This window comes from Natrix helvetica (assembly GCF_964273705.1).
Source record: "Natrix helvetica genome assembly, chromosome: 4".
NCBI classification, from domain to species: Eukaryota; Metazoa; Chordata; class Lepidosauria; order Squamata; family Natricidae; genus Natrix; species Natrix helvetica.
The window spans coordinates 105,450,575-105,522,663 of NC_138550.1; the positions used below are offsets into that span (position 1 = coordinate 105,450,575).

A 72,089-nucleotide genomic window follows, 5' to 3' on the forward strand; every position below is an offset into this window, starting at 1 on the left:
TGTTTTGTGTGACACATCAGCTTTCACCCACACCCAGTGCCAAGTGCTACTGATTAGGGTGGCCTAGATGGGGTGGGGGGAATAGAAAATTGTTTCTCTTGTTTGGGAGAAGAGGTGACATGCCAGCAGAGTCAAGTTAGGCATTCTCCAAATTTTTGACATATTGAGACAAAAGGATCGCAATCATTGTAGTAGGCCAAAAATATGAAAATCATGAGATAAGAAAAATAAATTAGGTACATCAACACTATTCATTTAACCTCTTCATACCTTTATTCACTGCAAACCATCCTTACTTCCATTATGCTTTTACACTGTATTATTTCATATAATACTTTTCTTTTCCTTTAAATTTCTTGCATCTTCTTCAGGATGCGATTAACATTATTTTGTCATGATTTTCTCATTCTTCACCTTCCTCTCAATACATCCTTCATATGGTTCAATTTCCATTCATTCTCTGTATAACAAAACCCCTTCAAGTGCTTCTTTCAAAAGAGCCACTAAGTTTTCTATTCAATCCTCATTCATTCATTATTTTTTACCATATCTAGTCTTGTTTACCACACACACTTCAATTCTCACTGTATTCAGCTTATGACAAAATGTTGATTTAATGGACTCAATTGAGAAAAGGATAAGCCTTTAAATCCAAATGTTGTCTATATGACCACAAAATCTACTCTCCTATGTGAAAAAAAAACAGCTTGGTAATTGGCTTTCTGATGTGTGGAATGTAGTGAATGGGTGTAGGTAACTTAGAAAAACCTCTTGGTTGTCAGAATGATACTTTGGTCCGTGACTTGGATTATTGATGTTGTATTAGAAGACAAATATATCCATATTGGGTGTTCCATCTTTTGTGCACAAAATGTTTGCTGATGGATGAGTAGGAGCTGTCAGGGTTCCAAGTAACACCCCCCAACAAAAGAAGGCTCTGAGGCTTGAAGTTCCTCAAAGTTCCATTTTATTAGATGTGTCATATTGGCACATCTGGGAAAACTCGAATCTGAAAGCTTCCAGGTTTTCCCCACCCAAAAGAAAGTCTAAGCCCCCGCCCAGCACCCACGTCCGTCATATGGCCCAATCAGGCACCGTCCCAACTGGAGATGTGTCCCATACCCTTCCATGTGCAGGGCAAGTTGTCCTTGACTCTCTGAGAAAGGAATGTTACGACTATATATCTCCCATACTCCATATAATCCCTCCTCCCATTTTCCCACAGCATTAAATGTGACAGGCTTGAAGGACCAATGCAAAAGATGGCTTCCAGGCCTGATAGGAGCACTGTCAAGAATTGAGAGATTTCATGTTTTCAAATGGCATTTTCAGCATCTCATATTGGTAACTTATGAGATCTGGCACAAAACAACTGAAGAGCCAGTATTGTAAAATTTGAGTACATGGCTTCCATTGATTAGAATATATGTCTAGCATTGGATGTATTATGTCTTTCAACGCCCTCAGAAAACATAGGCTTTCTATATATTGACATTAATCTTTGTGATCTATAGACAAAAAGTAATGGTAACATCCTCTTCTCGATGTTCTTTCATCCTGCAACCAATCTTTCATACTTAATTAAGTGTTCTAAGAGAGTACCAAAAGAAACCAATTTTGTCAATATTATAAATATGCAACAGTACTAGCACTCTTTGTGGATGAGTTTATTTAACATGTTTGGCTACATCTCATCCATTAGTGCACTAGGTTTTACTGAGTGAGAAAGAAACATCTAATGCTTGCTTCATTCCTTACTCTCCCTGGAAGAGGACATTCGTTTTAATATTTCCAACTTTGGCATTCCAGTCTCCAGTCACAAGCAGCATATCCTGCTTGCACGTTCTGTCAATTTCTAATTGGGCTTGATCATAAAATTAATCAACCTCTTATTTTGCATCAATGATTGAAACATAAATCTGGATGACTGTCATATTAAAGGTTTGTCCATGAAGTCTAATTGATATTATTTCATCACTAGTTGCACTGTAGCCTAGTACTGTTCTTGCTATACCCTTCCTTTCTATAAAAGCAATGCAGTTCCCTCTTTGTTTTTAATGTCCTGAGTAAATAAACAGTGTGGCCTTCTGACTGAGAGTGTCCAATGCCATTCCATCTCAGTTCACTGATTAGTAAAATTTCAATTTGTAGTCATTTCAATTCATCATTTCATCTTTAACGGTTTAACAATGCTGAGCTTTTCAATGCTCATGAGTCTCACGTTCCGTGTTCCACCATAATTTTGGATTTCCTTCTTTGTATAGCAACATCAGAAATTAGATGTCCTGAAGGTCCATCATCCAGCACTACATTTTCAATAATTTTATATTTTCTGTCTATGGTAAAAAAAATGATTTACCTTTATATTCTCCCGCATAGTATTAATTCACGTTCTTGCCATTGTCAATAAAGTAATACCCACCTCCAGCATTTTCCTGTATTGCGATTGGCCAATCTAGTCCCTGATAGTTTAGCTGGGCAGCTGGAATGACCTTCACAACTTGGATGACCCTGCTGAGAATATATACTCTGATGCTCAACCCTCCTAGGACCACCACAGTCCACCATGATGAGACCGTACAGCAGACTTGTATGGGACAGGATAAGTCGACAGGATGGAATCCAGCCACTCAATCCCAAATCATATCTAAAAAATACATCCACCAAGGAGCTCCATTCATCTTAATCCAAAGGAAAACAGCCAGGACTTCAAGATCATATGGAATGCCTACAAAGCGAGAGTCACACATGTCTCATAATATAATGTTCATGGAGCTGGCTTCATGACATAATGTTTATGCAGCTAGATACTGGTAATACCCATTATTGCATGAGGCAACTAAGTTATGCTATGATGGTTTTAGTTTAGTCAGTCAGAGAGTGAAGAAATGTATTATAAATATATAGAGGAAAAAATACCAATATTTCTTTAAATGAAAAACGTTTAAGTAAAGGAGAAATCCATTCTTTCTCAATATTGCCCTTTTATGTCCCTTCTCTACATTCTAGTTTACCTCTGGACACCTCCCACTACCACCTCTAATTTTGGAGTCTCGAGGAAAACTGCTTAGAGTACTTTCACACCAGGTCTTTGCATCAATTGCAGAGCAGCTGTGGGCTAGTGCCATTGCCCATAAGTGTTGGACAGTGGACCGGATTAACTCTCAGCTCTCCTCTGGTGCAAAAGGAATAGTTAGAAATAATTTTGGCCAGATTAATACTAAAGATTTGGAGCAGATAGATTCCAAGGGGAGAGCTCCACTGCTTCAGCAAATGGCTTCTCCAGTTAATAAACCACCTTAGCACCCCAATATCCTTGCACTAGTTTTTAAAATCCATTTTGAAATGCACATCCATTGAAACAATCTAATAGAGAATTGCCCAGCATGAACTAAAGGTGAGGAGAGAGATAACATACTGTAGTGTCTCGATACAGTTTTTGTTGTTGGTTATGTAGATGGAGCATTGATCGCTTTGAAAATTATTGAGACCTTTGGGCTGAAAACAGTGACTTTTAATAAGTTTCAATACTTTCTTCTCATTTACTCTGCTTTAACAAAGAGACAATAAGAGCGCCCCCCCCCCCAAAAGCAAAACCTTATGAATGCAACATGGTACTTAGTTGTTGCCCTTTGGATGTGTTGGGATTTTCAGAAAACGTTGGTTGGAAATTCTCGGAGTTAGGATTCTAACACAGAGTTGCCTAACATTTCTGGGCTTTGCTAACTGGCAGAACTAAGGGGATGGTTCACGCAAGTGTCCAGCAAGCATGTGCGTGCGCAGCTCCATTTGTGCAAGCAGCATGCATATGGTCACTTGCATGGCCCTGCTACTCCTACAAGTGAAGATGTGTGTAAACATGCTTGCTGGTCATTTCCATGGCCAAGTTGCAAACCCCTCATGGCCCACAGGTTGGGGACCCCTGCTTGAACACATCTGGGATACACCTCAAGTTCTATGATATGATAGCTTTATTGATTAGCCTATAGGCCAGTGATGGCTAACCTTTTTGCCATTGCATGGCAAAATTGGGGGGGAGCGTGCGGGGGGGGTCATGCACATGCATGCCCACACTCATAAGTCTATGCGTGACCCCTGCACTCCCCCTGCTTTTGCCATGCAATGGCATGGTGGACCCGTTTTTCACCCTCCCCAGGCTCCAGAGCCTTTCTAGAAGCCTGGGGAGGGCGAAAATGGACTTCCCACCCCCGGAGGCCCACCAGAGGCCGAAAACAGAATGTTTCTTGACTTCAAGTCGGCCCCAAAGGCCCAAAAATCAGCTGGCCGGCACGCACATGTATACCGGAGCTGAGCTCGAGTGTCCACTGATATGGCTCCACATGCCACCTGTGCCATAGGTTTGCCATCACGGCTATAGGCCATATCACAGCACAAGGTTCAAACTCATGTCGCCAATAAAATCTTATACAATTTAAAATAAGAGTAAGGTAAAATACAATAGTTATAGGATAAAATACAATATAATTTAATAAATATATAAAATAGAATAAAATGACATAACATTATATTTTGATGTCACCCTTACAATCTACCCCAATCAGTCCCACATATGCATATCTCAACCGAACCATTTTGTTTAAGTACTGTGCTGTGACATCAAGTTCTAACTGCCGTAAGAAACCTGAAATAATTCAAGAGCAGACAGATTAACTGCATTGTTTTATGTGCATCCTAGGACATTAAGTTGGTTCGAGAGAATTTGAAATTAAGCATTGGGAAACTTTAATGTTCTTTAGAGGTTCTATTAACTTGGGAATATCATTAATCATATCTGATAAGGAAAACAAACTGACCCTTCATCTTCTGACATTTTATTCTTTCAGTAAGATTAGGTGAACATGAAAAAACAGAGAAGGATAATAGCTATCAGAATTGTTTTAATTAGATTGACCTTGCCCAGGAAAGAGAAGGAAGGAGACGCTCTCTAAGAAAATCCAATTTGCTTCGGCTGAACAGCATTAAGCGTCTCTAATTTCTTCTTACTGACACAGTGAAACTAAGAAGAATGAAGTCAGTGTATTTTCTCTTCTTCCAACAGTTTGATTTTCCAAGACTTTGTGATGGAGGACTCCTTTTGCAACATTGATTGGAGAGACATTTGGAAAGAGATAACGGTATACATTGAAGGGGTGTAGTGGATCAGTGGTTAAAGATGCTGAGCTTGAGAGCTGGAAAGCTGCTAGCTTGGGTTCGAGACCCGAGCACCACACAAAGGGGTGAGCTCCCATTACTTGCCCCAGTTCCTGCCCACCTACCAGTTACAAAACATGCAAATGAAAGTAGATAAATAGGTACCACTTTGGTGGGAAGGTAACAGCATTATGTGCACCTTGACATAGAGTCATGCTGGCCACATGACCACAGAAGCATCTTCAGACAACACTGGTTCTCTTGGTTAAGAAACGGAGATGAGTATCAACCCCTAGAATCAGAAATGCCTGGACATTGATCAGTATTTATAGTATAAGGGAGATTCCTATATTTAGTTTGGCATTCACATTGTTAATAATTAAAAATTCCTTGCTTGGTCTCCCTCATTGGATTGATATACAAGTAGTTCTCAATGAACAACTACTCACTTAGTGACGGTTCGACATTACGATAATTGTGAAAAAGTGGTACTTCCAACCAGTCCTCAAAATGCTGGCCTTCATAGCACACCTGTGGTCACGTGATCATGAGTCAGGCACTTGGCAACCAGTTCACATGAGAATTGTAACATCCCAGAGTCAAAATATCACCATTTGTGACTTTCTTTGCTGGCTTCCCACAACAGAGTCAATGGGGAAGCTGACAGTCAAGGTCACAGGTTGCTCCTGCAGCTTTTTCTCCCAAGTATTTCAAGGATCGTGTACTCCATTGCATGCACAGGCAGGTTTGCAGCATCCTCCACCGCCTAGCCACACTTGCACCAGGCCATAGCACTCTCAAACACACCCACCTGTCCTCTGCAGCTCCCTCCTCCTGCCATCTCGCCCTGCACCTTCCCATACACCTACCTGCACTTCACAGAACCCTCCTGTGATTTCCTGGTCACGTTTGCAGACACTCAGCAACGCCAATCTATTCACCAGCCTGCTTGCAAGTCGCCTAAGCAAAGACTTGTCCTGACTGGAACTTGCAATCTCGTGCCAGCTTCCCCACTGACTTTGCTTGTTGGAACCAGCAGAAAGTTGCAAGTTTTGGTCACGTGAAGTCCTCACTTAATGACCTACAAATCTCATTTAACGATAGCAATGGTGACTGCCAGGATCGCTGTTCGATGATGTCACACTTTACAACCAAATTGCTTAGCAATGAAAGTTCTGGCCCCAATTACCATCATTAAGTGAGGCCTAGCTATAAAAGAAAAAGAGGTAGACACATGTTTTGCTCCAAATGTTGAGCATTTGAAACCTGTGGAGAATGGTGCTTGCTCTCAGTTGCAAAGATGCTTTATTCTTCATTAATACTTTTCATATCTCTGCCACTGCAGTCTCTTTCGAATTGTTGGGCATGCCTACCTGTCTAGATTTAATGAGGAAAAGGAAAGAGCCCACTCCTTCTTCATAAACCAGATGTGTCTTTCCCTAAATATTCAGCTTTAGATTATTAATGATGCTGAGAGTAGAAGCTCTATTTCTAAAATAAGAATAAAGAGATATTGAGCAGCCTGATCTAAGGTACTTTTCAGGATTAGAAAAAGGAGCCTGTTAATCACCCAAACAATAGCATTGAAGCTTATATACTACTGGAGAACAATGGCAGCTGTGTTTCTGTTCAAGTCACATCCTTTATAAAGGGTGGGCTTGGATTGATTGTGTTGATAAGTAACTCCATTTGGGTAGGATATGCCCGAGGCTATATACTGTATTTGCCCTGTTTTTGTAAAATAACCTCAAGGATTATTGCAAGTTTACAAGGCAGCTTCCCCCTGCATGTTAGAATAGAGTCTTCAGAATTCTCAACCAGCTGGGAATAACCTCTGTTATATCTAGTGGGCTAAGTTGAGAGGGGCCGTTTACTATGCAGCACTAGAGTACAACAAGAATCAAACAACAGCTTCGAAAGCCATGTTGTGAGATACAGGGGCAGTAATAGGCCTTTGATCGCTTTGAGAAATGGTTCTCGGCATAAGTGCTTTGAAGAATTGGATTTGCAAGCCTGCTATTGTTGAACTAAATTGTGCCCCTCTGAGTAATACATAGCAACCTTCACAAGTGCAAAGAAAAGTATTTATTAAGTATCAGGATAGATAAAGACTATTTTCCTAGAGCAACATTTTATTGGCTGCAGTACAGGTTTGCAGACCTCTCTGTTCTTCAAAACGCAGCTGTTAAGAACAAAGATCGTAAACGAGAATAGCCCTTATTTAAATGTCAAGGTTTGAAGTGTATATGGAAAGACTCATCTATTTTTTCACTTGTGTCCTTGCATAACAGGGGTTGGATGAAATGGAGCACGCCAACCTGGTCAAGCCAACAGACTGCCTTTGAACTAGTTCCCCATAAGGAATATTTATTTCAGCATTCAAGGACAGTTGAATTGTCTGGATATAAAATATCCAATTCTATATTGTTGAGCTTTCTTTTTTCCATGTATGAACAGCCAAGCAAATGGTACATAATTTCTTTCTGTAGCAGTGCCTGAATTCTGGAACTTCAGTGAGAAATTTATCATAGCAGACTTTTTCTTGCCTTAGCCAATACCTCCATTGGAGAAATGACATTAGCATTGGCACTCAGAGCTAACAGCCCACCTTTTAAGCCATTGATATAACTAAGAAGTCACCAACTGTAGACAGCACTTGACCCAACTTCTGATATCGCCTTGTTTGTCTCACTCTGCAGACGAATCTGCAGACAGATGGGAGGTTGAACAACTAGTGATGCAACTGGAACAATCTTGAACTAAACACACTCAAAACAGTAGAAATGGTAGTAGATTTTAGGAGAAATCCTCCTTTACTGCCACCTCTTACAATACTAGACAACACAGTATCAACAGTAGAGACCTTCAAGTTTCTAGGTTCTATCATATCTCAAGACTTAAAATGGACACCTAACATCAAAAATATCATAAAAAAGAATGTTATTTCTGTGCCAACTCAGAAAGATCAAACTGCCCAAGGAGCTGCTAATTCAGTTCTACAGAGGAATTATTGAGTCTGTCATCTGCACCTCTATAACTGTCTTGTTTGGCTTTGCAATCAAATGAAGACAGACACAGACTTCAACAGATAATTAGAACTGCAGAAAAAAACAACTGCTACCAACCTGCCTTCCATTGAGGACCTGTACACGGCACGAGTCAAAACAGACCCCTCACATCCTGGACATAAATTGTTTCAACTTCTACCCACAAAAGAGGCTATAGGGCACTGCACACCAGAACAACTAGTCACGACAGTTTTTTCCCAAATGACTTTTCTGCCTGAAGTCAGTATTTCTTTCTTCACCTACTAAAAATGTTTGTCAGTAGGATTTGTAATCAAGAATATAATAATAAAAATATTAGGATCGAAGGGATATAGTTACATCTAATTGCAAATGGTCTCACCTGGCATCTCTTGTTAACTTAGAAAAGGGATGTCACTTTTGAAACATAGCATAAGACAATTTATATAGCATAAGACAATATTTTTTTCCCTTTTTAACTTTAAGAAATTACTGAGGACATTTGAATAATTTAATGTTGTATATATTAAATGTAATCAGATGAAATGGTTTGAATGTTGCTCCTTTGCATTAGGACTCTAAAAGTCATTGATACCTCTCACTTAGAGATACAAATACAGTCCTCATAAGATGAAGAAATTACAGCAATAAAAGAGATGTGGGGTAAAAATATTTGCCATCTAGGAATAAAGTGATAAGGGTCAGCCTCTCAAGATTGGCAGTATGGTCCTTTATGTGTCTTTGAGTTCAAAGTTTTCTTAAGTACACACATAGCAAAGATCATCCTGAGTCTTGATACAGTTATTCAGGGTATTTGCTATCCTCCTTATCTTGGTGTCATCTATGAAGTTGATAATCTTGTTCGATAAGCATAATAATCTCATGCATATTTTGGTGCACATAGGAACAGTGATGGCCAAAGAATGGAGCCCTGTAATACTCCCCTTGACATCTCATTCTAGCTTAACATGGACCACTGACTATCATTCTAACAGAATATGGTTGCCATCACATTCCTGGACAAAAATACAGTTTCTTTTACTACAGTATGATACAATAATGCCCTCTGTTAGAAGTAATGGCTTTTGGCTAAAGGCAAGGAAGCTACAAAGCATCTTCTCAGTGTACCTTATTGTATTTAATCTTTATGAGGACTCACAGCCTTTTCCTCGAGTGATCTTGTAGGAATCAAACTGTAGAGTTATGCATAAAAAAGAATAGATATATGACCCATAATCAAACTGGTACAGCTGTAGAGATTTTAATGTTTATACTTAAGTGCTAATTATATGGAGAAAAAGACTGTCTTAAACTCTGATAGTGTTGCTTACTATGGTAGTATCCATTGGGGACATAAGGAAGCCAAATGTATTCAGAGCCAGAATTGGCTGTTTTATCATCTGCCTTTGCTGTGGAATGACATTTGAATGCTTCCCTCTGATAACAAACTGAGCAAAAATAATATCTTATGGATAGATATTGAGCTTCTTTACCCAGAATAAGACAAACGTAGCAGTTCTAAAACTATTAAAAAGTAAGGCCAATTCATTCCCAGTCCGCCCTTCTTTTCATCTTTATTTATTTCCTTTCATCGCGTCCCCCACTGAACCCATTCTTCTTTTTAGAAAATTAGGAGAGGGTAATAAAAGGGTTTGCTTAAGCCTATTCATTAGATATGGAGGCAAGTCTTGCTTTAAATATCACATTTAACATTTCATAAGCCTTTATCCGGAGTATAATAATTATTCTCGTCCATTTGGGAGTTTGTAGTGTTAATTAATGCTTCAGCTTTAGTGGTAGTGCCTTTCATTTTAATTTTAATGGGCTTACATATCCCAAATGTGTAAGCCCATACAAATGTTGATAGATTGTATTGATTTAAGATTAGCTTCATTGTATTCTGATGTAACTATAGATATGAACATAGCAGTGTAAATGTAATGTTATATCCAAAAGCATGCAAAGGAAAGGGTGGTGGTGGTAGAAAATCAACCTCTGCATAGATTAGAAACTTCTAAACCTCATCAAACCTCTAAGTTGGGAATGTATCTCATTTTCTAATATACAGTGTATTTCTTTATTCTCAACTGATCACGCTTTTTAAAATACTTAATAGAACATTTATAGATAAGAAAGACAGATGTAAAGGTTAAAGCTTCCCCTCACACATATGTGCTAGTCGTTCCTGACTCTAGGAGGCAGTGCTCATCTTTGTTTCAAAGTCGAAGAGCCAGCGCTGTCCGAAGATGTCTCTGTGGTCATGTGACCATCATGACTAAATGCTGAAGCGCATGGAACACTGCTATCTTCCCACCAAAGGTGTTTCCTATTTTTCTACTTGCATTTTTACATGCTTTCAAACTGCTAGGTTGGCAGAAGCTGGGACAAGTAACGGGAGCTCACTCCATTACGCAGCACTATAGATTCAAATCACTCAATTGCCAACTTTTCTTATCGACAAGCTCAGCATCTTAGCCACTGAGCCATCGTGTCCCACTAAGACAGATGTAGGCCTCTGCAAACAATTTAAGAAAAAGCTATATTCTCTTATTGTTTAATCTTATGCATGTCTAGTCGTGTGATAAGACTATCACTCATTTAGTAATAGAAGAGAAGTATGGGAAAAATGTACCCTTTTCCCATAATTCATATCCAATTGGGGGAAGGGTTCATTTTACTTAGCAGTTATTCCTGGGGCCAGAAATTAAACAAATCAAGCACCCAATATGGGATTAGGTCCACACATAATCAGAAATAATCATACTTAAATTAATCAGACCTTTAATATTTTTATAAATAACTCAAGGTGATGAACATACATGATACTCCTTCCTCCTCCTATTTTTCCCACAACAACCGGTGGGAGATCGATGGGTCTGAGAAAGAATAACTAGCCCAAAGTTGACTTTCATGCCCATGTTGAGACTAGAAGTCACAGTCTTCTGGGTTCTTGTGGGCATCTTAACACCACTGGACCAAATTGGCCTCCATGCCTGTTGGTTTTGAGAACACTGATGCCTTCCTCGCATCCAAAGTTATAAAGATGATTATATAGTTTTTGTCAGAAATCTGATGACAAATAATAAAACTAATAATGGAACCATAGTTCATCATTCTCTTGCTTGGCATAGGAATAGCTCCAGAATTGAATATCCATATTATTGCTAACTTAAATTCGACTTTTTCAAGGAATTCATTTCTAGCTCAGATCAGTTTCTACGCATTTCAGGACACAAAATTCTTTTCAAGTTAATAATTTACTCTACAAAAGAAAAAAGATGTTGATTGCTGCGAAGCCAGCCAAACTATTTCTCTCACCCCATTTTTTGAAATTTATTCCTAACCCACTCTTCTCCAGAGGTGTCAGATATTAATTTAACTATTCCTAATAGCATGGGAGTTGACACTCAATATATCTGTAGAACACCCGGTTGGGGAAGGCCATGGTAGATAAACCAAAACTGACACTCCAATTGCAATTCAAGTGTGGATCATATATGGAATAAATGAACAAGCAGCTGAACAAATGTAGACATTTTGTGTACCTTCATTTTTCAGAGTTTCTTTTGGAAATTTTTTGCACTGCTGCCTCAGCTCTTATGCAATCAATTCAAGACTTTGCAAGGGATTCTCATTGTAAAAAAATAATATTGTAAGCAGAATGGGAAATTGGATGAAGTAGAAATTCAGAAATTGGATGAAGTAGAAAGTATTTTTCTAAATATGAAATATCACTAGTATAAGTAGTCAAAGACTGAGCCTTACTCTCTGCGGTTTCTTACTTCTTCCCATCATATTATGTTGTCTTATATGGAGGAGTGTAAATAAAAGTTCTCAGAAAGTAATGATTAAGGGCTAGCCATATGCACTTAATTGCAGGATCTGATAAAAGACAGCAAAATAGCTGATACATTTTTTTACAAAACTGAAAGGTACTGGATAGTGCTAATAATTACCATCTTGCTCAAACTGCAGCCTCAAAAACACCCAACACTAGCTTTCTGTCAAGGCTTGGATGTAATTATATAGCCATTGTTATTGGTATCTGATAAGAAACCATTTAAAAACCCTAATTTAACATTCTACAAATAGACTGCTTCTATGAGATGCAGTGGAGCCTTCAGATCCATTCTGAGTGCTGAAAATGCTGTTGATTAATTAACAGTGAATAATTTTTTAAAAAAAAACCTTTTCATATCCCTCAACAGTGCTAAGTGTGTAGGAAATCTTTTTGGAAACACAGGTGATGTTTTAAAACATCTCTGGCAGAAGAATTGTAACATCTCTGGCAGAAGAATTGTAATTCATAAGAACCACATAAGATTGATTTGCCTGTAATTATTAAGGTTAAAAAAAATATCCCACAGATGCACCCTGCCTTCTGATTCAATAATGAGAGGTTATTCCTAGTCATTTCTTCACTTCTTGGTCTATAGTTAGAGTGCTTTCTCCACTCACTAGAAACCACTTTATTATGTTGTGGGTTAATTTTTAAGAAAATTAAAAACCGATGCCAACTTTATCAAATTTTGCAAAGCTCAAAGACATTTCCCAAAACAGACGTTTCCTTCCTCCCAGCGTAGATCTTACACTGTTTGCTCATCCGAAGCCGTCGCAAGTAAGGCGAGAACAACTTAATTTAAAGCACCGTTTCCGTTCCCTTGCTTTTTGTTAAGGAGCGGAGTTGTCCGTCACCCCTTAGCAATTAATCACTTCGGAAACAACGATCCGCGCAGTTTCTTTGATTTGCTTTCTCCTCCTCTTCGACGCTCTGACCGCCTCTCGAAGCAGCAGGTGGGAACTTGGGAGCGCTGGGCGGCTCCACTACTGTCGCTTTCCTTTGTCAGTCGCCGCCGCCGCGGGTCGGTTCAAAGGCCGGCACCCCAAACTTTGGTCGCCGTAAGCACCATGGACAGCGATCTGCTGCCCCGCTTGGACATTGCAAGTTTCCGGAGCCTCTGGCAGCGTGTCGACGCTGATGGTGAGTGACAGGCGGGGGAGATTTGGGTAGGGCGGAGGGTTCCTCGGGGCAAAAACTTAATTTGGGATAAGTCTGTTTCGCTCTTCTCTCGGCTCCCCCGAACGGGCCCTTTGATTGACTGAGATTCCCTGCTCTTTGGGATTTCCCCCCTTGTCCTGAATTTTTTATCTCTAACCGACGTGCTTCACTTTCCAATACAAGATGCCCTGCCAAGCTGCGAACCTTTTTGTCACTGCTGGAGATGATTAATCAATGGATGACCAGTTAGTTTGTTTACTCCTGAATAGTTTTTAATGACTCATCACTCATAGGGACCGTTTTTTCTCTCCCCCCCCCCTCATACTATCACTTTGAACACCTAATTCTTGCAGTTTTGTCTAACGTCTATGTATATTAGTCTTACTACAGTGTGGCTGGAGTATTCTTATTTATCCTTATTTACTTCCCCCTTTTATTGGTGTTGTTATTATTCTCTCTGTGGCTTTGCATGTACACTGAGTATTTAGTTACCGGAGACATATTCTTGGTGTGTTGAATCACAGATGGCCAAATAAAGTATTCAAATCAATTCAATTAAAGTAAATATGTCATACATGAGTTGCACATGTTAGAGGAAAACACTTCAGCCACAGGAGGAGCAGATCCAGGACGTACGTGTGTCTCAAGCTCCTTTGAATCATAGATTTGATCCATTTATGAAATAGGAATTGGTGATATAAGGCATTGGGCTTGGGATTGATATACTTTTTGCATATTCAGTAATTTATTTTATTTTATTTCATTTTTAGACAATGGTTACATAGAAGGAAAAGAGCTTGATAACTTTTTCTGTCACCTGCTTGAGATCCTGGGCAGTAAAGTAAGTACTCCATCATCTTCCGTGCAAGTAAGGACGACATGAATAAAAGCTTGTCCAGTCTATTCCTGGCTGGATTAAATACAGCAGAGCTGAACATCTGTTCTGGAACTCAGTTGTTTATCAGAAGCCGTTGGGAGGAGTAGCTGAATTCGTTTCTCCACCCTTCCTCCGCTGAAATAGCAGGTTGACTTTTTAAGACTCTCGGTGTAGAGCCTTGGTTGTTGTTCTACTTGATCGTGATGAGGGTATTTAACCATGTCCTTACATGTATCTCTTACTGATTTGCCTGGTAATTCCTACCACTAAAAATCATTTGCTACCCCCAGAGTCTACTTTGCTTCCTGTCAAAGCAATCTCATTACTGCTGGTTCTGTGTTGACTCTCCACATTTGCCATCAACCCACTGGTCATATTTCAGGCATAAGGCTCACCTGTCTTTTTCAGGAAACCGTACCACCTGTTTAGCTTGATTAATGAGCCTTGTGTATCTATTGAGTTGTAAAGCAGGTGTTCTATGGCCCTTAGAATCTGTGGTAACGTTAGTTTTACAGATGTTGTATTCTGGGTTCCAAAATAAATTAGTATCAGATTTCCTTGGATTGATACTTGGATGCAAAAATCTGTAAATAAGGTACTGCGGGCTTATTTTATTTCAGCAAATGTGTTGTCTTTTTATTTTAGTTTTGATTGCTTCCTGTTCAGAGTGCAACAAGAGATACACAGTCTCCCTCTATGGTCTACTTTCCCTGTCCTTGAACATGTAGTTTTAATTTAAGAAATTACAAAAGGCATACGCAATACTTTTATTACATTAGATGTGTATTTTATTTACACCATAGTGAACAGACTTTTCAATTTCTAACCATTGCTAACTGGGCAACCTGTTGAAAAGCAGAAATGAAGGGAAGCTAAATTTGGGATTTAAATCATGTCAGAACTAAGATTCCACTTTATATGGAATATAAGAATAATTTGCAAGTATGCAAATTTAGATTAACCAGGTACTAAGGACCTTCCCTAAGGTTGTCTAAAATTTAAAAAAAGGATCCCAGCTGTTAAACTCTGAACCATTTACTGTAAGCATATGTATGTGATCAGTTATTCTAAATTGGTAGCACTTCAATTTAATTACAACTTTATATTTCCATGTAACACCAAAAAATAAACAAAGGAAGGTTAAAGAAGGATTAATATTAGCTGATGTAGTTCAATCGGTAGCTGAATTTAATTTTTTTTCTTTAAAAGAGGGGTCACATTTCTAAATATATGAACAGTAAGTTAGTGTCTGTTGCTCTTTCTAGAAGTATATATCCAATTTTATTTTTGACCTCTCTGTTTTCAGAGGCGAGCTCTCCATGAAAATTGGCCATTTTAGCTGAGCATGTTTACTATGCTTTACATGAAATGAAATTTTGTAGAAAGAACAATTTTCTGTTCCACTGAATGGAATTATAGTGTCACTGCAGACATTTCCCCAGTCATGAAGAAGCCAGAATACCATACTTATATGTTTCAATGCCTAAAGATTTCTGGTCATTTTGTTGCAATTGCAGGATCCTAGTTTGTTAGAAATTTGAGAAGAGAGAAAAAGAAATTGACAGGTGAAAGGAGAATGCAACATTTCTTTCTTGTCTACCGATTACGTAATGAAGAGCAGGGGTGTCAAACTCGCATTGTCACGTTGTCATCATCATGTGATGTATTGCAACTATTTTTCCCTTCACTAAACCGGGGGTGGACATGGCCAGCGTGTGATGCATCCAGCCTGTGGGCCGCAAGTTTGACACCCCTGATGAAGAGGATAAAAGTTTGAAATAAATAAAAGGATAGGTACTAACTAGTTATGCTGAGAAAAGTTATGTTGTACCTACCTTCTAAAAATTAAAGAACTTGGTGTGATTGAAGGCCAACAGCAGCTAAATAACTGGCAATTATGATTTCATGTTGATGGGTATAGGACAGGTGGATAGAAAAACTAAATCCAGACTAAATATCTCATTAACTTTGTGACCAAGCTTAATAATTAAATAAATGGACAGGCTTAAAGAACTTCTATCAGACAAAATAACTTATACAGGAAGGATTAAATAAATTTCACCACACCTGATTAATCTGTCAAGCTAGCAAGGGACATATGCTTCCTCTGCCATATCTGTTTGGTGGGCCAGTCACATTTATGCATATTTTCAATATTATTACTGAAATATTAGATATTTCCAATGGCTATAATCCTATAAGTAGAGAATGGGAGATCTCCTTTCTTCTTTACAGTGATCTATTCAATCTATGACTATTTTGTAGACTATTTTGGAACCATAAAGGTGATGCAAAGACACTTACCGCACAACCTAGCGGGGTTATTATGAGAAGGAATAAACAGCTTCTATTTTTCTGCTTTGGAAATTTAAAGGGCATCATGCAAGCAAATAAATACTAATGTGTACACTGAATGTTGTCTCCGTTTGAATAGCTAACAGTTTCATAATTATTATTTTTAACCTTTCTCTGTTGCTATTTTCCCCCTAATGACCAATGGAGTCTCTACTTGTTGGTATTTTTCCCATTTCGCTACTCTAATCTTTTCTCATTTTGTGTAAGAATAGCAACTCCATCTGGAAAAACAATAGAATGACAGAATTTGTCAAGCGTGCAAAATGGAAAAAGAGACAATTGGATGGTTGAAGACAACATGGGGAATTGGGAGGGTGGTTTTTAATTGGCAAGATGCTCTGAGGAATCTGGGAGTTAATTTTGAAATCTGGCTCCAGAGAAGAAATTGACTTATTCACAAGACAGACATCCAGAAATTCTCTTCTTGTGGTTTTCTATCTACGTTTAGCAAAATGTCATTATATTTCCCTCAGGGTTGTTGAGGGCTCTCCCCCCTCCCTTAAAATAGCCAATGTTCCATTTTGAAACCTTGACAGCTCGGCTCAGCTGTTCCTGGTTACTGTTTCCATGTACTTTAAAAGGAGAACTAGCTATTTGTTTTGAAACAAGAATAGTGGGTTAACTGGAAAAGTATTTTTCACGGGCTCTCTAACAGGTTCACCCAACATTCTGAGTTCAAACAAAACAAATAGACTAGCTTCATCCAACATTTTTCATCAACTGTCAGCTAATTAAGTGCACGTGTGAAATATCTACCAACATGGAACATTTGAGCTTTTGAACTCTGAACATATAAATCAATCAAAAACACAATATGTTTTCTATTAATATAAACAGTTTTTAATACCAATATAGGGCATTGTTTATAAACATTTCTAGGAAAATATGAATGTATCATAATCAAGACAAGAAAATTGATACTCATACTATAGACAACTTATGGGAGGATTTAAAAGAGAGAGAAATAGGATTTCTCAAGGATATCACATAATGTGCATAACAAGAAGTTTAAGTAAAGAAAATTGCCTAAAGAATCCAGTCTGCTAATGGGTTACATGTCTTGGCATTTCCAGATTTGTAAGGCGTGGATTCTTTGATGATGAAAACAATCCTGAATGTGTATTTATTTATTGTCCCTCTAAGTTAATTTTGACTCCCAGTGCCTGCCTGGACTAGCCTCTATGGTTTTCTTGGCAAGACTTTTGGAAGTGGCCTTGTCCCTGTGTTTTTTGTAGGATTAGTTGCTCACCTAAGTTCACCCACCTGACTTTGTGCCTAAGACAGTACTAGAACTCACAGTCTCCTGGTGTCTAGTGTGGTGCCTTAAGCACTACAACAAACTGGTTCTTGACTAATGTTACTAGAAATCTAATTTTGTAATTAACACTGCTAACTTGTTGATAAAATATGTTTTACGTAAAGAATTAATATTTGCTTCAAGTTACAAGTTACATAAACACACACACACATATATTCAAGGGTAAATTCTTATTTGGCTATATACCTTTGAGTTGAAACATATGAGCCATTAATTAGCAATTTTATTTAAAAAAGGAAGCTGATGACTAAAGCTGATGAATTCATCTGAATATGTTCTATTCTGCTATCCCGTTTATAGTATAATTTTCAAAGCCTTAAATGGTCTTGAACTCCTTTTGTAGTTTCCACTTGAAAAGTCAAGCTGGAAGTTTGAATTATAGTCATAGGTGATATTTTTAAAAATCAACCATGTAAATCAACCCACTTCTTTGTTATACTTTCTAAAAGATCCTTCATTTGGGATACAAATATCTGGAGGTATTGGGGTTTTCAAAATTCTTGTTTCCATAACTCTTGGAGCATAGACAAGTTTTAGCAATAAATAATACTCTGGTTTTGGTGTTCTCTTGACTAATTTAAAGATCATGCACCACCTATTTGGATTGGCTTATTTCATTTCTGTTACCCGTTTGTCATCCAGGACATTCTATAGCCAACAATTCTCACCAAATGTTACCCAATGCACTAGGCATGGCACCAAACTAGATGGGTCCATGGGTCTCCATTGAGGACTCAGGGGCAAATGATGACATGTTTACAATGGCATCACACAAATGCTGTAACATGTGCCAGTTGTTGGAAAGCAAGTCTGTAGTAGTGGCATTTAAATCATGGTATTATTTTTGATATCATCATGGTTTGCTGTGGACACCACCACTGATCTCCAAGGTCACTTCCAGTCCTTACGTTCAATAATTATATGAAATGAAGGAGGAGCTATACAAATTATGCCTTAGAATGTGATTCCATATGACACCCTGGTGTTTGCATGACTCCAGTTCATACACTTTTAAAGTTGCTCCCAAAAATTCTGCCTAAGATGAAGCTCACTTGATTTTGCAGTTGGATATCTTCAAGTTGGAGGTAGGCAGCTGCCACTCAACAACTGTTTTGCTTAGCAATAGAAATTTTGGGCTCAATTGTGGTTGTAAGTTGAGGATTACCTATAATTGCAGATGCTGTGATTCTCTACAACTTCTTATTCTGTGCTACATATGTGGATATATGGTTATGTGTTGTTCCTCCATTTACAAATGCCTACAAGATAATATAGCAAGTACTGTACTGTATATTTAATTGGGAGTCTTCATTAGCAAAGCAGATCTAATTGATATTTTACTCTTTTAGCATTAAAGTTGTTCTAAATCTTTTCCTTTCAATACAGAACACCAATTGTAAGTCTTCCATGGGTGATCTTGAAGAAACATAAAAAGAACATTCTTAGAATGTCAGTTGTAGCCATAGTCCTATGATATATATATATTTTTTTTGTAACAGAGCACCATTACCGAAGAGAAGGTTCAGAGGATGAAAGAACAATTGATGTCAACCTACAATGTAACTAATGATGGACGCTTGCAAATACAAGAGGTACCTCTTTTCTTCTTTTGGGACTTTTAGAAAACAGCATAGATAATTGAACACACTCAAAAGCCAGTTTTAATAATAGGAATTCCTTGTATCTTAGACATCGCTGCTGTTTTCTCATTTCGGCCATATTTGATTCCTATTTTTGGAAAAAGTCCCACCAAGAGTGTTGACAAGACATGGTCAAAAAGGTTAAGATTGCAACCACAACAATATGAGCTCCGCCCACGTTTTTATGTGTACAATCATGCGATACATATAAAAAAAACAGGAAAAGCTTAGAACTTATTGTTGTGATTGTCATCTTGATTTTTGACCATGCCTGCTAGGCAGCCCTGAGTCCTGTATACATATAGAGCCAAGGGCATTGGGAAGATGGGGGTAGGGATAAAAAGGTTTTAAAAAGGCAAACTGATGCCTATATGATTGAAGGTCCATATCTTTTTTACATGTGCCATGTGTGTGAGACATTAAAAACCACAGACTCGCCCCTCTTAACTTTTTTTATTGATCTAATATCGATTGAGGATACCGATTATTATACAATGATAATAATTTATGTTATTTTAGCTTGCCAATATGATTTTGACTGAGGAAGACAACTTTCTGCTACTTTTCCAAAGAGAAACGCCTTTGAATAACAGCGTGGAGTTCATGCGGGTAAGAGTTCTTGCTGCATGTTCCAGTTTTTGAAGTAACAATTGATTTGTTATTTCACTCAGTCCACTGCTTCAAATAAAATAAGCACTGAGGGATTTGGTATTTAAAAACAGAATGTATTTGTGTGATGAGAGGAGCTAAACCTGAGACTATTTCTACTCTTTTCTTCTGATACCAAAAATATGAATCTAATGAACTAGATTAACAGAAAATGTTCTATCTTATTTACTTTGCTTTTTTAGCGGTACAACCACTTCTTCAGGCTTCTGCTATCTGAACCTGTAGCACTGTAATGGTCCTGAGAGAAATCTGTCAAAGGATTTATTGCTGAGGTTGTGATGTTAATTCAAGGACATAATTTGTAAAATATCACACTTTTTCTTTCCTGCAGATTTGGCGTCATTATGATGCTGACAGCAGTGGCTTTATTTCAGCCGGTGAACTCCGAGTAAGTCCTGGGCTTGCTGAAACTGTATCCAGATGCTGTTTTTGTTATTAGCTACTCTTTGATTACCTTTGCCCAATACCTGTACTAAACAAAGTTCCAGGTAAGCCACCTTTCCCAAGGTGCTGGAAACTGCAATTACCATATTTTTCGGAGTGTAAGATGCACCTTCTTCCCTCAAAAAAGAGAGTGAAAATCTGGGTGCATCTTATACACTGAATATAGCACTTTTGGCCTACTGAAACCCTGACCCCTTTGCAAAAATGGTCATGCAGAGGATTTGGGAGGCTTGCAAAGTGCTCCTGGGGACTGGGGAGGGCAGTTTTTGCTCATTTTTGCTCCCCAGTCCCCAGAGGAACTGTACAAGTCTCCCAAAGCCTCTGCATGCCCTTTTTTGGGGGAAAAAACCCACCCATGCTTTGCTCATTTTTGCCCCCTCCAGCCCCCAGGAGCACTCTGAGAGCCTCCCAAAGCTCTGCATGCCCTTTTTTTTTGGCAAAGAATGGCCCATTTTTTGCTCGTATTTGCCCCCTCCGGCCCCCAGGAGCACTCTACAAGCCTCCCAAAGCTCTGCATGCCCCCCCCCTTTTTTTTGCAAAAAATGAGGCGTGCAGAGGGTTTGGGAGGCCTGCAGAGTGCAAAAACTGGGCTTTTTTATTTACCTTTTCAAAATCATGGTGGGTCTTATACTCTGGTGCGTCTTATAGTCCAAAAAATATGGTAAGTTTCCTTGGAGGTAACAACAGTGACTGAGAATAAGCCTCCAAAATGAATAGGCCCACAGCATGCATATAGACAAGACTTGGATGTTCTGTTTCCCTTTGTGGCAATATTTGCAGGTTAATTTATTGTTTCTTTTACCTTTGTAGAGGAGCTAGTTTCTCTTTAAATAGTGGGAACCTGCTGTGCCTATTTTCAACTACAGAGACAGAAATGCCTCTGGAAGCCAAAACAAAGTTGGTCATCCATGAATTATGCATGAGACTTGTATGAATCCAGCTCTGAGTCATGCATATTGTTCTAGGTCTAGTATGAAGCTGAAACGTAAGTTCTACCCTCTTTCCTGAATTTAGGACTTTCTGCAAGATCTGTTTCGACAGCATGGAAAAAACGTTTCCGAGGCAAAACTGAAAGAATATACGGATACCATGGTAAACTGAAAATTCTTAACTATTTTTCCTAGCATTATAGTAATTCCTAAATCTCTGAGGCAGCCAGAAGGATTTTTACACTACTTGGATGTGTGCAGCAAAGGATGAAAAAGAATATTATACACAAAGCACATAGGATTTAAGGATTGCCGTTTCAAACGGCAATCTTCTACCTTCAGAAATATAATGCAAAGGGAAAAAATGGAAATGGTAGAGGCAAGAGCAAAGAGAAAAATGAAGTAAGGAAAGCTCTGAGTTCTCTCAAAAGGACCATCCAATTCTGGAATTCTATATTTTTCCTTTATGTGACTCAGAGGCATGGTGTACAAAACCACTTGTACCCAGCGGTATGTCATTTTTAGACATTGTGCTGGAGGGAAAGTATCATCTGCAGCTGATGCCTTTTAAAGCGGTGCTTCCTAAACCCATGTAATTTACCCAAAATTGGGAAAGAGTGTTTTTTCTTTCAGCAAGGACACACAAACTCAGTGTCCAATCCCAATAGATCTTTCAATAAGACCTTTCTGATTAAAAGGAGATCAGTAAAAAGGATTTATTGATAAGTGGCTTTGGGTAAGGAAGGAAAGGGCCTGGGAAGTCCTGCTTTAAGGAGGCTTGGTAAGATGTTGAGGAAGGATGGTCATATTCTTGTTCTAAATCAAAAACATTCCTTTAGTTTTGGGGCTGTGGCAACAGCTTGAAAGTGTAAAGGGTGAATGCTTTACAGCAACCAAAAGTAAATTTTCAGATGCAGGATATTAATTGAGGCTTGCTCTGCAACCACATTAGTCCAATGTTATTGTTATTATTTCATCTTTATTGACTGCCAGTTTATTTCCATGCTCAGTTTAAACTGTAGGTTTGGCCTTTATAGCTCTAACAGCACAATATATCTACTTAAAAGCCACTAATTTCAATCATTTTATATTCACATGAGCGCAGATAGATTACCCTCTAAATGGCCTAAGCATGTAAGCCTTTTCCATTTCAATATTGCTTATAACCTATTTTTTTAAAAAGCTCACTTGGAACCAATGATCAGGAACACTTAGACAAACAAAGACATGTTTAGTTTGTTTAGTAATCCTAGTAATTTTGTTCGTTATGTTTTCTTTCATTGTATCTAGTATTTTTTGAGCTATTTTATCTCAATTATGTTGAACTCATTAAAATAATATATACATTAAAAAGTTCCTGGATTAAGGACTAAGATTATTAGCGCACAGAGGGAAGAAGTCCTGAGTATCTTTTATTACATTTCAATTCCGGAAACAGAACACATCTGTAAGTAACCATTGGTTACATGGTTATTTGAATTACATTTAAATTGAATTTAAATTTTAAACTGGGCAAGCAAAGTTTTCAACCTAAAAGAGCAGCACACATGCACAACATAACCCAGTCCTTTGCTAAGACCATTGGAGGAGACTTATCTTCTCACGTTTCAGTGAGATACATATGGTGATAATTCAGAGTAGTTTTTCTAGTAGTGGGCCCCTTAGAAATCCAGCAATAGTGTTCCTCCAGCTACTAGGAGACCATTCCTTAGCAAATCTTTGTGTGTCCGTGGGATCAAAGGATGATGAACAAAGCCATAGTGCCATCCTCCTAGGAGTGTTGATCAGCAAAGAAAAAGGTTTCACTGCTGAACTAAAAGAAACAAGTTAACATGGCTGCAAGTCTATCACCCAGGACTCACTATGAGGGCACCGTGTCCTCTAAAGCATAATGCAAGGATGTACAAATCCTCTTTTTATTTGTGGCTAGCTAAACGTGTACATTGTCCATATTGAGTGGGTGGGAGTTGAGAGCATTTTAAGGGTGCTAATTGGCTGATGAATTGTCCAAACATGTATTTCCACCAATGTCACTCAAGGCAAATCTGATCACAATTATATGTCTCCCTAAAAAAAGGAAACTTAATTTGTAGAAGTTTATCCTTGTTGATGTTGATGAAGATTCTCAGTCATCCAGATAGCATTGTATCGTTGCTGGTCTTTCTGATAGGGCTTTCTATTGCCTTTGTAGCAATGTAGCTCTCTATAAATGCTATCTCCATTAATTCCAGCTCTGTCTTGAATGCCTTACAAGTCATTTATATATATTTGATGGCCACATAGTTGCTAACTCTATGGTATGACTTTTAAAGTACTCTGGTACTTCAGCAACAGGTTCTCTGCCTGGTTGCTGGGTGGGCGTGGCCATAGTGGCCATGGCCTACTCGGCCTCCTGCACCACAGAGGAGGGGGGGTTCGCCTTTCAGCCCATTTCCCCCTCCCCAAGCCTCTACACGGGCTCTGCACTTATTTCACATCCAAAACAGGCCATGTGGAGACTCCTTGGAGGGGCAGGGAGGGGCAGGCAGGGTGGGCGGGGCCAGCCAGGGATGGGATTTGGAGGTTCTCCAAACCAGCCATAACATTAGCTACGGGTTCTCCCGAACCGGGGCGAACCAGTAGCATCCCACCCCTGCAGATATTCATCTGCAAATCATTCTACCTACCCTTCCAAAATAAACATTTCCAGACTGAGGTTATTATTATTCATTGGCTAAAGTAGCAAGTCATGATAATATCTGCCCAGCTGTCAGCAATGGGCTTTCATTTCCAGTAGTCAATATGCTTCCATCAGATATAGCGGCACCTTTTACCTATGTAAAGGGTATTTTTTAAACCTTTTTAAAATGTGCAATTTAAAGGAAGTGGGGCTTGGGGGAATCCACATGCTACAGATTAATTCTCAGCTACCTGGATGATGAGAATGTTCTCCATTTTGTCCAAAGAATTGATGAATAATTTAGCTTATTGGATCTCTGAGATATAAAATAGTGTTTGAATGATAAATTGATTGGGTCCTTCATAACCCCATGGCATCATCTATTTAGCTTTTCTTTTAGAATTATTCTAGTGCAGCAGGAGACCACTTCCTGTGCACCTTAGTACATTAAACCCATCAAAAATTCTGGGAAGAGCTTTCAAAGAAAAGGGAAGGGTACATGAGAAAACAATCATGCTCTTTGGGATAGGTTGCTAAAATACTGTTTAGCTGTCAGTATCAGGCTAGAAACCAGGAAACTGTACATAGACATGCGTTAGGCATGAAAGCTAGCTGGGTAACTTTGGCCCAATTTCTCAGCTCAAGCCATTTCACAAGGTTGCTGCTGTAGGGAATACGGGAGGAGGAAGGAGTATTAGGTACCCTTGCCACCTTGAGTTATTTATAAAAAATAATACAGATGGGATCTAAATGATAAGGAAGGGCCTGGTGGCCCAGAGGTTAAGATGCTGGACTTGAAGACTGGTAGTTTGAGACCCAAGTGCTACGTGACAGGGCGAGCTCCCATTCTTGGCCCAGCTTCTGCCAGTTCGAAAGCATGCAAATGCAAGTAGATAAATAGGTACCACTTCAGTGGGAAGGTAACTGCTCCATGAGTTTCAGCAGTGACGTGCAGTCAGTGGAGGCAGGGGAGGCGGAGCCTCACCACTCTCATCATGAAAATAAAAAAGAATTACTCCAGGAAGCCGTGAAAGTGGCTGGGAGAGGCGCGCAGCTTGGTTTAGCCTCCCTGGACATCTCAGCAGCAGCCCCAAGTGTGCCGATCTCGCCATTTTTTACATCGGGCGAGCCCAGGATCCTTGCAAGGGGAATGGGACGCGTACAGGAGGCTCCTCAGCTCCAGCCTCAATCAGCGCAGCCGCTGTCCCCTTCATCTTGCCTCAGGAAGGAGGGGAATGGGACCACGTGTGCAGGGGAAGGGGATCGCGGCTCTGCTAATCTGAGGCTGTGCGCTGAGGAGCAGCCTGCATACGTGGTCCCATTCCCCTTGCAAGGATCCCGGGCTCGCCCGATGCAAAAAATGCCTAGGTACCGTGTTTCCCCAAAAATACAACCTGTCCCGCACTCACTGACCTAGCGTTATCCCGAAAGCGCCAAGTTACAGGAGCCGGGGGTGGGGGGAACGCTCACGTTGCTTGCCGCCTTCGGTATACTGCTAGGTTGGGGAGTGGCATTCTGTCCGCCCGCCGCCACCCGCCGCCGCCCGCCGCCGCCCGCCGCCGCCCGCCGCCGCCCGCCGCCGCCCGCCGCCGCCCGCCGCCGCCCGCCGCCGCCCGCCGCCGCCCGCCGCCGCCCGCCGCCGCCCGCCGCCGCCCGCCGCCGCCCGCCGCCGCCCGCCGCCGCCGCCCACTGCCGCCGCCCCGCTCCACTCCGCGCATAACTTCCAAACTCCAAAACTTCCAGCATCGGCCGCTCTAGGAGTGCTCTCTATGGTGGATCGGCTGCTGGAAGACTCTGTCCGGAAAACTCTCTGTCCGGCAGCCGGCCCACCATAGAGAGCACTCCTAGAGCGGCCGATGCTGGAAGTTTTGGAGTTTGGATGTTATGCACGGAGTGGAGCGGGGCAGCGGCAGCGGCGGCGGCGGGCGGCAGCGGCGGGCGGCGGGCGGCGGCTGCGGGCGGCGGGTGGCGGCTGCCGGGCGGCAGTGGCCTGGGAGAGCTGCGCAAGTGCTTGGTGAATGGTGCTTTTCCTGGCTGGAGAGGGGATTTGCCGGGCGGCTGTTCGTGAGCATAGTTACCTCATGGCTGCTTCGCCCCTGAGGCTGTGCCCGGCTCTTCGGGAGCCAGTTCACAAGAGAGCAGCCGCCCGGCAACTCTCCCCTCTGGCCGGACAGAATGCCACTCCCCAACCTAGCGGTATACCGAAGGCGGCAAGCAACGTGAGCGCTCCCCCCACCCCCGGCTCCTGTAACTTGGCCTGGGATCCTTGCAAGGGGAATGGGACCACGTGTGCAGGCGGCTCCTCAGCGCACAGCCTCAGATTAGCAGAGCCGCGATCCCCTTCCCCTGCACACATGGTCCCATTCCCCTCCTTCCTGAGGCAAGATGAAGGGGACCGCGGCTGCGCTGATTGAGGCTGGAGCTGAAGAAACTTCTCCGTTTGGGCTGCGCCCCTGCGATCGGAGCAACCACGTGGTTTGATGACGTCACCAGCCTCACCAGTCATAAACGTCACCGCACGTCACTGAGTTTCAGTGTACAGTCATGCCGGCCACTTGACTACAAAAGCTTCTTCGGACAACGCTGGCTTCCTGGGCTAAGAAATGGAGATGAGCATTGCTTCCTGGAGTCAAAGATGACTGGACAGGGGAAACCTTTACCTTTTTATAAATGATAATTAAATAATAAGGAGAAGCCTGGTCTCTCTGCAGGCTACATGTTTTTCTTATTGTAACAGTTATGATGGGATTTTTGCTTTCAGTTCAGTTTAGCCACTAATGACAGAACTGACAAAGCTAAGTAAACCTCAAGGAGAGGAAGGGACATGTAATGAGTAAGATTAACTGTTTATCGACAATTACCTATTTCACCAGACAGTGTTGTAAAAGGGAAGCGAAGGCTTTTGAACTTGCCAGAAGAAGAGAAGGGAAAAGGAAGGATGTGAATTGTAGAAGAGGCTAGGCTCATATTTGCAGTAATGAATCACGATTCATACAATGGAACTGAGTGATGATCTCAGACAATGAACCAGGTGCAAGAAAAGAGACAATAAAACTCTAATCTCCTGCAGCGTTGGTATGATTTCACATGAGGTTGCTGAAATGGCCAAAGGCTTGTAATATCTCATTATTTCATATGATTCAGGCATTTTCATAGGGCAGCAAGTGAGTTTTCTCATCACTATTTTAAAATTTTAGTAATGCTCTTGGAATTCTGGTCAGCAGGCACTGCCTCACCAACCCCTATTTTTCTGTCTTGGCAACAGCAATCGCAACAGTACTTAGACTTCTATACCACTTCACAGTGCTTTACAGCCCTCTCTAAGAGGTTTACAGAGTCAGCATATTGCTCCCAACAATCTGGGTCCTCATTTCACCAACCTTAGAAGGGTGGATGGCCGAGTCAACCTTGAGCTGGTGAGAATCGAACTGCTGAACTCTGGCAGTCAACAGAATTAGCCAGCAATACTGCATTCTAACCACTGCAGCGCTGTGGCTCATTCTGCCATTCTGATTACTGTTAAAAGTTCATCATGTGTCAATTCCAATAGATTGGTGAAGGCTTCAATAGAAAACAGAGTTGTTATCAGGCATCTCAATTAGTCTTCTTTTGTGAAATGAGGCCAGGTATATCCTTACGTTGCAGTTGATAGTTGACATATTTCTGATTAATAATCCAAGTTCATTAATGTTTCCACAATGGAAACATTGTGGATGCTGGAAAGTTAGAGATTTCACTGTATCAGAGCATGATTCCTTCTCCTGTTCAGGGTTTGGTGCCACATCTTGAGTGGGTATGAGGGAGAGATAATGAGGTGCAGAAACAGGCAATTTGTAAGATGCAAAGATAACAAGAGAAGCTTCTCACTTGATCTTGGGAACATCTTTGTAGAAGGATCTTTCTAGTTACCACTCATAGACTGTATAGTACTTGTAAATAAGCTTAAGCCTCCATTTGGCTATATCAGAGATGTCCAACCTTGGCAACTTTAAGACCTGTGGACCTGTGGATTTCAACCCCTAGAATTCCCCAGATGGAATTCTTGGACTTGAAATCCACAAGACTTAAAGTTGCCAAGCCTGGACACTTCTAGTCTACATCGTACACACTTATCTGAGAAAAACTAAATCATATACTGTAGGAGTGCAGGGTACTGATTTTGAGATGGCCCTATCTTCTAAGCCACTGAGCCTGAAGATTAAAGGATAGAAAGATGAGATACTATGCAACATATGGATATAATCATGTTTCCACACACCCCTGGGATTTTTTTTACAGCTTTCCTAATGGTAGCATTAATAAAATAAAGATTAAACATTATCCCAGTTTTGAATATTTTAAAACTGAAGCTAAGCTGTGCAATTTGCCAAATTGCTTTCCCACATATAAAAAATTAAATCCAGCTTCTCAACCTCCTTTTATTATAGTTTATTCCATTCACTGTTTCCTTCACTCTTTATTCTTTTCATTCTCAAAAAAAATTGCCCTCCCCCCTTTTTTTGTTGTTTTGTGACATAATGACAGGAAAAAGACAGAGAGGGGGCCAAAATTAATCCAAGCAGCAAGAAAGAAAATGCTAAGAATAAAGTTAAGTGAAATTAGAATATACTTCAGTGAGCAGAGAAAGCTTTTTACATTAATAGATTTTACATTAATAAATTGATACGAAGAGACTGAAATTTCTTAATTAAATTCTCATTTTTACATAGACAAAACTCTTTGGTAGTGTCAGATGTTTTTGGGAGGCTCAGCAAGATTATGGATAAAGCCCATTCTTCTGATGGCCTATGGCAGGGCTCTCCAAACTTGGCAACTTTAAGACTTGTGGACTTCCTTCCTGAATCCCTCAGCCAGCCATGGCTGGGGAATTCTGGAAGTTGAAGTCCACAGGTCTTAAATTTGCCAAGATTGGAGATCCCTGGCCTATGGCTTCCAAAAACAAATTCAGAAGACCTGCTCCTGCAAACCTCTTCCTAATAGTGCCCCCCAATGTACTAGAACTGCTTCTATCAGAAATGTTGAGCTGCAGAACTCTTGGTCATGCTGGTAGAAATGTCTGGGAATTGTAGTTCCAGTAGCTAAGGAAGAAATTCTGAGGCAGGCTGCTGTTGACATCTTAGGCCTACAGTGTTTACATAGGTACTTACCCATGACTCCCAAACAATACATAATAAAGTCTTCCCATAAGGATGTCAGATGCAAAATCCTAAATTTTCAGCACTCCCCCACCAATTGTTCCTTTGTGACCTACATTTCATTCTTGATTTGTCCCTACAGTTTGTTAAGGCTTACCCAATTGTCTTATCCTAAAATTACATGCTTCAGATTTTTAGCCAAAATCTCATTTGGGCTGCAGGTTTATACAGGCTTTCCAGAGACCAAGCTCTACTAAAGGTAGTAGCACCTTCTTTTGAATCAACCTAGACTTTTTTTAAAAAACTCAATTCCATCAGTTGTTAGGGGAAAAATGGAAATTGGGAGAAAGAGGTAAATATCTTGCTTACATATTCAATGCCCGCTAGCTGAAAGAAGAGTCACAAAGCATTATTTTAAAGTTTTGACTTGAATAATCCAAATATCCCTGGGAGAAATCTATGGTAGATTTATGAACATCTTGGGATCACCACATAAGCAAACACCTGTCTGTCTACAGTCACTCAAAGTAATTTGAGCGTTTCATTCTGATTAGTAAAATGCTACCGTGTCTCCCTGAAAATAAGACAGGGTCTTATTTTCTTTTGCCCCCTCCCCTGAAATAAGCGCTTGGCCTTATTTTTGGGGAGATCTTATTATTTTTGAGGTGCAGAAGGCGGCAAGCGTGGTCACCTCATGGCTGCTGCTGTGTTGCAATAATTTTGAGAAGGGCTTATTTTCAGGGGAGGGCTTATTTTAGTGCATGTACTCAAAAGCCCAACTGGGCTTATTATCCGGGGGGGGGGGTTATTTTCGGGGAAACAGGGTATTGGTTTGGGGTGTTGGATTTTTTTTAAGCTCTCCCAGTATTAATCATTTCACTTCCACTATTTGCTTTGTAGATGAAGCTCTTTGACAAAAATAAAGATGGCCGACTGGATCTGAATGACCTTGCAAGGTAAATATTCACAGTTTTGATTCACTTGGAGTGGCTTCGGCAGCTTACCTCCTGTTGTACAGTTGCTAAAGGCTCAGGACTTGCTTTTCCTGGAGGCAAGGTGACAATGCTCCATATCACAAACTACTGTTGCCAGAAATGTCTGTTAACTTCCTGTGAAATCTCCTCTCTGAGTTCTGTCAAGCACAGCTGTCTATTTCTGTGGAAATGAAGTATCAGAAAATAATGGTTTGGCTCTCTCCACTCAGGATTTTAGCTCTTCAGGAAAATTTTCTCCTCCAATTTAAACTGGATGTAAGTACAGTAATTTGCAAGAAACATGATTATTCTTTATTTTCTGTGGTTCCCCCCCCCCCCCAAAAAATAATTCCTCTTCTACATGTTCTTTGATTTAGGCTTCCAGTGGAGAAGAAAGAAAAAGAGACTTTGAGAAAATCTTTGCACACTATGATGTGGTAAGAGTTTTATTATTACTATTTGGGATTACTGACCCTGAAATACACGAAATGATAGTAGCCCATTTTATGAATGCTGCCCTTTATTGGAAGACATTCTCAAATACTCTATGCCTACTTTAAAGATGGGACGCGGTGGCTTAGTGGCTAAGACACTGAGCTTGTCGTCAGAAAGGTTGGAAGTTCAGCGGTTCGAATCCCTAGTGCCACGTAACAGAGTGAGCTTCTGCCAACCTAGCAGTTCGAAAGCACATACAAAATGCAAGTAGAAAAATAGGAACCACCTTTGGTGGGAAGGTAACAGTGTTCTATGCACCTTCGACATTTAGTCATGGAGACGTCTTTGGACAGTGCTGGCTCTTCAGCTTTGAAATGGAGATGAGCACCACCCCCTAGAGTCGGGAACTTTAAAGATAAGTTAAAAATAATCTATGAAGAGGAATTTGTCTGTCATTAATGAGTCCTATTTAGTTGGCATGCAAATCATGGGTGTCTGTGAGTGTCCTCATGCAAATGTAATTTGCATTGAAATTAGATAATTCACACTATTTGCACCATCATTGCTGATGTGATATTATTGTGGCCAGTCAGTTCAACGACAAGTCACTTGGTTACCATTCTTCACAAAGTGTAGAAATGGATTTTGCTTTATTTAAATTATGGTCATTATTTTTTAAATGTAAGTGTGTATACAAATCCATGCATACGCATATAGTTGCAGAGATTATTATATCTGCTTTGCTGGGCAAATGGGTCAAGAGGGCATTATTCCAAACAAATATTGTTTTCAGTGGAGGGCGTTTTCTGCCTTCCATTACTTAAAATGTCAAAAGTAATATATATATTTAAAATTTGTTAGGGCTGTGCAAAACATTTCAAAGAGGTATTTGGCAATGAGCAAGAATCTGTATCTATTTTGTAATTGTTAAAGCAAGAGGGTTGTTTTTTTTTTTTTTTTTTGGCAAGGATCATAAGTTGCTTCAGAAGTGGGTCCTGGCTGTCTTCCATTCATAGTAATTCTTTTTGTCCTCTAGATACCAATGCAGATAATTCTGGTTTCTCACTGTAATGCACTTTTAGCCATGTACAGATGAAGACTATCCAGGGGTGTCAAACTCACTGTTGTGGCCTGCCAGCCACCAGCAGAGCTGGCAGCAGATTTGAACAGTGAGGAGGTTGGGGAGGAACATGGGCCAGTCCTGGAGTCTTAGGAAGGCTCTGATGAGGGCTCTGTGTTGGAAGCAGATAGGGGGCCAGAGCCGTATGCCAGTTATCAGCTGCCTCCAGAGTCAGACATCAGTGAGGCAGACAAACAGCTGGAGCCTGTTCCCAGTGTGTGCATGCGCAGAGTTGCCAGATGAAGGGAACACTAAAGAACAGGGGTCAACTTGGGAGTAAGGCCACAGAAGGATGATGAATGGTTCCTCCCAGAGGAAATAAAAGAGGAGCGAAAGGGGAGGGGAGTTTGCAGTAGACAATTAGTTCGCTTAATTGGTTCGTGACTCTCCGAGACTCCTTGCCAGGTTTTGCAGATATTGGCCTTTCAGCTCTCCAAGCCAGATAAGGTCTGTGACTATAAATCCTCCCTTGAAAGACTTTGCTGGATGTGAATGAGCAGAATTCACAGTAAATTAATAAAAGGGTTTTTTGTCGGGACAAGGAGTTTGCTTTATGCTCTTGGGAAGCCTCGGTCAGAACACTCATGGTCTGTAGGCCGGATGCGTCACGTGCTGGCCACGCCCACCCCTGGTTTAGCGAAAGGGAAAAAAGTTGTGATACATCACATGACGATGACGTGACAATGTGAGTTTGACACCCCTGCTATAAGCAGTGGAAAATGTCTCTATCTATGAAGGTTTTCATAGATGTCATATTTCATTTCATTTTTATGGGTTGGAATTGCTTAAAGAATTTCTACAAATAAATGAAGATCTCTAGCTTTCAAAGTCAACTGTTGGCAATAAGAAGCAGAACAATAGAATTATTTAGAGGAGACCAGCATACTTGTTTCCTCCTTTTGTTTGTACAGATGACATCCATTTAAAGTACTTGTACAAAGTGTATGACTCTTATTGATCTGGCCCATGTGGCGGAAAGAACTTGATGCTTGTATCCCATTAGTCTCTAATATGCCACAGCTCTTGTAAGATTTATGTGTCTACTTGTTCTCAAAGCTGACAGGATAGTAGTAAGTCAGTAATTTTTCCCTTATGGATTCTGGAAATTTTCTTTTCTTTTTCTTTTCTATGAGATCCTTCTTACGGATATAGTTTCGAAGGTTGGATATATTATTGCCAGAAAGAGGAGCAAAGTATGTAGATAGATATGTCAACATTTTTACTCCATAAATGTACCTGATCTTTATATATTCCAGAGTAAGACAGGAGCTCTTGAAGGTCCAGAAGTTGATGGGTTTGTAAAAGATATGATGGAGCTTGTCAAGGTAACTTAGTGATATTATGTTTTCTGCCCGTTATTTTTTAACAAAAGTTGCTTGCAGTCCTAGATCAATTAGTCCACCTGTGAATGTTTTGGTTCACCTGCTTAATGATTGAACAAAATAAGCTGCTTACATTTTCTCTTTTATGGAAAGTGAAGAGGAGAAGAATGGGAAAATGTTATGCAAAATAAACTTTTGCATACATTACAGCTTGTATCGTTCAAATTATCCATACTTCCTCAATTACTGTCCTTCCCCATCCTTCCTCCCTTGTATAAATATTTGCTGGTAATGTATTAACTGTGTATTTCAATTCTACAGAATATATTTCTTCCAACTTTCCCCAATCTGATAACTTCCTTTATGCTAGATTACATCTGCCATTACCCTCAAAGATCAAGCAATTACCTATCTTTGCTAGGGATAATAGGAGTTAAGGTTCAAAACATCTTGAAGAGCCACAGTTCAAGAAGCCTGTTTCATGTTATGTGCTTTTTAAAAAATTAAATCTATTACCCTGGAGTACAACTCCATTATTTCTCATTATCCAAATGACTCCAATTAGATATAACCTTGCTGGTTAGGAGGCTAAATAAGGTTGGGCCTTGTTTATACTTGAATAAGGGACTTAGACGGAATAGTTGCAGGCTAAGCTGGGAAATGAAGGAACCACATAGAAGAGGCAGAGAAAGGCTCTCGGGTAGACTGATGTCATGCCCACTGGTGTGTTATTCCCTTGGCAATGATGTGTTGTTCTCGTGTTGTGTTCAATTTTATGTTATTTTAATTTTTCTAGATTTTTTAAAGGTTGTATTGAGTTTAACTTAACTTAATCCAGGGGTGTCCAAACTTGGCAACTTTAAGACTTGTGGACTTCAACTCCCAGAATTCCCCAGCCAGCAGAGTCCACAAGTCTTAAGGTTGCCAAGTTTGGACACCCCTGACTTAAACAAATCAAATCAATAAAGTAGATGGGCTTAATGCTAAAAATGACTATTTTGTTTTCCAAAATGCACTTTAATCTCTCTTTCTCTTTCTCTCTCTCTTTCATTATTGTTATAGCCCAGCATTACTGGTACAGATCTGGATAAATTCCGAGAGATCCTGCTTCATCATTGTGATGTGAACAAGGATGGGAAAATTCAAAAATCTGAACTTGCCTTATGCCTGGGGATTAAAAATACCCCATAGGCGTTAATATGCTTTTTTCTATGATCTAACAGCTTTTTTTTTTCTTTTGTGAAAACGTGTGAAAACATTTGTGAAACCTTTTTCAGTACTATGTAATAATAATCTGCTATATTAAACTTAGAAGATAGGCTCATGAAGGTTACGGATATTCAATTAGCAAGTATGTAGTCACAAGTATATATTCAGATAGAAAATGTGATGAGTCACAACTGGTTCTGTGTTATTCAAAGGAGATATTATCTCTCATGGTCTTAAACATTTTTGATCAATGAGAAAGTTCTGTGATTGCTGCCACAAGAAAAGTTTCTGCTGTTTATTTTGCTTTTAATATTTCCATTCCCTCAATTGTGTCCTTCATCTGGTGCTCCTTTGCTTTGTCCTTTTCTACTATCAAGTACAGTAGAGGTAGTCCTCAATTTACAACTGTGATAGAGCCTGCCCGTTATGGTCATAAGTTGCAACATTGATAAAATGGATTTTCATGTGACCAACCCAATTTTATAACTTTTTTTGTGGCAGATGCTAAGCAAATGTTAAGCGAACCCATTGTTGCTATGGAATAATTTTGCCAAAACACACAAATAAATACCAATTTTCAGCAAAAACATCATAAAACATAGTCATGTGGCTGTGGGACATAGCCATAAATGTGGTCTGCTTGTTGAGTGCCCAAAACGTGGTCACTTGGTTTGGGGGGGGGGGGTAAGGCAGCTGTCAAAACTTTGGAACTATGTCATAATTTCAAAGGATTGCTAAGTGACCGGTTATAAATTGAGGATTACCTGTATCACCTTTGAAACTCAAACTGTTTTTTTTAACATTTACAGAAAAATAAAGCAAACAGTTGATAACACAGAGTACAACTCGAATCTGTATTATTTATTACATATCCATAATATATGGATATGGGTATACTATGTGTGAAAATTATTTGTCTTTTTCATGTCCTATCACCAAAGGCAGGAGACGACGTAGCTGGCAATTGTGAAGGTCTGTTGGGAAGCAACAATGAAAAGTATTGCTTTATACATATCTATTTTTAAAAGCTATTTCATTTTCCTACCATTAAAAGAATTCCAAAGCTTTGTTTGGTTTATAACACATATAAAAGTAAATAAAAATAGCTAAGACGCTCCTTAGCAATGGTCTCACTTCCTTTTTTTTTAATTCTGCTTTTCTGATAAGTTGGTAGTGTACAATTTTATTTACATTCTAGCAAATTTAGAAGATCCAAATTAACTGCTAATAGAGAGAAGGAGGCGGAATATTTTTATTTAATGTGCACTTATACCTAAGCAAAATTATGCAAGAAAAAACAAGTCACAACACAGTTTCAACCAATATCAGCAATGTAGCTATTTAAAAATCAGATTTTTTAAAAAAAATCTCTCAGGCTATCATCATTTAAATTCACACCAAGTTATTGCCACTGAAAAGAAAAAAATCTCCCTAATTGATAAAGGCCCTGAAAAAAGGAACAAATTAATTTCCTTTTTAAACCTAAGGAGCTGCAAATAGGAGAGACGTATGTTTTACTTAACTGAGATACCAAATGCTCATAACACAAGGAAAGAGGGGGGGAAATTAACAGTATTTTGTGCCTATATTTCATATTCTGTTTTGTTGTTCCTTTCCTATAACTAGCCAGCTGTACCTCTTCGTCTTTCTTCCAGGAACCTTTTATTGTCAGCCAAACATACTGGCTACAATTTTTTTAAAAAAACAGTATTGTTTGCTTAAGTACTTAATGGATCAAAATAAGCTCCATTTTCTTTCCATAATGAGCTTTGTTAATGCTTCTTGAACAGCAAGCAATGCCAACTAGAGAACCACAGTGAGAGAAATTGAAATGCTGGGCTAGATTTACAAACACTGGTGCACATCCCATCAATGCCAGGCTCTGATGTTCACTGCAGTAGTGGGTTTCGGATCCTGTTGCAACTGGTACAGTGCAACGGGGCTGGACATCCAGCACATGCATGTGCGCAGCACGCACACATCGCATGCATGCGTACTTATCGCCTGCGATGCTCCACGACGCTCCAGCTGCTCGGCGGAGAATCACGCAGGCGCCATACGCTACATGCGCGGAAGCCCCGATCGGCTCAAATACCAGTAAGAAGGACAGGCAGGCTGGTGGCCCTCCGGAGCACTGTACTGGAACGGTACCTGGTGCTCCCAGCAGGCACCAGTATGCCCATAGCGGGGAGTACTGGTCGTATCCCACCACTGGTTCACTGGTATAGGTTTCTTTCTTGCATTAAAAATGTTACCGTATCTCAGGTATTCAATTATTACTGTATCTAGCCATTCAATTATTTTCTCCCTTTCTGTACATAACTAATGCTATTAATGCATTTAACTATGGGCATCTTTCGCCATCAAAGCCAACACCAGACACAGCATAGAAAAAGTCTAAGAGGTAGTGCAAGTTCGGAAGACGTGGAGAGACCTGGCCCACAGAATCTCCAAGTCAGACAGAATCACCATGGGCACCTTTAACACGTCGTTCTATGACATAATTTTTATAAATAGTCTAGTTCAGGGGTGTCAAACTCAATTTCATTGAGGATAGCATCAAGGTTGCATTTGACCTTGGGGGGAGGGGGGCATGGCCAGCCTGACATCACTTGTGTTGGGGGTGCCTGTGGTGGCCCAAGGGCTCTGCCAGCAAAAATGGGCTCCTGAGCTCCGTTTTCAGCTGTGATGACCTCCTGCATCCCTCTGTCAGTGAAAATGTAGCTCGGGAGGGCCTCCTGCAGTCCTCCCAAGCTCCGTTTTCACTGGCAGAGGCACCGTGCGACGGTCCTTTGCTGTTTCCAAGGTGGCCCTGTGAGCCAGATCTAAGCACTCTGTGGGCCGGATCTGGCCCCCAGGCCTTGAGTTTGACACCCCTGGTCTAGATCCATGTGCAGAACCCAAGATCTTGACCATTGATATATGTGCTAGCTAAGAATCATATTATATGACTTTAACATAGTAATGAAATGCCTGCTTCCTTGCATTGCTTAGAACAATATATCTTGAGAGGGTACTGTAAATGTAGGCATGCAGCTCTTATACCTGAATCAGACTTAACACATGTTGAATGAACATAGGACTCAGTGTAATTTCCAGTGGCAATTGCAAACTATCTTTTCTTGATCAACTTTGTGGCTGCCTCTAACTGACAAACCAAACTGAAATTCTTATTAGAACACCACTTTTAGAAAAGAAAACTTACAATATTTTATTAAAAATGGTTCTGAATCATTTCTTAAGGCCATTGGAGAAATTCCCATTAGTTTTAGATGATCAAGAACACCGGATTTCTGAAGGGGGGAAAAAAGAAGGGGGGAGAGAAAGCACATTAAAAAAATGCATTCTCTTGGTTTCCTTGGCAGCATGAATTTGCAATGCACAAAGGAAACTTAGCAAGAGACTAGAATGCAAACAGCTTTTTAGGTTGATCAAAATTTTTGGATAATGTAACAGTGGTTCCTTTCTCCCTACGATTTTGTTTATTGGTTTCTCGCTATCTCCTTGCCCTATTATAGAGAAATAAAGGAGGGTTTTCATTTGTAAAGTTGGACCACATTCCAATTTTCCATTCATTTTTGTACTGCTTTCAGATTTGGTAATCAAGCAAGCTTTCATGGCAACGTTGCTACCAGTTACAAAACTGAGCCAAAGCAAACTGGAATCCTGCTCTGGCTCTTTCCCTGAACCCATCATGGCACATTTTTATATTCTTCACAATCTGCCATCAGCTGCAGGTGTAGATGCAACTATTCCAGAAACAATGCTGGGACTGTGCTAGTCATGCTGGCAGAGAGGATCTTTTCTCCAGGTGTTGATTAACTAATACATCTCATTTCTATAAGCCATATAGAGCAGCTCATTCTCCAAATCCACAAAGTAATGCATTCACAATAGGAACTGCTGTTGAGATGGAGAAGGAATGGAAGAGAGAGAGAGAGAGAGAGAGAGAGAGAGAGAGAGAGAGAGAGAGAGAGAGAGAGAGAGACAGAGACAGAGAGAGAGAGAGACAGAGAGACAGAGAGAGACAGAGAGACAGAGAGAAAAAACATTTCCACATCATCACTCTGTGGCTTAGCCAAGGGTGAGAACAAATAGCAGCTTTCCAATTGTGGTTTATAGGTTATATGCTGCATAAACAGCATAGTGTGTCCAATTGTGGTTTATGGCTTAGTGTGATGTATGGACAGCAGGGATTCATTCAACAAAGTGCAATTGTGCACTTCCTAGTTTCACCTGGTGTTTAAACTAACCCCAAGAGAAAAAAACTGCAGAAGTGTTTAGAGTCTGTAAGATGTTCAGTTTTGTAAGGCATTAGGACTGGAATCTATTAACCAAAGTTTAAAGGGTTACTTTGACACTAGACAGAATGTTTTTCAGTGCAAAATTCCCCATATTTTCTAAGACATATCAATTTTGATAATATTAGTATAATTTGGAGCAGGAGAGAAGTTACATTACTACTATTGCTAAATATCCATCAGTTAGCAATGCTTATTAGTCTCCTGTAAACCATGCAAAAATCACTCAGAAATAAGTTCATAAGATGACCACTGTGGTATAATTTGCAGTTTCTCTTCTTTTCTTTTCTGCTATTTTCAATATTGGCAGTTACCGGGTACAATATTGGACACAGTGATAAGGAAGTGTGCCTCCTTCAATGCCCAATGTATATATTTGTAAATAAGCATTACAAAAATTAGAATAGAATAGAATAGAATAGAATAACAGATTTGGAAGGGAGCTTGGAGGCCTTCTAGTCCAACCCCCTGCTTAGGCAGGAAACCCTACACCACTTCAGATAAATGGTTATCCAACATCTTCTTTAAAACTTCCATTGTTGAATCATTCACAACTTCTGTAGGCAAGTTGTTCCACTGATTAATTGTTCTGTCAGGAAATTTCTCCTCAGTTCTAAGTTGCTTCTCTCTTTAATTAGTTTCCACCCACTGCTTCTTGTCCTGTGTTCAGGTGCTTTGGAGAATAGCTTGACTCCCTCTTCTTTGTGGCAACACCTGAGATATTGGAACACTGCTATCATGTCTCCCCTAGTCCTTCTTTTCATTAAACTAGACATACCCAGTTCCTGTAACCGTTCTTCATGTTTTAGCCTCCAGTCCCCTAATCATTTTTGTTGCTCTTCTCTGCACTCTTTCTAGCGTCTCAACATCTTTTTTACATTGTGTATTTTTTCTTACATATAATAAGTTTACAATGACTCTTCACTAAGGAACCTAAATCTGAGCCATTGCTGCCATTTTGGGAGCAAGCATAGAAGTACGATATTTTATGAGTTGGTACAATCAACTGAAGTCAATTTCTGCAAGAACGTTGAGCCATCAAAATCAAGTCATATATCACAGGCTGGCCCTTTCCCTTATTCATGTCTGCTAAAAAATATATATTATAGATCGTGTATTAGCCTTCACAATGTTGTTGTTGTTGTTGTATTAATCTTGACCTACAAACTGAGCCACAGAAAAATTGATTTCATGCCAAATAGTATTTTCCTCCTGTTTATTGCAAACTGAAGGTATTGCAATCCCCAGAGAATCTCTTTTATACCTCAAAATTCCTTGAAGTGCCCCCAAGTGCATCAGTTAGTCTTTGAAGCACTAGAAGTACATTGACAATCTTATCCCTCTGAGAACTAGCCAAAAAAAAAGCAAAAGCTGAGAGGCAACTGGCTCATTTCTGTCTAATACGCATTTCCGACAGCTATTCTAAGTGCTGGGGATTTGTTCAAACACATAACGTCTCCAGAAATTCAGGCACCTGATATTTTTAAGCATCAAGGTCCTCTCTCACTAGAGAATGCATATATTTTTAATGTTTGGGGAGCTGGGCTTTAGTTGATGCTTTCAGGTTTTGTGTAAATCTTTTCTTGTTTTCAGTTTGCAGAGCTGTGAGGTTTTGGCAGGAGGTGGGGCTGGTAGGTTTTGGCTAATGGTTTTTTTTAAGTTGAACTGGATAACACAGTCACAGTGCCATATGTGTATGTCATAAAGGTTTTATCTCCAGTCCTGATCTGTTGTGATTGCACTTATTTCACTGAAAATGGAATTGTAAAGATGCAATCTTCCATTTAGTCATTTTAATATGCCTCCATTTTATTACCAATTGTTTACTGCCCAGATTCATTTCATGGACTCTTGCTCACTGCAAACATGTCTTTTTTTTCCGCCCCAACTTGTCACTTGCTCATTAACAATATAGTGCATTCAACATCCATTACTTTTTTTTATCAGTTTTTGTGATCATTTCATTTTCCTTTGATGACAGTTTGGACAATGTTTTATCCCAACCTCCAACACTTGTGTGCTGCATTTTCCAGTATACGATTGTAAAATTTATCACCGTGATGGTTATATCTGCTCCATTGACTTCTGGCAAATATTGCCTTCATAGTTTGGAGCTGATGTTTACATTTCTGAAAGGCAAAAATCAGCCTCCACGTTTGATTACGGTTCTGTAAGTAAGACAAAAAAATTATCTCCAGGACTACATAGCAATAACAGATTTACATACCACTTCATAGTGCTTTTACAGCCCTCTCTTAGAGGTTTACAGAGTCAGGATATTGTCCCCAACAATCTGGGTCCTCATTTTACCCATCTCGGAAGGATGGAAGGCTGAGTCAGCCTTGAGCCTGGTGAGAATCGAACTGTTGAACTGCAGCTAGCAGTCAGCTGAAGTAACCTGCAGTACTACACTCTAACCATTGCGCCACCTCCGCTCTTTAAATTAAATTAGTTATCAGTCTCTGTAATGATTCTTTGTTCTTTAGATCTACGTGCAAAACCCATCACGTGTGTATTCTTGGTACATTTTCATCCTAAGAAACACTGTTTCCCAGGCAATTCTCTGGGGCCATCATTTTACATACTTCTCAGTCTGCGGATATCTTGGATTTCTCACCCTTTAATTGGTCTGGGTTTTTAAAAAATCAGTTAGGTGAAAATAAAAAGGGTTCCTTGTAAATAGAAAAGCTCAGGACATCTGAAGATATAAAGAGAGCTGGAAACTCCTGGGCATCATTTCTATTTTTATTCCTTTTTTTCTTGATACGGTATCAGAGTTCTCTCCATTCACTGTTTTATTGCTGAATTCTTTTGTTCTTATTCATCCATTGAGTTACATTTGTTCCAACCTTGGGAATGATTTCAATCTATAAAACCAATTTTGTAAAATGGCTATTTTATGGAGAAGTGTTGAGGGGAAGATATTTGCTTATTTATTAATGAAATTTAGATAGTGGCCGATCTCACCAAAAGAGAATTCTATAAGCACTCCAGACAACAATCAGAGGAAAACCACAGATAGAAAAACAATAGATGTAAAACATATAGAAATCTACATTAAGAAACAAATAGGATAAAAACAAACGTAAAGATCCTTAGGTGAAGAGAGAATAAAAAAGATCACCCCAATAATGGAAACATCTCCATCCAGGGATCTCCAACCTTGACAACTTTGTGACTTGTGGAGTTCAGCTCCCAGAATTCCTCAGCCAGCATGCACTGGCTGAGGAATTCTGGGAGTTGAAGTCCACAAGTCGTAAAGTTGCCAAGTTGGAGACTCCTGAATTTATTCTAAGCAAATCTCCAATTCCCTGGGAGCCCCAAGCCTGATAATATAACCAGGTCTTGAAGGGGGTCTTTTGAAAATACAAAAGGGATGGGGCTAATGGTAGGTGGGTGAGGACACACACACACACACACACACACACACACACTTGCACATACCCACGCATACTGTAAACAAACATTTACCTACACCGTCTTCTATTTGTGAATGCTGGCCAATTTAGATGGTTGTTCAAACGGTACTTTGCTTGTTTTGTAGTGTAGAAAGTCAGCAGCAGTGGTGGGTTCCTACCGGTTCGGACTAGTTCAGCTGAACCCGTACTGGTTCAGCAGCCTGGGTCATTGGAACCGGCAGCAACCCAGGCCTGCCACACCCCCCAAACCGGTTCATCTTGTTTTATGCTTCTGTGCATGCACAGAGCAAATTTTATTGCCCTGCGTATGAGAGCACAGCGGCATCAAGTGCGCGCGCACATGTGGTGTGCCCATGAGCGAACTGGCAGTGGTGAATGCCGGAACCCACCCACCCACCCCTGGTCGGCACCCACCCACCCTCCTAGAGAATGAAATATTTTGAGGAATAGTAAAAAGGCAGGATAGAATATTTCCTCCAAAGGAAAAATTGAGGGGGAGGGATCTTAAGAGAGGCAGAAAGCAGCCCCAGTCTCCCTGCCCCATGCAGAAACTATGGCCAGCTTTTAGAAATGCAGATTTGGTAATCCATTCAGAAAGACTGGATCAGACAGAAACTCCAGATAAGCAGCACAATTAAGCAAGGGAAAGATTAGCTCAGACAAACACCTAGGATTTATATTTTCCCTTTTGCCTATAGAGCCAGCCATGACCCCATAGGAAACTGAAGAAGGTATAAAAACCAAAGAAGGTATACAAACCTACTCATTCTCAACTCCATTTTGTCAGCTGTCCCAGAACTGCATGCTGTGTGCTTGTTGGTTCTGTTCATCAATAAACTTTCTTTCTTAAGCAGCCTCCATTTTATTCCCGGCTTGGAGCTGGATTTTTCTTCCAACAGTAGAAAACGTACAGGTAGTCCTTGACTTACAACCGTCATGAAGTCTGGCCATTACGGTTGCAGGTGGCAATGGCCCTTTAAGTGAGATGGCCTCACTTAACGACCCGCATGTCACTGCGTTTATTTGGTTTGCCAGCTGTGCTTACATTCTGAGTTATACGGTAGAATGAACTGACTCTTCTCTCTAAGCTTCACTGCGCATGTCACACATTCCACATTCTTTCTTTCACTTCTCTTTCTTTTGTTCGTCTGCCAAGGCAGACAGGAACTCTGCCAAAATGTAAACATTAGCTTAGTAAGTTTTGTTTTATTTTTCTTTACAATAAAATGTTTTTCTTAGAATATATCTCGGGTTTATTTTGCTTATTTAAGAAGTATGCTTCAAGGAAATGCCACGATTCATACCTAGTTAATTACAGGGCTCAATTTACCACTGACACCGCACTCCCTGCTCTCCCTGCTAGGGCCCTTAAATGATGGCCCAGGTTTTTAAGCAGAGCACAAGGAGTCTTGGCGGGGGGGAGGGGGAGGGAGGGAGGAAGGGAGGGAGGGAGAGAGGGGGGGAGAGGCCCTTCCTCAGTCTGTCTAAGACCTCCCCCCAGCCACCCAGTGGTCCACCCTTTGCCCCTCAGGGTTCCCCCCAGGACCTAGCCTGCTCTCAACCCAGCCACACAAAGGAGCCTAAAGGCAGTCAGCAAAAGCTACTGCCACATAGAAAGCAGGTCCAGTACAGACTGTAATTGCCCTCTGTGTGCTTTAAGCAACCTTGCATGGTTGAGTGGCTGATTTGAGAACAGGCCAAGGCCTGCATGGACACAACGAGAGGGAGGGAGATGGGGGGGCACTGCAGTGTCCCTGAAGTCGTAAGGATGAACAATAGCAGGGACAGTAACTTTGAAACCTGATCATAAGTATGTTTGGGGGGGAGTATTATGGAATACAGGGACGTGCGGTCAGGGGAGGCAGGGGAGGCAGGGCCTCACCTGTCTTCATGAAATAATAGTATATAATATTATATACTATATATATATATATAATATTATAATATTATATACATCCGTCCGGGCACGCCCGGGAGCTGCGGAGGCAGAAATGTTGTCGGCGCTTCCGGATGATGAAGGCACGAAAGCGACTGGGTTTCATGCCTTCGTCATCGGGAACGCCGACAACATTTCTGACTCTGCCCTCCGCAGCTCCCGGGCGCGCCCGGATGGAGGTAGCCAGAATGGCGCCGAGGCAGTCTGGCGGGCGAGCGACCGAGGATCAGGCTGCCTCGCTCACTCTTTCGTCCGTCCGGCCAGATGTAGCCACAGCGACGCTGAGGCAGTCCGGGCGGACGAAAGAGCGAGCGAGGCAGCCTGATCCTCGGTTGCTCGCCCGCCGGACTGCCTCGGCGCCATTCTGGCTATCTCCGTCCGGGCACGCCCGGGAGCTGCGGAGGGCGGAGGCAGAAATGTCGGCGCTGCCAGAGGACAAAGGCATGAAAGCGCAGCCGCCTGAATGGGAAAGCAACGAAAGGGGCAGCGAGGGCAGGTGGGAAAGCAACGAAAGGGGCAGCAAGGGCGGGCGTTTGCTGCAGGCGGCAAGGCTTGAGCGGGGTGAAAGTGCAGCCCCTTTCGTTGCTTTCCCATTCACCCCACTCAAGCCTTGCCCGAGGGAGCTGGGGATCGGGCTTTGCTTTGGTGGGAGACCTTGAAGGAGTGGGGGGGGAAGGGAGTGGCGCCGGTGGAGGAAGCAATGCTACGCGGATCAGTGCACTCCGCGGTCCCCTTAATGTTCACTCAGGAAGGCGGAGAATGGGACCACATGTGCTGGAGGCTGAGGCTGCCTCAGCCTCCTGCACACGTGGTCCCATTCCCCGCCTTCCTGATGACGTCACCAGCCTCCCCAGCCATAACCCTCACCGCACGTCACTGATGGAATATAGGAACTGACACAGAATTCCGAGATCAAACAGAAAAGGTCATAAGGATGAACAATAGCAGAGGCAGTAACTTTGAAACCTGATCATAAGTATGTTGGGGGGGGGTATTATGGAATACAGGGATGTGCAGTCAGGGGAGGCAGGGGAGGCAGGGCCTCACCTGTCTTCATGAAATAATAGTATATAATATTATATACTATATATATATATATAATATTATAATATTATATACATCCGTCCGGGCGCGCCCATGAGCTGCGGAGGCAGAAATGTTGTCGGCGCTTCCGGATGATGAAGGCACGAAAGCGACTGGGTTCCCCAGTCGCTTTCATGCCTTCGTCATCGGGAGCGCCGACAACATTTCTGCCTCTGCCCTCCGCAGCTCCCAGGCGCGCCCGGACGGAGGTAGCCAGAATGGCGCCGAGGCAGTCCGGCGGGCGAGCGACCGAGGATCAGGCTGCCTCGCTCGCTCTTTCGTCCGTCCGGCCGGATGTAGCCACAGCGACGCCGAGGCGGTCCGGGCGGACGAAAGAGCGAGCGAGGCAGCCTGATCCTCGGTCGATTGCCCGGCGGACTGCCTCGGTGGCATTCTGGCTACCTCCGTCCGGGTGCGCCCGAGAGCTGCGGAGGGCGGAGGCAGAAATGTTGGCGCTGCCGGAGGACAAAGGCACGAAAGCGCAGCCGCCTGAATGGGAAAGCAACGAAAGGGGCAGCGAGGGCAGGTGGGAAAGCAACGAAAGGGGCAGCAAGGGCAGGCGGTGGCTGCAGGCGGCAAGGCTTGAGCGGGGTGAAAGTGCAGCCCCTTTCATTGCTTTCCCATTCACCCCGCTCAAGCCTTGCCCGAGGGAGCTGGGGATCGGGCTTTGGGTTGGTGGGAGACCTTGAAGGAGTGGGGGGGGAAGGGACTGGCGCCAGTGGAGGAAGCAATGCTACGCGGATCAGTGCACTCCGCCGTCCCCTTAATGTTCACTCAGGAAGGCGGAGAATGGGACCACGTGTGCTGGAGGCTGAGGCTGCCTCAGCCTCCTGCACACGTGGTCCCATTCCCCGCCTTCCTGATGACGTCACCAGCCTCCCCAGCCATAACCCTCACCGCACGTCACTGATGGAATATAGGAACTGACACAGAATTCCGGGATCAAACAGAAAAGGTTTATTGCGCAATAGATTCAGTCGCAACACAAGGAAGCACAGACTGAATCCCGAAGGATTAGTTTGCAACACTATTATAGATCTGACAGGCTCCCCCCACACACACCCCACAAGCCCTCCCTTTTCCTTCTCTCAAAGCTAAAATAAAATGTGGCTTTTCTAGTAATTCACAGGTACTTGCAAAACTATCTAAGTTTCCTGTCTTCAATTTTGCGGTTTGGCTAGGTGTGATTTAAGCTTCCTCTTGCAAACCCTTAATCTTCTCACTAAAGTGTTCCTCTTACAGAACTCTTAACATGCTCCATTATAAAGACAGTTACATATATTTAAGATTCCTATTATCCCACCTGTTATTACTGTAGGATCTTTTTGTTTTAAAATCTATATTCTCTTTCGTAGCTGTGCAGACAATCACACATTTTAGGAAAACTTTTAAAAGAGGCTCTTTGAATCAGCTATGCAATCTCTTGCTCTACGGTTGCCATACTAGATGTCTAGTTTCTATGGGCATTCTTACTCTAAGCGCAACTATATTTTACCCCACTTAAAAATAAGAATTCTGTTTTTGGATGCATCGTTTGATACTATGCTGTTTTCATTAATACGCGTTCTCAAGAAAACCATATGTAAAGTAATATTAATAGAATAGTTTTCACTTTGGAAATGAAGGAGGCTGTGTTGTAGTTTGCACCTTCTTTGTTTTTAAAACGGTGCTTTGAGCGGCAGCCAGAAATACATTAAAAATAACAAAATGCTACAATATTTTGATTAAGTGACATACAATACTTGGCTGTGTATATGCTTGCATTGCATTATTGGTATTGCATTATTGGTATTAATTAAAATACTTGTTTAGAGAGGTGCCAACGAAGAGTACTGCTAAACATCTGCCACCTAATAATAATAACTCATCATGTGGAACACTCTAATTACTGGAATTATCTGTTAAAAGGGACAGCTAGTGGTAACAATAATCTGATTGGGAACAGAAAGTTCCTATTGTATAGCGGAACCTTTAATGGGGCGTTATTTTGTAATTGTATGGTGGAATATAGCTTTGATGTTCCCACCTGCCTTTTTTCCTCCCCCTTAAGAGACATTAATAGATAATCCAGTGCCATCATTTTTCAGCCATTAGCTGAATCTATATTTCTTTTTTTACTAATTGTGAGAGAAAAGATAGTTTGCTGCACGAGCTGTTTGGAAATAGGAAAGAAGAAGCTAGTTACACTGATGAAAATGGGTAGAAAAGAGAGAGGAGTCATTGGTGGTGGACAGCAGAACTGAATCAGTCCGCTACAGGTGTTAGCTGCCAACGTCTTAAAAATAAAAATTTAGGAGATGCCGGAGACAGGGTAACTTATAGGCTTCTCATATTGTCCATCAAAGCAAGTTTAGTTTCAATGATGATTCAGGATAGCCTTACTTGCCAGTTGTTAGCTTGATAAAAGAAAAATACCAGCATAATTGAATGGACATGCTAATACAGGAAAACCCATCCCAAGGAGTACTAGTGTGCAGAGTGGCCAAAAGGACCGAGATGGGCAGGAGATAGGCAGGTGGGGAGAATTCAAGAGAAGGCAGTCCCTTACCTTATCAAGGCTTGGGGTTGGGGAGTCCTTTACCTAACAACTGGTGGCATTTGGTTAGTGATGGCAACAGGGGTTGCTGGGATTTCTGACATTAAGCAACGCAGCCACATGATGTCATGCTTTATGATTCCGTTAGCAACTGAAATTCTGATTCCAGTTAAAGAGGACATTAACTGAGGATATCTGTATTAGAAAAGCCAGACTCAGGAGATTCCAAAAGGTACCGTAATATCCCTACTATGAGCATGGCAGAAAGCAAGGCAATATTGTCAATTACACTTGACAATATTCTGTGGATCTGGTCACTCAGGATAAAAAAATTAACGGTACGTTTGTTTCCCTTTCTCATGATTTGGGCTTATTCCAAATCTTTCAAGTAAAACTATCAAGAGAGCAGAAATATAATATCATAACTAAATAAAAGCAGAACAATAACTGGAGAAAGGAGGAAGGAATATTCCATATCATTATAGTGTCATCCAATTACAAGTGCTAGCAGCAGCAACCTTGATATTTATAGGTGGTCATTAAGCCCTGAATTTTGATCATATGTCAATACAGTCATAAGTCAAGTCACCATAGGACTGTAGTCGATTTTACAGTTGTGTCTATGATGATGGTTAAATGAATCACCATGGTTATTAAGCAAATATCCAAATCCAGCTTATCCATTGGGTGTGTTTTGCTGGTTTTTGCCAAACAGTGGAGGGGAGCCACAAAAAGAGAACATGTGACCACGAGATGCTGCAGCCGGTCATAAATGTGAGCCAATTGCCAAGCACCCAAAATACGTTCCCTTGACTGTAGTACAACAGTCACAACTGGGAGGATGGGTCATAACTTTTTGTTTTAGTCTGTTGTAACTTTGAATGGTTGTAAGCAAACAGTTGTAAGTCAAGGACTGCTAGTGCTATATTATTGGTAACTTGAGTCTTGTTGTTGTTAGTTGCGAAGTCGTGTCTGGCCCATTGCAACCCCATGGACAACGTTCCTCCAGGCCTTCCTGTCCTCTACCATCCTCTAGAGTCCATTTAAGGTCACGCCGACTGCTTCAGTGACTCCATCCAGCCACCTCATTCTCTGTCGTCCCCTTCTTCTTTTGTCCTCAATCTTTCCCAGCATTAGGCTCTTCTCCAGTGAGTCCTTCCTTCTCATTAGGTGGCCAAAGTATTCAAGTTTTATCTTCAGGATCTGGCCTTCTAAAAGAGCAGTCAGGGTTAATCTCCTCTAAGACTGACAGGTTTGTCTGCCTTGCAGTCCAAGGGACTCGCAGGAGTCTTCTCCAGCACTATAGTTCAAAGGCCTCAATTCTTTGGTGCTCAGCCTTTTTTTTTTTTTTAAACAAAGTTTTATTGGTTTTTTAAAAATTTACAGGGAAAAAGGTAGTGGAAAAGGTATACAAATTTTGGCAGTTGCGAGGTGCGGTAGGTGCCCCCTCCCTCCATACTCATAATATACATCTAAGCAAAAATCATTAATACATAGTAGTATATAGTCAGCATATTAATTCAATTGGTAATTTCGATCAGTTTATGTCAAAAAGATTTTCTTGTTCATTTTTGTGATCTGAGCTTTCTTGGTATTGCCCCATCTCCCCCCACCGACAGAGCTCCGGCCCCTCCCGTGTCCTGCGTGTCTGTTGTAAGATCATCTGATTTTTCTAGGTGTGTTTTGTTTTTTTCCATAAAGGCCTGCGCCGATATGGGTGTATTAATTCTAACTCTTGTCTCCTCCCAGAATATTAACATACCTTCAGGCATCAACCACCTGAACCACACCCCCTTCTGGTATAATTTTTCTTTTTTCCCTCACTTTCTTGGGAATCTGCTTCAGAATGGTTATTTCCCTATCTTGGTATGTCAAGGCTTGCCCCCTTTGTGCACTCAGAATTTCATCTCTTGTACTTTTTCTGAGAAATTTAATGTGTACCTCCCTGGGCACGTTGTGTGTTCTAGCATAGGCTGAATTCACTCTATAAACCAGGTCTATCTCCCACCCCATCTGTTGTTTTTCTTTCTGAATGTATTCAGCCAGAATACTTGTCATGATGTCCCTTACGTTTTCATCATCTGCCTCCACCACGTTTTGGAATCTAAGGTAAAAGGACATTCTCTCAAACTCTATTTTCATCTGTTGGGTATCAAGTTCTTTGTTTCCCTTCTGCACCCCTTCCACCCCCTCCCTCATCTCAGCCGCCCCACCCTCCAAAAGATCCAGTCTCTGTGAGTTCTTATTGATTTGAGCCTGATTCTCTTTAATTTCTTCTTTCATCTCCTTTAGTTGTTTCTTGATTTCCTCTTGTCCCTGTAAAAGTTGCTGGAACATTCGTTGAAACTCCGTCTCTGTACTTTTAGGTTGCATCAAAGCTGTTATCGTTGATTGTGTACTAGGACTGGAGGTTGCAGATGTCGGGGCAGAGGTGGCAAAGCCAGGCTTTCCAGGAGGTGGTCTTTTAGGAGACATTGTTTGTGGAATAAAGAGTTCAGTCAGTGTAGAGAATGGTCAGTCAGAGCGGCAGAGCAGCCAGAGGAGTCCAGGGGGCAGAGGGTCCAGGCAGAAGAGAATTTCTCTAATCACCCTGGCAATAGAGCAAGGTTTTTCACTCCAGGGAGTTCAAAAAGTAGCAATCCACAAGAGATTTGTCTGAGTAGCATGGAGACAAAGACTGGAAGCCTGAAGTTTTAAAGGTGGAGTCAGGTTTCACAGTTCATAAAGACAACGGAAGTGTGCCATCTTGTCCTGCCAGCTTAGAGGCATAACAAAGTTTTCAAAGTTCAAAGTTCCCAAAGTTCCCAGATCATCAATATATTATGAGGTTAAGTCCGAGAAAATCACTTTTAGCAAGGGCGTGACATCATTGGTTGGCTCTCCCCCCTCCTCCTTCCTCTGGGGCTGAGAGCTAAATTGTTCCAAGCCGCCTGTCCGAGGGGGGGGAAATCCCCCTCCCTCCAGCCGCACCTCTCCAAATCAGCCGAAAGGAAAAGTTTTGAATTGCTGGCAGTTTCTCCAAGTTAGTAAAGGAAATGGAAAGAAGTCTACGCCTCACCGCACCACAGCCGCGTCCTTCTGCTTGCTCATTCTCCGCACAGCCTCGCAGCAAAGACGCCGGAGCATCTCCCCATCATGCTCCCCAGTGCCTGGAGCGAGGCGGGGGGCCCCCCACCGGCCGCCGCCGATCCCAGGGATCCCCTGCGGTGCCGCCCCTCCGGCAGGAGCCTCTACGGGGCGTCCTGTGCCTCCCAAGGAGTGGGGAGCCCACCGGGGAAGCGCGGGGCGAGCAAAGCTTGCCCGTTGCCGTCAGCCACCAGAACCGAAACTCGGTGCTCAGCCTTTCTTATGGTCCAACTTTCACAGTTATACATTTCAACTGGGAAAACCATTGACTTTGTTGGCAGTGTGATGTCTCTGTTTTTAGTATGCTGTCTAGATTTGCCATAGCTTTCCTCCCCAGGAGCAAGCGTCTTTTAATTTCTTGGTTGCAGACCCCATCTGCGGTGATCTTGGAGCCCACTACCTCCATTTCTTCCCCATCTATTTGCCAGGAATTGAGAGGGCCGGATGCCATGATCTTAGTTTTCTTGAGTCTTGATAACTTGAGTCTTATTTCGATCCAAATTGAAAAACCTGCTTTTGAATTTGAATGAGGAGTAATTGAAATGATTGCATGAAATCTTTCCCCTGCTTATCTAAAACATGTAGAATTCTAAGCAGTCTGAAAGGAAAAAACAAAAATTCCCTGTTCAGCTTCTCCGCGGGGACTAATGGCTTCATTGCGCTAAAAACATCAAAAGGGTACTTGGATTCCTTATCAGTTTTGCTGCTGAACTGAATGGCTCTCATCTCTCCAAGGTGCCAGATTTTTATTATCCTGTGTTGCTGCAATCCATAATAAATGTCTTCCTCTCTCGAAAATGAATTCTGCAACGTACTCAAGAGACAATACGTTTAGAATGAGAATGTCAGTGTGAAATACTGTGTGCAGCTCTTTTGCTTTCAGAAATTCAACACGTGAGGCTAGATTTGTTCCCTTTCCTCGAAATTGATTTTGCCTCTTGCCTGCCTGTTCCTAGAAAGAGCCTTCATAGCAAGATGTCTGGTCTCTGGTTAAACATCCGTCTAAGCTGGGATTTACAATTCCATGCATGAGTCTTTCTCAGGCTGATATATCCTTTTGCCTTTCCTCTTCCATGAATGTGTGTCAGAAGAAGCAATAACACATGTTTTGGTTCAACATTCCACAGTTTGTAAAGTGTTATATATGAACAAACCAGAGGTGGTATTCTGACAGGTTCTGGGGAACCAGTAGCGGAAATTTCGAGTAGTTCAGAGAACCAGCAAATAGGCTGGCCCCGCCCCCGCTGCCTCCCAGCTGATCTTCTTTTGTTGCATTGAATAGGAGAACGGAGCTGGAAAGCAAATTAGTGGGGTGGGGAGGAAATGGTGATTTTGCAGTAACCTTCCCCCAGGAGTGGGGAGGAAATGGGGATTTTGCAGTATCCTTCCCCTGCCATGCCACAAAGCCACACCCAGAGAACCGGTAGTAAAAAAAAAATTGAATCCCACCACTGGAACAAACCCAGTTTTGTGGGCTGGGATGCAATTTCTGCAGAAAGTGTGTCTTTCAAAAATATGGCTCTGTATTTGAAATTATCAACTGGACCTGTCCAATTCATATACAGTGTTAAATATGTTGTATAATAATAAGTTGGCCAATAAGTGGCCAACAAGAAAAGAAATTGGGAGTCCAGGAGAATTTAAAACATTGACTCAAAAGATAACCACTGCACCTGTGCTGAGATTTGGGAGCTGAAAATTGCCATTTGTATTGCCCACAAATGCCAGCACCACTGACTTATGGCTTTGTAATCAGGTCCAAGAAAGCCATCCAGGTATAATTACTAAGCTGTATGCAGCAGAAGACTAACTCATTGGGGAAGAAATCATCCAACGCATAAATTGGAGTGGGGCAGTTTGAGAACAATTTTGTGATTTCTTGAATGGAGAAGCTAAAGTAATGAATGGCAATAATCCATTCCTCTCTGTTTTAAGATCAGCCAAATTAGATACTGCAAGCCACAGGTGGCTATCAAGATTGCCATTATATTATTTTAAACTTATTCATAGTTTTATATTTAGAAATATAGTTGTTCCAGTGACTGCTTTGCAAATCCTCTGTTGATTCTACTGACTCACAAGGTTTATTCTAAGAAACACAGCCAGTATTAGGGTAAGACGAGGTAGTCTACATTCTGTTTTTCTGTTTTTTGAAGAGTATGTGGGACATCTTTTTTTCAAAAAAAAAATATAGTACACCTTGTTTATATGCAGCTTGGCTGATTTTAAGAAGAAAATACAGTAAAGCAGGTGATTTTTTTCTTTCACATTTCAATGTCTGTTTTTCAAGGTGTCCCGTCCCCCCCGTCTGTCCGTCTCCCCATTTACTATAACCTCTAGAATTCCTTTTTTCCACCTTTTCTATTTGGAATAAATAAGCTATTTTCAGACAGAACCATGTAACTTTTTTTTTTTTTTTTTGGCTTTTCAGAAGTAACAGGTTTCTCTAAAAAAGCTTTTAGCCTTTAATTTTTTCCAGCATTTTTTCATGTTATAACATTTTCCATCAGATTTTCATAAACCTTTAAAAGCAAAGCAAAATGAAATGTATTTATTTATCAAATTTATATAGACACCCATCTCACCAAAACCGACTCTTAAACATAGCATTGTTTTTACTCATTCAATCTGTTTTGATCACTTTCCTCATAGTGGGGATGAAAAATAAATGCAATACACGTTTGAGTTGTTTATTCCAATGTATGAACTGAAAACTGGTGATGCAATGTTGAAAACCAAAATTTTAAACTAAACTTTTTTTAAACCAAGAAAAGGAACTGTAGTTTTATTTTTTACCATAAACTCAAAATACAAAATAGGTAAGGCAAAATGAAGGAGAGTCTACTCTAGGACAATCTTCTCATATCTTTTTTTATTCAATTTTTTTCAAGGGTCAGTACAAAAAAAATCTATGTATTTCAAGGTATTATATGCACAATCACATTTAGCACAGTTAAATTAGACTAAACTTTGCTGAGCACAGGTTTTTTTCTTCAGAATGTACTTATAGTGCAAAGTGAGATTTCTCTCACACATACGTTTCACATACGTTTATTAAATATGTGTCTGACCAAGCTTGGGAGAAATTATCTTAAATTCAGTTTTACATTACAAAAATCAAAATGTTGACTGCAAAGAAAGAAAATGCTCACCTTTGGAGACAGAATTCTGTTACCATATTTCAAAGTGCATCCTTTAAAAGATGAATGCAACTCTAATCCAACTGGCTTTCCCCTTTCTGAGGGTTCAAAGTTAGACAATCCTTTTGGATGGTGGGCATGTTTGGAAATTTGAGAAGAAGTCATGGGATGCAATGGTATGTGGAAATGACCTTGAAGGTTGAGGAGAGGAGATGGTGCCCAGGAAATGATCAGTCAAGAAAAAGAGGACTCCACAGTCGCTTAACGGTCAGAGAAAGAAATTTTCAGAATTAATGAGATTCTGTATCCTTACAATAAAATAGAATTAGCTCATCTGGTATTTCCAGTCTGATTTACTTGGGAGTACTGACATGGGGCAAAAGAACCATCATGGAGATGTTGATTACAAAATGTCTCCCACAAAATATACCTTTATTAGATATCAATCAATTGAAATTGTTCCCCACCATCTCCTCTATTTTTCAGAATGTTCTCCAGAACTCCACTGGATTTTGCCATTTTTTATTTATTTATCCCGTATTATTATTTTCTTAGAATGCTTATATAGGGCCTTAAATGCGAAGTTGAAGCACTACAACAAATATAGATAATATTGGAAGATAATGCTTTGCTTTGTAATAAGAAAGTCTTTTTTTATCACAGGTTTGTTTTTAAAAGGTACATTTTTTTAAAAAAAAAAGTATTTATGTAAGGACATTACTCTAGTTTTCCGGCTTTAGCTCGGTCCAAATTCCTCTTTTTTTACAGAGAGCATCACATGGTAAAACTAAACTTAAGATCACCCATGGCCTTCCCAGGGTGTCTTCAGGGAGAATTAAAAGAATTAAAATGGCAATGTTATTGCAGTCCTGTCTCTCTTCTAAGTACACTTGCATTCATGGGCCTTCAGTTGCAGGACTATAGCTGCCATCTTCATTTTTTAAAAAACCATCCTTAAATGCTGTTTGGACTTTCCATAAGAATGTAATTGGCTAGTGAAGGAACCAAAAAGTGAACTTTATTTTTCTGTGTAGTTGGTGTGGTTGATTGCTAAAGTATAGCTATGTGTGTGTGTGTGTTCGCACTTTGAGTTATCATTGACTCCTGGTGATTATCCGAACTAAACCCTTCAGTTTCCTTGGCAAGATTGCTAGAAATGCCTTCTGACAATTGCCTTCCTCTTCTGGAAGATTACTGGTCCAAGGTTACCAAGTTGGTTTTGTACCTATGGCAGGACTAGAACTTCTCATCTGCCGGTTTTTATTCTGGTGGCTTATTCAATGAAACATTTCCCAGCAGTAGGTATACAACGCCATTAAGTTGCTTGTCACAGTTGTTCCTCCCAATGGTTATTTTTACTTTGCTTTTCTTGCACACTGTAGTTCTGTGCTCACTGCAATTTTCACGTTTAACAGCTGACTTGTTTTGCAATTAAAATAGACCTGGTTGAAGTCTCCTGTTTTCAATCACCACTGGAAATACCTCTCGCAACACAACAGGCTTTTAAACTAATGCATGCTCTCCAGTCACACACACACACATGCACACAACAAACTTTACCAACCAGGCGTGTTTTACAAACTCTGTTCAAAGCAAAATAAATTATGCATATTTCAGGTTTGAGTGGCTTCTTATTTTAAATCAATCAGAAGTGACTGACGAGATTCAAAACTTATTACCGTAACAATTAAAAAAACGGCAACAGCTGCAAAACAGGGCAGTAGCTTTATGTTCTGCATGCTCTGCTTTTGTCATCCAAGGCAATTTAATTGTTTGGTTTCCTAGCTGCAAATGACGCTGAAGGAAAATTGGTTGGCTCTTGTATTTCTTCAGCATCTGTCATCTTACCTGGGAGCAATCATTTCGTGCCAACATTTTGTGGCTTTTTGTAATTGCAAATAGTAGAAAAGAGAGGATCTATCTGATGCGCCAGAATGTATAACTCCTTAACAACATCTTCTTTAAGAAGATGTTGGATAGCCATTTGTCTGAAATGGTATAGGGTTTCCTGCCTAGGCAGGGGGTTGGACTAGAAGACCTCCAAGGTCCCTTCCAACTCTGCTATTGTATTGTATTACCTTTACCATCACTGCCGTTTTTTCTATTCACTCTATAGTGTTGGAAGAAATATCTTTCTGGGTTCAGTTCCAAGTGGGGGGAAAAGACACTGGATTCATGGAAGTTGCTTTGAAAGAAGGTTTACTGATGAACAGAATCACATGGCTTGAGGTCCTGGGGGGGAAAGGGAAGAGATGCTGAGAGTGCCTGAGTTTTATGCCCTCTCTGGGCTTTTGAATTTGAGCTTCTATTCTGATTGGTTGTCAGACTCCAATGGGGCCATGCAGGGGAGCAACTCTGTAGGCTGTCCTGAGTCCCAAGCTTGGTTGACTCTCACTGGGTGATGATGTAATGAAAGGGCTTTGGGATTCCTATTATGGCTTTGCCTGAAGGGGGTAGATCTTTGTTATGTAGAATAGACTGGCCCAGGCCTTAATGGCCCATTGACAATGGTGGGGGGATGAGTTTCTGCCGCCCTTTTAGGGAAAATATTCTGCCCTTTTAATATTTCCTAAAATATTTCATTTTTCTAGGAGAGGGGTGGGTGCTAATTTCCTACAGTAGTACTCTCAGCACTTAAGTGATTAATTTGGACCTTAGTTGTCAGGAAATGTTAAGGACATATGCATGACCGGCTATGCCATGCTTCATGCTGGCAGAAGAGCCTTTTTCTTTCCATAATTGACACTAGATGCCAAGGAGGAAAAACAGCTAAGAGAAGGATTAAAATCAGTGCAACCCTATATTGGGAAAAGAAGAAAATGTAACAGTGTCTTCATCTTGGGGCTCCGCCTACCTTTCAAATGAGCATTTTGCTGAAAAAATGGTCCCAATTCCTGAATGCAAAATTGGAGTGATAATGATCGACATATCATTTATTTAATTGTCTCATCCATACACTATTTTTCTCCAGTAGGTTCAGGGAGACATGAACTGGCCTATCCAAGTTTGTCTCGGATAGAAATGAAATTCAAATAAAATCAAACAGTATGAAGACATAAAGCAGAAGAATTGCAACTTGTCTAAGTAACTTACATGATCATAGCAGGGGAGTCCAATTCAAGGCCCACAGGCCAGATCCAGCCCAAGAGGTAGTTAAATCTGGCCTATGGGGCTCTCCTGGAAATAGTGAAGGACCAGCCCCCGGCGCCTTGGCCTGCCCAAGGCTGAGAGTGGTGGGTTGCAAATATTTTTACTACCTGTTCAGGCGTGCTTCTGCGCGTATGCATGCGCAGAAGCATCTGGGCAGGTGGGCATGGCCTCCTGCCGCTGCTATTATCTGTTTGGACAAACCAGGCCAAACCAGGAACAACCCACCACTGCCGACCGGGCATTGATCTGCAACCTGATGGTGGCCATCCAGATTGGACTGCGGCCAGCCTTAGATCTGCAGAGCTTCCTCAGCCCCACCCGCTGGGCGTGAGCACAGGAGGTGGCGAGTGTGCAGGGCCCGGAGTCCCTGGGGACTGTGTTCTGAGGGCTTCCCTTTCACCCAGGATGCCAGCCCTCGCGCACTCACCTCCTCCTATGCACAGACCCCGGTGCGGGGCTGAGACAGCACCGGAGAGCTAAGGCTGGCCCGGATGGCTGCCATCAGGTTGCAGAACAGTGCCCCTCTTGCTGGCCTTTTACTGGGACCACCCCATCCCCACATGAGAAAGCCATGCTACCAATATCCCCCTGTCCTCATCCCTTCCCGAGCAATGGAGAAAGGAAGGAGATGGCAAGGAGACAAAACGGGATGTTTAGGACCATGGGGCTTCTGCCTGTTAGGTATGATGGGTGATTAGCGACATGCAGTGACTGGCAGGAGGGCAAGCAGGTGAGCAGCAGTGGCATGCGGCTTCTGGCATGAGGGGAGAAGCAGAACTGCCTTCTTTAAATCAGGGATGGAGCAACAGAGGGGAGGGTGGACAAAAAGGGAAGCCACTGCTTCACAGGTATTTTTTCTAACCTGCCAGAGGCTCTGGACGAAGGCTTCTCATTTTGATCCCTCCGCCATCATTGCCTCTGCACGGCTCTCTACTCACTTCTCCCAGACCCATGTACGTGTTTGTGTGTGCACGCGCACCGGGGGAAGGGGGGTGTCAGGCAGCAGGGGCTTCGCAATCTGCTGTGGCCACTGGGCTGGCCCTCCAAGAAGCAGGCAGAGCGGCAGCACCAGCAGCAGGCAGAGTGGGGGGGAGGCACGTGATGCAGACCACCAGATGTGTCTACTCCATCCCTCGTGGCTGGAACGGGCAGGCGGATGCCCAGCAAAGCCAACAAGCGAGACCTTGCCCTCCCCTTGTGCCTCTGCCTCTGGCTACTGCTGCCACTGGGGTCAAGTTAAGGCAGTGTTTCTCAACCTTGTCAACTTGAAGATGTCTGGACTTCAACTCCCAGAATTCCCCAGCCAGCATTCGCTGGCTGGGGAATTCTGGGAGTTGAAGTCCAGACATCTTCAAGTTGACAAGGTTGAGAAACACTGAGTTAAGGTGAGGCAGGGGATGGGGTGGCGGCTGCCAGACACCACAAGCCTACCTACATCATCCCATCTGATTTTGCTTGCATTTGGAGAGTAGGTTGCCACTGGTCACCTCCTCAGCCCCCTCACAGGTCTTGTCCTGAGCCCACATGTGGAGAGAATTCCCCTTGCACACCCAATGCACCTCGGCACCACTGCCACCACCAAGGCCTCCTGCAGCTCATGCAGCAGAGGTGGTATTCAGCAGGTTCTGACCAGTTCTGGAGAACCGGTAGCGGAATTTTGAGTAGTTCGGAGAACTGGTAAATACCACCTGTGACTGGCTCTGCCCCCATCTATTCTCCACCTCCGAGTTCCAGATGATCAGGAGGGAATGGGGATTTTACAGTAACCTTCCCATCATTCCCACCAAGCCACGCCCACCAAGCCATGCCACGCCCACCAAGCCATGCCCACAGAACCGGTAGTAAAAAAATTTGAATCCCACCACTGTCATGCAGGTCCATTAGGCTGCTGCCATCAATGTCAAAATTGAATACAGAAGGGGAGGCATATGACATTGATCACCATCTTTAAAGCGCTCCATGGCATAGGACCTAGTTATCTGCAGGATCGCATCCTACCACACACGTCCCTGCGACCTATCTGCTCACACAGGGAGGGGCTCCTCCTGGTGCCGTCTGCTAGGCAATGCCAGCGGGCGACACCTAGGAGTAGATCCTTCTCTGTGATGGGCCCAACCCTCTGGAATGACCTCCCCCCAGACATTCGAACTACCACCGACCTCTGTTCCTTCCGGCAAAAGTTAAAGACTCACCTATTTCAATCAGCTGGCCTGGCACTTTCTTAGTTTTACCTCCCGGGGATTTATTTTATTTTAATTGGGTTTGGGGTTTTAATTGTGATGTTTTTAGGATTAGAATATATTTATTTCTTAGTACAGCCTATCTCCCCCTCCAAATGTATCTTAAATGTATTTTATTATTATGACTGGTTTTATTTGTATTGACTGTACACCGCCCCGAGTCCCTTTCTGGGAGAGGGGCGGTCTAAAAATCTAAGAAATAAAATAAAGACATCATCTACCTCCAGTCTACAACATAGTCCTTTCAGTTCCAAGGAGTTTCGCACACCCGTTTGCACCACTCAGGTGACCCCGATGACACACATAAACCTCCAAGTGTCCTCAACGACTCTCTGAAAGAATGCAAATGACCAGTGGTCTGCAAGGAGTATAAAACCTTCCATTCCCCCACCATCCAGTCAGAGCTGAAGAAGCTTCTTGGATAAGAAGTGAAACATCTTCAAAAAAACCCAAGGAAGTCCAGTTGCCTCTTGGAAAAGCACCTTTGGGTACTCCAACACACTGACATTATCCCATTACTCTGGAGAAAATGCCAAGTCTTCAAGACCCGTTTAAAGGATCTCAGGATTGGAGCAATTCAATAGCTGAAGGGGAACAGACACCATGACAGACAAGGCACAGCACCTGGTTCCCATCAGATGAACCTGCTTTAATGATAGGACCAGGAGCATGCCCATTCTGTTGCATATTTCTAATATTCTATAATATTCTAGCACCTGTTTGCATTTTGCTATAGAAATGAACACCATTCCATTTTTTTTAATAACCTTTCTTATAAAAATAAAAGGAAGACTGTTTCCCGGTAACAAGCTTTACCCAAAAGCAGAAAATGCGTTGCAAGGACACCTGTCATCTGTGTGCTTATCAGTTATTAAAATTCATAGACTAATTAAGGGGATGTTTTGCTGATCAAAGGGAGGACTGCAATGCAGTGAACGTCTCAGCATCAGCCCTATCAATTAAAAAGTCGCTCCAGACAGCAAAGTAAGCATTGGATTAACATAAATAAACTGAAGAGCAGAGAGAGATGCCAGGTATGTGGTGGCAACCAATTATCCAATAGCATCACTGCAACTGTAACAGTATGAAAAAGTGAATTTGATGGGGCAATACAGCCATCCTAGGCAACAGGTGAGAGGAAATCTAGTGAACTCAACTGAACACAAGTGAGAGCCACTAGTAAGATCTGTCTTGCGGTGGGAAGGATGGTGAAGTCTCAGCATTGCATCCACGGATAGCCAGCTAGTATCCCTATTTAGAGTGACCTGAACCTTGTTGGGTAAGGGAGCCCTGAGGTTTATCTTCAGGGTTGTGCTAAGGCAGGGGTCAGCAACCCACAGTTCTGGAGCTGCCTGTGGCCCTTTCAATCCCTCTGCTGCGGCTCCCTGTTGCCGTTCGGCTCCACAATTGATAGGGTTAGGGTTAGGGCTTTTGGTTAGGACAGGTAGAGGAAAAAGGATGCCATGCTAAGAGGAGACACTATGGTGGGGGAACTGGACTTCCAGTCGGCAGAGGAAAAAGGATGCCGTGCTAGGAGGAGACTCTATTATTGGGGAACCGGACTTCCGGTCGGCTCCAGAATTGAAGGGGGGGGGGGGTTCCGGTTAGGACCTTTCTGACTCTTGGAGTGTTTAAGGTTGCCGACCCCTGTGCTAAGGAATTTGCACAGAATCTGTCGGATAAAATCATTTGGATTTGCTCTCCGTGTTTGTCCCTTTGCCTCCTAAAAAGGCATTGGTTTGCCCCATTTTCAAGACTCCGTTTTTGGACCCAGTTGTGTTAGATAACATTTGTCTAGTCTCCAACCTTCTTTTTCTAGGAAAGGTTGTAGAGAAAGTGATTGTGCAGCATCTTTAGATGACCCCAGATGAAATTGATTATCTGGGCCTCTTTCAGTCAGAATCCAGGCCCGGAGATGAGTTGGAAACAGCATTGGTCATATTTTTGGATGATCTCTGGTGAGGGTAGAATGGGGGTAATATTAAAAGATGTTTTTCCAGAATGCCGACACAATGATAACTTGCACCAGTTTTTCCCATGTTGGTTGGGTGCTGGAAATGATATATTAGGAAGTCACAGGTTTGGGAAAAGCGATTAGAAACTTGCCACAGAAAACAATCTAAGCTTAATTGCATAGGATGCCTTTCAAAATAGTAACATTTAGATCAGAGGTGGGTTTCAAATCCCAGCGCTACCAGTTCACTCATGCTTGTGAGTGCGATGCTTCTGTGCATATGCAGAAACATCTGGGCAGGTGGGCAGAGCCTCCCACCGCCACCACTACCAGTTTGACCGATCCAGGCCGAACTGGCATAAACCCACCTCTGATTTAGATCATTTTATCTGCTTGATTCTTCAGTAGCTAGGCTTTTAAGCTTATATTGAAAAATGTATTTCTAGGTTTAGCATTTGCAAAAAAAAGGTAGGGCTTACATAGGACCCTTGCTTAAGAATAACCCCAAATAAGCATTTCTGTACTGATATAATTGGGGGGGGGAGGTAGAAGCTATATGTGTTAAATGCATCTACATCAGATTATTAGAAATAAATTAAGTTTGCAATTTCTTTTAAAACTGCAAATGAATGCAAATATGGCCTCAACCACAGGTGTAGGTGGGACAATGGCTTATTGTAAAAGTAACAACAGTAACATGAACCAAAATAGACAAAACAGGAGAATAGGAAGGAAAAAAAGGCACACTCTCCTACAAGTAGAGCTCAACTTTTGGATAATAGTTAAAAGTTATGTTTCTTCCAAGATTATTTGTTGAAGGTTAAAATGTGATCCTCTGGGCATTTCATATATGCACCGTCTCTTTTGATCCCTATCTGGATGGCTCAGACAGATCTAAATCAAATTACCAGGATCCGGGTACCATTTTTAACCATAAGAAACGCAGTCGCCATTGAAACAAGCGATCATTGAAGACAAATACATTGTGTTACAGCAACAAAAGTTTCAAAGGATGCAGCATTTTCAACTTTTAGTTTGCAGCAAGTTAATACCAGAGATGGTAAAATGAAGCCATAGAAGCTACGAGCTTGTTCTCTTGGGCTGCTTTGATTCACATTTTTAAATAATATATTCTTTACTTATTGGACTTGCAATTGAATAAAAAGATCAAACAATAATTCTGTCAATGCATGCCTGCTCAACACTTGTGATTCCAAGCTGGCTCTGAATTGTAGTCCCATTGTATCTGGAAGGGAAAGTTGTCCTATGGCATCAATTAAAAGAAAGATAAATCAGGTACTTTATGTCTGCAGGAGTCTTGAAAACATTGATTCTGCATCTGTAGTGGTTTAGGTCAGTGACGTGCAGTCAGGGGAGGCAGGGGAGGCAGAGCCTCACCTCTCTCATCATGAAAATAAAAAAAAATTACTCCGGAAAGCCGCGAAAGTGGCTGGGAGAGGCGCACAGCTTGGTTTAGCCTCCCTGGACATCGCAGCAACAGCCAAGTGCGCCGACCCGCTGATCTGAGGCTGGCACTGAGGAGCCTCCTGCACATGTGGTCCCATTCCCCTTGCAAGGATCCTGGGCTCGCCCGATGCAAAAAATGCCTAGGTAACATCATCAGTGCTAGAAGGGGGGGGGGGGGAGGAGGAGAAAGGAGAAGTTTCTCTTCTCAGAAATGTCTTCTCAGTGGAGCTGTGGCAGTCTGCCTGTCCCTTTCTGACATTTCTGAGAAGAGAAACTTCTCCGGTTGGGCTGCGCCCGTGCGATCGGAGCAACCACACGGTTTGATGACGTCACCAGCCTCACCAGCCATAAACCTCACTGCACGTCACTGGTTTAGGTTATGTTCTTCACAGAACATGCCATGCCCAGAAACCCTCCCGCCTTCTTGCTGTAAACCACTTTGGAATTATTTTAAGGAGAAACCGTGTACAGTAGTGTTTCTCAACCTTGGCAACTTGAAAATGTCTGGACTTCAGCTCCCAGAATTCCCCAGCCAGCTGGCTGGGGAATTCTGGGAGTTAAAGTCCGAACATCTTCAAGTTGCCAAGGTTGAGAAACACTGGTGTACAGTATAATTAATCCAAAATACTTCACATAAATTTAGTCTTCTTCCTGAACCTGATTATTGTAGCATCTTGGCATATGAAGAGACTGAAGATTATTACGATCTTTTGAATTCCCATCAGTTCACTTAATAATTTTTTTTACATCAACCTGTTTTTTAACAGCTTGATTTTCCTCTGCCGTTTCTTTTATGCCCTGCCCACCAACTTGAATGTTCAATTTCAACGGAAGAATGAGCTATAAGTGGAATAAATCAATAACACCAAAAGGCAAATCATATTTTTTAAAGGTGTTTCAGATTAAATATTGGATATTGGTGGGGTGGGGTGGCAAAACTGTAAGAATCAATGCACGTATCTTACATTTTAAAGTAAGTTGTGTAAAGTTCTCCTAACTTTGAATTACTTTTCAGAGTGAAAGCATTGGAGGGAACTTTCCTGTTTTGAAACTAGTTAAAAGTGGCATTTGCTTGTCCTTTTCTACTTTCTCAGTCTCAAGGGTCTCAGACATTATCTTTCTGTGCAATTCCAGGGACATCTGCTCCCTCCATCACAACAATGCAATGTTTTCAAGCCATTCCCCACCCCTCATTTTTTCCCCTCCCCATAAACACCCTAGCCTTTTCTGGGGGGTTGGCAAAGATCAACTTTATCACTGAAGAATTTCTGTTTCACGTGCTAGTAAAACAAAGATGCAGAGACCTTTTGGCAGCATTCAAAGATCACCACAGATTCTGATGAACTCTCGGCAACCCCTACAACAAGGTATGTCTGCCCTGGCTGTCCTTTGATATCATTTCCTGAGTAAATGCTCTTATTTCATTAGCCTTTGGAAGCAGATAGCCAGATGGGCTGTAGTTAAGGTTACAACTTAATTTGAAGCCTGCCAACCACAAACTTTGGATTTCTACAATGTTTTTCTTGAGTTCAAAATGTCCCAGATGCCAAAATACACAAGAAAACACCTGACAAACTGGAAGAATGTTTACAATTCAGAGTCAATCCACAGTTTCAAATACACTTGAACTGTGAAATCAAAATAGAGTAGAACCAGTCACCCTCATAGAGTTCTTGGAAGTTTCAGGCCAAAGTTGTGTAGACTGCTAAAATATACAAGCCAACACCTCTTAAGCAGATGGAATGTTGTATTAATTGGAATAATCCTATTTTTCACATTGTGCCGATCTGTCTGTTAAAGTTAGGATAGGTTTTTTAAAACAATTACACTGTATTTTTGTGTTTGTTCACTTGAGTTGCCAACATGATCTTTTCTACTGCTATAATTAAGTTGATGTTTGATCTGAAATGCATAAACATAAGTAAGTAAATTGAAGCTTTGTACTAATCTTCAAGCTTTTGATTATCAGTAGGATGGTTATATCTTATGTAATCATCTTTGCAGTGGTGGGATTCAATTTTTTTTACTAACGGTTCTCGGGTGTGGCTTGGTGGGCGTGGCGTGGCTTGGTGGGCGTGGCGTGGCTTGGTAGGCGTGACAGGGGAAGGATACTGCAAAATCCCCATTCCCTCCCCACCCCACTAACCTGCTTTCCAGCTCTGTTCTCCTGTTCAGGGTAACAATAAAAGATCAGCTGGGAGTCTGAGTGGCAGCAGGGGTGGGGCCAGCCTATTTGCCAGTTCTCTGAACTACTCAAAATTTCCGCTACCAGTTCTCTAGAACCTGTTAAAACTGGCTGAATACCATCTCTGCAACTTTGGCAGGACTCTTGAACATGTCTTCTTTTCAGAAAAAAAAATTAAGGAATGATCTCCAAACCTCTGAGATATATATTGAGTGAATATGTCTTGGAGAGTTTACTGGTCTCATAGCTCTCAGATGCAATCTATCCACATTTACTTATTTAGTGAGGTATACATGAAACAAATAGCATGTGTTTTCTACTACACAGCCTATCCACTACTTTTGGAGAAATATGCAGGAGAGACATTCTGTACATCTCAAGAAGCTTCTAATTTCTACTTGTCTTTCTTCTGGTTTTCTAGACTGCTTCTTTGTTCTTTCCCAGACATGTATTTTACATCAACATGACCTTAAAAAAGGGGGACAGATTGTTTCACCTTCTTCAAACTCTGTTAAGCTTTTGCATTTCAAACATTCTGGAGACAGACTTATATCAAGAGTCCATTTAATAATTAGGCCTCATCAAAAGATGCCTGACTGGCCTTCCTGAACCATTCAAAAGCATTAACCATCTTCTGCCAAATCCAGATTCTGTTCTGCCATTGCTTTAAAGGAGAAGGCAATGAATTCACAATGAAAGGTTTTTCTTTGTGCACCAAGAGGTTTTAAATTGGGTTGGCCAGGGCTTTGATACATAAAGATGTCAGATAGAAAATCTGTGCAGACTCGATGTAAATAAGCATTTTGTAAACTATGTTCAAAGGGAGAGAGAGAATACATTAATCATGAGAGTGATTGAAGCAATATACTTCATTTATTATGAGACTAAACAACATTGTTTGTTAAGTTATATTGGCCTTTTGTCGTGTAGTGGTGTAGGGTTTCCTGCCTAAGTGGGGGTTGGCTAGAAGACCTCCAAGGTCTCTTCCAACTCTGTTATTCTATTCTTATGTATCCAAAAGGTACCCTTAAGGATCTTGTCTTGTTCTAACCTCATTAAAATAGTTTGGCAACACAAACTATATGGAGATATAGTGATTAGACCTTCAGTTAAGTCCTTGTTTTTAATGAAAATTAGTCTCTTTGCCTTATCTCTATTCCAGGACTCTCCAAACTTGGCAACTTTAAGACTTGTGATCTTCAACCCCGCAAGAATTGAAGTCCAATTCAATACTTAAAATTGCCAAGTTTCTAGCCTCTGTACTACTCCATGCAGGCTGTCCATCCTCAGACTTCAAACCTGAATGGCCTAGGAGTCATCTTTCCTGAGCTTCTGACAAGCACAGGGCACCCATTCAGTTATGTTTCCTACAACTTCATTTTCCAGATTTGATGTAGATCTTATTTAATACTGTAGGAAGTTATCACCCAGCCCTCTCCCAGAAAAATGAAATATCCTAGGAAATATTGAAAAGGCAGAATATTATATTTCCCTGGATGTGAAAAGGAAGAAACAGGTTTTAAATTGAGAACAGCTCCCTGTAGCTTCCTGCCTCCACCCACTTTGTGAATGGGCCATTAAGAAGGCCAAGCCAGCCCCTTTACATCATAAAGAGTTCTCCCCTTCAGCTCCAGGGGGATGGGATTAAGGCATGATAACATTGGCCCTTTACCCAACTCCCCACATGGCATCTGAACTCAACCAAACCTGGATTCAAAACTCAGCCTAGAGGGTTGCCCTTGCATGGGCCCATGTGAGTCCGACAACCAATCAGAATGCATTTCTTACACAGGAACAGGAAACAGATAGGTGGGGCCAAACAGATTATAAAAAGCCCTGCAAGCCCTTCTTCAGTCTCTTCTCTTCCCTTCTCTTCTCTTCTCCACCAACATTGAAGCATACGATCACCTTTTCTGTTCAGGACTCAAGCCATGTGGTCCTGTCCACCATTAAAACCATCTTTCCAAGCAGCCTCCATGTCTCCAGTGTCTTTTTCTCCACTTGGAGCCAAACCCAGAAGGACATTTCTTCCAACAATACCATGTATTTAGTAAACATTTTTATACTTGTTTTGTGCTTTACAATTGTTGTCATGAAACTACAAAAGTCTGGTCGATGAGTATCACAAAAGAAACTGACTGGTTGAGTCAGTTTGCAATATTTTTCTTCTGCTTCCTAATGATAATGGTTTGGAAATCAATTTGCAACAATAAAATCTGATTGACAGGTAGATGATATTGATTGCTCCCTCACTGAGAGTTCTTGTAAATCTCTCAGGTTGTTCCAGAGAATAAAGTCATCTTCTTGGTCTGAGGCCATTTTATGAGGTAATGAACCTATTTTAAATTTCCTGTCACCAGAATATTTATTGTTGGCCGTGATATCAAATTGCTTGCAAATCAGATGCAATTGCTTGAAAAAGACAAGGACATTTTGATGCTGAACTGTGATGCTGTCCTAACTTTAGAGCTGATGTCATTCATAGCCTGCTCAGCTAGTGGAAATAGAGCAGATCGGCGTGGCTTAGCCTAGAACTGCATTTACTACAAACTCAAGACAATCATGAGAATAGACCTAATAAGAACACAGAATCTAAAATTTCCATCTATCTCCAGGCTAGGCATACAATTGATGGTTAGAGAAAACCACCATTAGATACTAAAGCTCATGTGATGCTCTAAGAACATAATTTAATTCATGACCTTTTCTGTTATTATTTTTTTACAACATGTTTTTACAATTTTCATCTGCCTTACATTACATTTTCCAGATTCTTTGACTGTCTTTCTTTTGAAAAACAAAACGACTAGAATTTATGGCCTTGCATTTTGTTTTCTTGCTGTCCTGAGGACAGGCTGTGACTGCAGAGGCGATGCCAAACCTGGCATTCAACTGATCCCATCTGAAAGCTGTTATCATTCCTACCAATTCTCTGCCTTTTTGAGCTGGGAGGAAGACATGCACATTCTTGAGTGAAAAGATTTTCAGTTTCATCTTGTTTACTCCACTTACCTCTTCTGCCTTTTGGGCATTTTTCAATCCTGCCTTTGCAGCAAACAGACAGTTGGACACTGCCACCTGCAGGCAAGACAGAGAACTAAAGTTTGCTGTACAACTGAATATATCAACCTGCTTAAATAAATGTTGCTCACAACCTATGAACCTCTGTTCACCATTCATATATATTTTCATCATCATGCATATTTTGTACATGAATAAGAAAAGCACTTTGATCTTGCAGGAAAATGTAGACAAATTTTGACTGGCAAGTTATGGATGTTTTTGTTTGCCTTCCTCACATCACAAAGACATATTTGTATAAACTTGTTTGATTTTACTGCTAGTCTGTTAGTGTTAGCTCTAGTTTGCTACTCTGTTAATTCAGGAGTACATTAATTGTGTGTATATTACTCTCCAAGACTAATTATAAAGTCCAATGAGAAAATATATCAAATTGAATACAAAGATACCATGTACTGATAAAACACACAGCACACCACATTGAATAAATACATTTGAATGGTGAATTAATACATTTAGTAATCAGTTTATAGTCCTCAATCAGACAGAATGTATTGAGGAAATGGGAGAAAAGATAACATTTATATTGCCACTTTATGAGCAATCAAAAACTTTAGAAGAAGTTTGAGGTCAATCATATTATTCAGCAGGGTGAAATAGTTCTTGTAAGGTCAGTTCTAAATTAAACTATTGCAGGAAATTATATTGTGCCTCCCATTATTCTTATTATTTATATATTTAACACCAAAATATTTGTCTCACTTTTGAGAACTGAACACATGTGCTTTAAATTAAATGATTTGGCATACTTGTATTTCTCCTTCCTAGAACAGTATTTCTATCACACTGAGCCACGAAAAAGCATGTGGTTTAGGATGCATTTGTCAGGATTAGTGAGATCTGAAACCTATCCAACCTATCTGATGGATGATGGAATATTTCCAGACAGGGAAATTGCTAATTGGGAGAAGACATTGCTTATTAATTTTGTTAATTGTTAAGGATATGGGTCAAAGACACATTCCTGTCCTAACTCAGTACTCAGCCTATTAGTCAACTCCTGTTAACCATTTAATTGACTGACAGTCAGATGAAATATTGGTAAATATTGAATTAAAAAGGAATGTCATTAAACAGATGGTAACCTTCTGTTTTTGAATCAGCTAAGGAATCGTTTAAAATAATGAATGAATAAATAAAATTGATAGCAGAGTGGGAAATATAGTCTACTGACAACTGAAAAGAGCAACAGGGACTAAGTTTGTAATGGCGAACCATGGCACATGTGCCACAGGTGGCATACAGAGCCCTCTCTGCGGGCATGCAAGTCATCGATCCAGCTCAGCTCCACCGCGCATGTGCATGCACCTCCCACCGGCCAGCTGGTTTTGGGGTCTCTGCCATGCATACACAGGGGCGGGAGGCATGAGGGAGATGCATGCATATGCACAGGGGAAGGGGGAGCACAGGAGATTGCATGCGCATGCACTGAATGGGGCGTTCAGGGGGCACATGGATGTGGGGGGCCGCATGCACATGTGTGTGGGGAGACAGCATGCAGGGCGCATTCATGCACAGGGGGCAAGGGGCATGTGAAGGGTTGCATTGCATGCACGTGGGGTGGGTCATGCAGGGTGGTTCACATGCACATTGCATTATGGATGGCACACGCACATGCGTGCGCACTTTTGACACATTAAGTGTGCACGAAGTGAACTGATAGTAAAACCGGGAGCAACCCACCTCTGGGGCAATATGCTGACTTTGTAAACCACTTAGAGAAGGCTGTAAAGCACTGTGAAGCGGTATATAATTCTAAGTTCTATTGCTGTGAAACATACTTGATAATACAGTATGTATCAGTTAATTCAGAAAATGATTTTTTTTAACCTCAGAAATGCCTGGTCCTACCTGTATGGGTCTTTCATTTTACATCTCTCTCTCAATTCTAGGTAGTTCTCGACTTACAATCACAATAGAACCCAAAACTTCGTTTATTGAGTTTTCCCCTATTTTATGACTTTTTGCCACAGTTTTTAAATGAATGACTGCAGTTGTTAAGTGAATCACGCAGCTATTAAGAAAATCTGGGCTTCTCTCATTAACTCATTAACTCTCATTAACCCTGGGAAGGTTTCAAACAGCAGTCATGTGATCCCGGGACAGTGTCATAAATATATGCCGGTTGCAAGTGCCCAAATTTTGATTGAGTGACCATTGGGATGCCGCAATGGCTGTAAGTGTGAAAACTGGGCATAAGTCACTTTTTTCAGTGCCGTTGTAACTTGGAACAGTCACTAAACAAAACAAAAAGCCATCTTCCTGGCTAATCAAGTCCTTAAACAAAAGAGAAGCAGATGCGTTGATGGGGTCTTTACTGGATTGCTCCCAGTCTCATAGATCAGTGGCTCTTAACCTGGGCGATATCGCCCCCCCCCAGGGGGCGATTTCGTTTTTTGGGGGGGGATGGAACGAAAAGGGGCGATGCGTGGGCAAAGGAACGGAAAGGGAGCGATATGGGGGTGATGGAGCGAGAAGTTTTGGGGACACTTTTGAGACTTTTTTCGTACAGTGAACCACTGTATATCTGTCATACAAAAACATCAGATCACTCGCTATTAGTGGATTGAACTGTGTTTTAAAATGTTCCTCCAGCTAGCTTCAGTACAGAACGCCATACATATGTGAATATGCATCGCTCATCTTCATGCACGTTGGGCAGCAGCCTCTTTCACTCTACTCATACAGTGACCAGAATGGGCAGTGATGGAGGGGTGAGGGCTTCTTTCGAAACATCGCATGCTGAGTGGCTGTCCCCTGTGATGTCAGCTGTAATGTCAACGTAACTGTTGAAACTAGGTTCATCGACGTCCACGTGTGTTTTATAGTGTTCCAGTGCAGTCGGAAATTTAATTTGCAGTTAGTGCCTTTCATTTCGAAGACCTCTCAACATGGCCGAGAAGAGGAAGTGTCGCCAATATTCGACGGAATACCTAAAATTGGGATTCATTTCATCTCCTTCCAACGTACAGCTTCTGTTTTGTCTTCTTTGTGAGAAAACATTTTCAAATGAAGAGATGAAGCCTTCCCGACTGAAAGACCATTTGGTAAGAATTCATTCGGATAAAGCCGACAAACCGGTATCGTTTTTCCAATCCTTAAAGACCAAGTTTGAGGGTCGCAGCACCAAGTTATTTGGAAAATCGTCACTCAATGCCGACAAGGGGCTCATTTGTTCCTATGAAGTATCTTTGTTGAGAGCAAAATGCGGCAAACCTCACACTATCAGCGAAACACTGATTTTGCCAGCAGTGAAACAGATTGTGGCCACCATGTTGGGGCCCCTGTCAAGCACTGTCACGCAATCGATTCCTTTGCGCAATGACACCGTATCAAAAAGAATTGGTGAAATGGCTGCTGAAGTAGAAGGCTTATTGACACCTTGAAAAGTACAGAATTCGTGATGCAGATTGATGAGTCAACGATTAGTGAAAATGAAGCCTTGTTGTTGGCTTATGTCCGTTTCATCAACGGAAATGAAGAGATCGAGGAAGAACTGTTATTTGCTTGAAATTTAGCCACTGACACAAAAGGTTCTTCAATATTTAAAAAGGTTGAAGAGTTTTTTAATGAGGAAAACATCCCTTTGACAAACGTCGTGGCATGTGCAACCGACGGAGCTGCATCCATGGTTGGACGATATCACGGATTTCAAGCTCATCTAAAATCAGTTGTACCTGGAGTTATGACTGTCCATTGCATTGTTCATAGACAGCACCTTGTCTCAAAAAATTTGAGTGGCCATTTGCATGAGTCTATACGTTACATCATTAATGCTGTGAATAAAATTAAGTCAAATGCCTTGAACAACCGACTTTTTGACAAGCGTTGTGAAGAAAATGATGAGGAGTTTGAATGTCTCCTTTTGCACACCAAGGCAAGGTGGCTTTCAAAAGGAAAGTGTTTGTGGCAATTCCACGAACTTTTTGACACAGTTGTCGAATTTCTTGAATCCATTGATCCAAGTCTAAGCAGTTCTCTTAAACTTTGACGTCTGACAAGCTGAATGAAGTGAACGTAAAGCTGCAAGAAGATAAAATCAATTTTCTTAAGGCCAAAAGAGTAATCTGCTCATTTATTTCAAAATTGGACCTCCTTGCAAGCAATATGAGTTGCCAGGAGCTGTATCAGTTCCCAAGCCTTGGTAATGAACATCAACTCCAAGCAGAAGATTTGGACGTTTTTTGCTGCCACTTGAAGCAACTAAAA

General features: G+C 41.5%; 1 protein-coding gene across 1 annotated transcript; it reads left to right on the forward strand.

Moving 5' to 3' along the window:
- The first annotated feature begins 12,922 nt into the window (after window positions 1-12,922).
- On the forward strand, window positions 12,923-35,101 carry SCGN (secretagogin, EF-hand calcium binding protein). Its single transcript, XM_081953091.1, has 11 exons — window positions 12,923-13,158; window positions 13,947-14,017; window positions 19,226-19,318; window positions 19,886-19,975; window positions 20,367-20,423; window positions 21,494-21,571; window positions 30,103-30,158; window positions 30,407-30,452; window positions 30,554-30,613; window positions 32,988-33,056; window positions 34,116-35,101. The coding sequence occupies exons 1-11, from the start codon at window positions 13,086-13,088 to the stop codon at window positions 34,242-34,244; spliced, it is 822 nt and encodes a 273-aa protein (XP_081809217.1). The 5' UTR covers window positions 12,923-13,085; the 3' UTR covers window positions 34,245-35,101.
- The last annotated feature ends 36,988 nt before the right edge of the window (window positions 35,102-72,089 follow it).

Excerpts from the sequence above, each read along its gene's own strand:
- SCGN (XM_081953091.1), top strand. The coding sequence starts at position 13,086 with ATGGACAGCGATCTGCTGCCCCGCTTGGACATTGCAAGTTTCCGGAGC. Across the intron at positions 20,424-21,493 it reads TTTCAGCCGGTGAACTCCGA|GACTTTCTGCAAGATCTGTT; the intron begins GTAAGTCCTGGG and ends TCCTGAATTTAG. Across the intron at positions 30,453-30,553 it reads TCCTCCAATTTAAACTGGAT|GCTTCCAGTGGAGAAGAAAG; the intron begins GTAAGTACAGTA and ends TCTTTGATTTAG.